Genomic DNA, 66,817 nt, shown 5'->3' on the forward strand with positions numbered 1-66,817 from the left:
GAATCTCCAATGACACAAGATGCCAGCATTTCTGAAAGTGAACTGAGCCTGTAAAGCAAAATTCAAACTGAAATAAACACACTTAAATATTGTCACAAACTTTGGGTGAGTCTCTTCACTTTGAGATATGTGTATGTAAATTAGCAGGCAGAAAAAGACAGCTTGCTATGCTTTTTCCTATAGAGAAAGCTGTTTGCAAGTGTAAACAATGAACTGTTATGGCATTTGCTTTTGCCATTTTAAAGCACTAGAATTCCAAAGCACAAAGGCAAACCAACTCCCAGACTCCTTTGAGAGTCAATGAGATTGAGGCACATGCCATTTGTGCTTTTGAAAAGTCTCCTTTCCTTGACAGACTTTCGCTTGATGTTTCCGTTTAAACCAGTGTACAGTTGCCATAGATATTTTACAGCTGGTAAGGGCTCTGATTCACATATAAGGGTGAATTAAGCTCTGATGAGTGGAGAACAGCTCTCCTTCCACAATTCTCCCTGTGTCAACTGCTTCTCCCCTGGGAATGGATAAACAGCAGGTTTCTGTCCTCCCTTACCAATTTCAACCCTGAAAATTTGTGCAAAGTGGCACGAATTTTACTCCATACTAGTACAATGAGTTGAAAGCTGCAGGTGTTTGGAGACACCTACGCAGGCTGTGTGCTTGCAGAGCAGTAACCACCAGGTGCAGAAAAGCTTCAGCTTAATCCCCTGCTACAAGAAAGCAAACATCCTCATTTTGCTAAAATAGAGTCTGCCGTGCATGGTATCACCTGCCTCAGCTTTTGTGTTTGGGATACATCTTGATAGACCTGAGCAGACAGGCTTTTGCTGCAAAGGGGTGAAGAGGAGAAAATACCTCCCTAAAATCTGCTTTGAGGATCAGTTCTAGGACTGAACCATCCTCTGCCTGAGGCAATGTCTGGTCGCTGGCAAGTCGCACCTCCTTCCCTACAAATCTGCACTCAGGACCCCCTGTTTCCATCAATCCTTTTTAACACTCTTCAGATGGTTGCATTAATATCTGAGCCCATCAGTGCTGGGTGCTCACAGCATCCACAGAGCTGCAATCTGTGATCCTGTCATTTACCACAGCAATCAGTTGCCAAAATGCAACAATACTGTGAGAATACGACTAAGAACAGACATATTACACTGGGGAAATGATTAATATTTATATGGCTTTAGGACATGAGTCCCCTTGATGATAATTTACGAATGCCTGACTCCATTTAACGCCAGCACAGGCATTTCTGCTTTACCTAGCAATGAGCAGGCAATCAGATCTGTTAAAATCCATTAGAGTTTCTTGGATCAGATACTTCTTCATGTCAGGAAAAAACTTCTCTTGTTCACTCATTCAGGTGCCAAATAACTTACCGTGATATTACTCTAGGTGTAATTATCATCTTGGCACCAGTGCTCATAAAGAGCCCTCAAACTTCAGGGCACATTACTAAGAATCTGATTCAACCTCTTATAATCTTATTTTTAGCACCTTACTCATGATATTTGCATATAAATCAATGGGATAAATTACATGTTACACAGGATTGGGCTTGCAGAATCTAGAGGTGTTGATGCCCTTTTCCTCTAACCGGTATAGACTAGGCAATTCAGAAAGCTGCCAATAATGCAGTATTTAGAAGCCAACCTTATAATGGAAAATAAGACTTTAGAGCTGAGAGTCACGACTCAGGATTTCATACCTAAGATGGTGTAAATGCTACAACCCAATAAAAAAAGGCCTTAGAAGAGGGACAAGTTCATAAGATGCTTAAAGGGCTGGGGCATTTCTTCTGTGGACACAGGTTGAGACAGTTGGGATTGTTCAGCTTGGAGAAGACTCCAGGGAGACTTAATTGCTCCTTCCAGTATCTAGAGGAGCTCCAAGAGACCTGGAGGGGGATTTTGACAAGGGCATGGAGTCTTAGGACAAGACAAAATGGTTTTGAACTTGCAGAAGGCAGACTCAGATTAGATACTAGAAAGAAATTCTTTTATGTGAGGGTGGTGAGACACTGGAACAGGTTGTCCAGTTAAACTGTGGATGGGGGTTGGAATTAGAGGATCCTTAAGGTCCTTTCCAACCCAAACCATTCTGAGATAATTATCTGTAAAATTTAAGCAGGCAATATGTAGGACAAAATTCAGTTTTATTTTTGTGACTGATATCTTTATTTTAAAATCATGAGGACCAAGCAGTGAAAACATCTTCAGGATTTTATATCAATTTTATCTTCCCCTTTGCACACATACACTGATGAGAGGGAATAAGTACAATCTTCCCCAACATATGTCTCTATAATGAGTTCGAAACAATCTGCTTATTAGGTCTCATTTATGCAGAAATAAAACAACCAGCAGCACAAGCCTTGATAAAGTGTTTACACAGAGCAGAGAGAGATAAAAGTGTTCCTCAGGTGTCATTCCCTGAATTTACCTGATCACAAAGAGCTGGCCACGTGCCATTATTGAACAGCAGTCCTTTCCCATTGCCAAGCAAAATACTACTGTATCCACACACTAAAGTGACAGGACATATCCCTCTAGTGGTGTAAACTGACATGATTCAATTACCCAGCGATCAGTTAAGCCATAAGGTTTCAGGGCAACATTAAACTGTATGGAAAGAGGATCCTTGGCCACAGGCAACCTGAGGCCACAGGAAACTACTCCATCAGCATGACAAACATGTTTGGAGTAATGCTGAAAATAAGCATTTCAGCAGCTCTGCTTGGTTTTTGCTATTTGAGAAACAAGACATTGCCTCCGTAGTTTATACAGATCAGACAAAGAAAACCCAATGCCTTGATAGGGGTAGGTTTGATCCTTTAATCAGACAGACCACATTTAGATGCAAAGAACTTCAGGCTGTCACATTATATCCAATGCAGTAATGGACAGGACAAGGCATAGCTCAAGGTTACAGAGGAAAAGTTCTGATTTTAATATGTATTTTTACAACAGCTGAAGCAGTCAAAATTGGTTTTGTGGAAATCAAGTTTACCTCTACAAAACATTCTCGGGGGAAAGAAAAGCATCTATTATAATAGGTTGAGGCTGCCTCTTCAATACTATCCTTCTGAGTGCAGTGACTGAAAAGTTTGTCAGAGTTCAAAAGTGGAGAATCAAGCCACAGAACGAGTCAGAAGTAATGCATTTTGTGATGGAGAATACTCTAGAAAAGTGCCAAATAAATAAAAATTCCCTAGTGATTGGCCAGAATCATCCTCATTGATTACAACCAGTTTTATGCACCTTGATCAGTCTGGTACTCTTCCAGACCCAATCTTGAAAGTCTAAGTCTGTGAAAGTAATCTAGGTCTGAAAAATATAGGAAGAGAGGTCTGCATATAAAAATCCACAGGGATTTTGATGATGTTTTTACAATTTAGCTGTATTGTCATTGCCATCACTAAAATAAATTTTATTTTAGTGCTTTTTCACATGATGAAAAGTAGTGATATGTTAAATACATCTCTACCTGATGCTGGACACTATTATATGCAATCAGAAGGCAAGATGGTCTTCAGGATAGATGTATGCATTCTGCCATGTATTTACAATAGGAAAGGTCTATGTTTAAACTGGCCTTTCTTAGCTTACAGAAGGTGAGAAGAAATAAGATGTGGAAAAAGAAGTCTGTGTGCTTATATGCAGGTAAAATACATTCGGCTGGCCAGCAGGGTGTAAGCACCGTGTACAGCCCCCAAGGTCTGTCTGAAGTTTCTCCGTAAGTCTTTGGATTGCCTTCTGAAAAACAAAACACGCACAGCATTATCAGGCCTTTACTGGTACACTTTATTCTTTCCTCTTATGTCTCAAGTCTTTCCATTTTTAGATTGTACTTGCCTCTGGATACCAACTCTGCTTGAGAAGCAGTTTGCATATTATGGGTGTAAGTATAGTACGTGTAGTAAGCACTGAGGAAGCTAAATAAGGAATCAGAGGAGAGGAAAACCCCCATTTAGCAGGCAGTGCTATAAAAAAAATCCTTCCTTCTCCCAGCCCACGAGTATGAGGAACACTTGCTTTCAGGAAGAAATTCTTCAATGTGAGGGTGGTGAGGCACTGGCACAGGCTGCCCAGAGAAGCTGTGGATGCCCCATCCCTGAGAGTGCTCAAGGCCGGCTTGGATGGGTCTGGTGAGCAAGGGGTTTGGAACTGGATGCACCTTAAGGTCCCCTCCCACCCAAATAATTCTAGGGTGCTGTGAGGCTGTTTCAACAACATGAAGGCAGCACACTGCCCTGCTCGCCTTACAGAGGAAAACCGGAGTGGAAGGCTGAGTGAGGAAACCTCCTCACTGCCCCCACACCGGCTGGAAAAGCGGGCGAGGAGGGCGCCGCGATGTTGCACACCCCGCTTCACCCTCGCAGGCGCACCGCGCGGGCTCGCCGAGAGCCCAACACGGCCGTGCCCCACAGCCTCTCCCCACACCCACGCCTTTCACCGCGAGGTGTTTCCCCGCCCCGCTCGCTCCGTGCGGCGGGCCGCAGCCCGTCCCCACGGCGACCGCGGCTCCGCCCCGCGGGCGGGCGCAGCGCCGGCCCCGCCCGCTCCCCCGCGCTCCGGGCCCGGCGCCCTGCTCCCCGCTGCCCCGTGCCCTGCCTCCGCTCTAGCCTGCAGCGATGGCTCCGGCCGCCGACCGGGAGGGTTACTGGGGCCCGCCGACCTCCACCCTGGAGTGGTGCGAGGAGAACTACGCCGTCTCCTACTACATCGCCGAGTTCTGTGAGTGGCCGCCCCGGCCCCGGGTCCTGCCCCGGCCCCGGGGGCCGCTTCCCACCGCCGCCTCCTTCTCCCTCCCCGCAGCTCTTCGCGCTCTCTCCCCGCAGCGAGGGCATCCCTCCTCCTCCTCGGCCCCTCTTTCCTGCGGGCTGCCGGTGCCGCTGCCCCTCAGGCAGCCCTGGTGGGTGGAAACGGGTGTTTTTTACCGCCTTCCCCCACAAATCCGTGTCGGAAGCACGGGATGGTGCAGCCCCTCTCTCCCCAGCGTGTTGTGTGGGCCCCTGTCGCAAGCGCGTCCTTTCGGCCTGTGTCCATAGGGATGGCAGGGCTGGAGCAGGGGTGCCGGGGGCCTGCGGCGGTGCAGGTGTGTCCGGGGCTTTTCCCGGGAGCTGGGCTGGCTCTCCCCGCAGGCACGGGTGTAGAGAGGGGCTGGAGCCGTGCCGGGGCGCCGCGCCGTGCCCGCCGCACGCTCTGCTGCTCTGCTCCCCTTCAGGTGGAACCATCTGCCCCGCCTGGACCGTCCAACCAGGTGAAGCTGCTCAGGAAGAGAAAAGCTATCTTCCTATGCTTCACCCAGGGATGACACCTTCCCACAGCTGCTCTTTGGTGCCTCGTGATGACCGCCATCTATTAGGTGGCTCTGCTGCCGGTGGTGGGAGTTAAGCGAGGCGTGAAGGGTCGCTCTGTTTCATGTGTTTGGCTTTTAGGATAGCTCAGAGCACGGGCAAGAGAGCAGGCCATTGGTTTGACCTCGAAACTGTTATTCAGAAACAGTCAGGATTTAGCATGTTTTAGGGAAAGAAAGAAGGGGCTTCAACTACAGGGTCATCCATCAGGTGCTTGGGAAAGGAGCGTCTTGTAGATGATAAAAGATCAAGCCCTATGTCAGAGGTTTTGGTGAAAAACTAAATATTTTTGTGTCCTGGGCAGCAACTTGAAAGGGTGTAGTAGTTATAATTATGTGCTGCTGCCTGGCATACGCCCTGTACTACAAAAAACTTTCACACACATAAGGTAGGTAGCTGCCTTTGAAGTGTTAGGGCCCTGGGTGCTAAAGTGACCAGGCTCACCTACCCTGAAGTGCTTGAAGTGGGCAATCTGCAGAGGCCTTTCACATAGCTAAGATGCTTCAGCGGTGGTTTGGAAGAGCTTGGCATGCAGAAGATGGAGAGTTCTGGGTGTCCATGCCAAGCTGTGACTCCTGGTTGCAAACACTGACATGGGTGAGGAAACAAAATGAATAATTGTGAAAGAGGCTTCAGAGTGTAGGAATAGGAAGGAGAACAGGATCTGAAATGAACAACAGCAGCATAAGCAGCTTAGAAGCTCAGAGGAAAAAGGAAGTTAGTGTGTAGCTTTATGGCTGAGAAGAGACAGGCTGGCTGAAAAGGAAACAAAATTAAATACTCTTAAAAAGGAACAAACTTAAAAGTTTAAATAGAATGAGACTTTTGGAGAGTATGTATATTTAGGTTTTCCTTTTTGCCAAGCATAATTTGTGAGATAATTCTCATAGGGAAGAGGAAGTTCTGTTTCTTCACTAATGTAAAAATTAATTTGACTAGCATGTAAATTTTTAAAATAATTACTGCATTGTTTGCCTTGTCAACTGATACTTTTAGTCTAGTTTTGGATTATTCAGGAGGAAGAGAGTAATGGGAGGCAGAAAGGCTTGTATTCTGAAGAAAAAGGGAGTAGCTATACAAGGTCTAGTCCCTCCTTATGGTTTTGGTGTTTGGAACCACAGCTTGTTGGTCTGTCAGTTGCACTGGAAAAAAACCTGTATATAAGGGCTGTGCTGTAATATAAAGCATTTAAATTGTCTAAGCTTAAAATGCAAAACAGTAACTAAGCCTGCTGTGGTATAGGGTTAGCTTAACAGCAGCTAATTTCAGCCCAGATGCCAAGATGGGTTAGATTTTCTTCGGCAGTGGTTCTGTAGTGGTGCTTTCTGAGGCAGTAAGTGTTCTGGGTATATTAGTTCAAGTTTTACCTTACAGAAGAGTGAAAACCATTTCTGACTTGCTACCACTCAGGTACAGCTGACTGTATGTAAAAATTTTTGCATTAAATGTTTGTTGCTAATAATTTATAAGAAACTTTGGAGGCCCAAAGATTGAAGAATACTGACAGGTCCAAACCAATTAAGTTGCAGGCTGAAGAACCAAACAGAAAGCTTGTGCAAATTACATTTTTGTGCCTTTTAGCAATTTGGCTTTAACATGCTACTTTTAGTACAAAATTGCTACATTGTGTTCCAAAAGCCCACATGCAGTTCCTTGCTCTTCACTCCTTAAAGAATTAGTGCAAATGATAGCAGCTTATCAATTGTATGTAGTGAGAGATGTGGAAGTAAGGTAAGGTGATGGTGTAGCATTTCATACTTGAATTCCCTTGATGTATCCCAAATCCAATGTCATGTATTCAGAAGTTCATTTTTTTAATAATGAAAAATGCTTTTTCTTGCCTTTCTGAGTCTGCACCTAGTCAGTTTTCGTCCCCTGTGGAGGTGGATGACTAACTGCTCTACATCCGTCTGTAGAATATTAAACCAATTGAAATGGAAAATCACTTGAAAAGAATTGTTTTGCAAGCTTAACTCTGTTAAGCCTTAAAATGAGTCTTATATCTCCCACTGATCAAACCTATTGTATGGCATAGTAATTCCTTTTTCAGGGTTTCTCACTGATTGACTTCTGTGTGCTGGAGGACAAGTAGTAGACATGGGACTTTTTTCCTTCTTTAAAAGAAACTTTTCCAGGTCCTGGTGCTTGAAAGCTGAATTATCCAGACTTTTGTAAACTTGATTAAGAAAAATAGTAAAGGATAAACCCACCATCCTCCCACATAAGTAAATAGAAAAAGGGCAAATATAAGTTCTGGTTTTTAGCACTTATCACTCAAATGTTACATCTCACTCCTTATTTTAGCAGGGTTGATGTTTCAGGCCAATTTAGCCCATGTAGGATTGTTTTGGGGGTCTGTTTTGATGTGAATCTCTATGACAGGAGCCTTACCCTTCTTGCATTCAATCATCCCTGTAAGAAGAGTTTCTCTTGTACAATATGATGAGGGAATGTAACTAATCTTCACACACTCCCTTTGCTGAGAGCATATAGAGTAGTACCAATTCAAACAAATATTTTAGATTCAAAGGAGCCCTGTGTGGTACATGAGGGCTTATAATTCTCAGTCAGGAGAATCGTGGGGGTGAATATGTTGTTGTTATCAACAGAATGTTGTGTTCCAGTTTGGATCAAATTTGAGTCATGTTTCCAGTTATGTTGCTTTGAGCTATCATTGTTCATAAGTAATGTGCATCATCTACAACATGACAGGTTTAGAATAGTATATCCTTATGCTGGCATTTACAGCAGCTAGCATCTAGAACATTGCTTCAGGCTTCTCAAGGAATTGGTGAAATTGTTTCTTTCTTGGCTTCTGATTTTGTCTAAGCATGTTCTGATACTTTTGTATAAGAAAAAAATTTTAATATTATTATCATTACCAGAGTTAAATCCATTAGGTTTTGTTTTCACTAGAGATCTCGTAAGTGACTTCTTGTAACTGGGATTTCCTTATGTGACTCTTATTTAGGAAAAAAACGTACCCATGTCATGAGAATCTGCCCATGTTTCTAGCTATTTTTGTTCCACTTCCTTCAATCTTCTGATTTTTGCCTCAGACAAGAGATTGAGATAAGATTATGGTGACTTGTGTTGTTCAGTGTGAGATCTCTCTTTATCTCACATCTTGGATGGCATAGAGTCCTGTCCAAGCATTCCTGACATTGTGAACTGTGACACAAAAATACTGTTGTTTCCTTTTAGGCATTGCTCAGAGAATACAGCTGCCAAAGATGCAGATCTCTATTTTCCATGGGGATCATTGCTTTAAAACATAAAAACTGCAAAATTTACTTAAACTTAGAATAATGTCATTAATGTTGAATTTTTACTGCCACGTATGGATTGTCACTTGTTTCTCGTGGGTGTCCTGTTGCATATTGCCTTTTTTGCCAGAGGCTTTGGAAAGCAGCCAGGGACTGTTGGGCTAGGTACTCTCTAAGTGAGAGTAAGAAAACTAAAATAAAGCCAACTGTCTGCCTTCAAGAACTCTTCCTCTCCTTTCTGTGATAAAGTGGCAGATGAAGGAAACATCATCAAGTTTAATTGGGTGTGATCAGCCCAACTGCCTGGCTGAGATGGAGCGATTTAAAGATGACATGACACAGATGAGTTCTAAAGAGTGCTTTAACAGAAGATAGTGTCACAGATCTGTAGACTTTAAGACTGAAAGGGATTTGAGTGTGTAAATTTAATGACCTCGTTGGAAGAAACCACATCACAACTTTCCTCTGGAAATTTATTTGGCTTCTTGAGGGAGCTCCCTGAACTGAGGAGACACTGCAAGCAAAAAAGGTAAAAGAAGCATTAAACTAATTGATGATGAGTGTAAAGTCAAGTGGAGTGTGCAGAACAGTGCTCAGCTGTGCAGTGCATTTTTATATGAACACTTCTAGCTTGCTTTTTGTGCTGCAGACAAAAGTTGAAAGAGGGGTTCATTTCTCCAAAAAATAATATAGCAGAAGCAAAATCATAAGCCAGATGGTCTCTGCTGTCACTTTTAAAAATTTCTTTCTATTTGGTTTTGAATCAGTAGCAAATACAGTTGCATTAACTTATTTCCTTCCCTAGGCTGTAAAAGTACATTCTTGGCTTAAGCCTAAAGATAGTCTTGTCACACAGATTTGATGCATTTTGATACCACTAATGATTTATATATTATTTTTAATTCTTCCTTTAATTTTATCTTTTAATTCTTCCTTCATTTTATCTTTCATCCATGATGCAACTCTACCTTTGATCTCATGACAGCTTAATTTTCAGTTTTTCCCACCAGCTTTCATTGAAAGATGGGGTCAAAGGCTCTTGGAAAGTTGATTTCTCCAATCATCAGTTCTTATGTATCCATCATGTTATGGGTATGCTTAAAACCTGGCAGATGCTGTGTTAATGGACCACATGTGTGTTTATCTACTAATGTGTGTAGTTATTAAGCTACAATAAAATTCTTAAATATGGTTTAACAAAGCATTTGATTACTCTATAATTAGTGCTTCATATTCAATACTTGTATAGCTGGCAGTTGGACATCTGCCACTCCAAATGGTAACAGAGCAGTGACATTTGTACAATTTAATTTTTCTTATGTGCAAACTGAGGCAGACAGGTTTATGAACTGCATGATATGAATTTGCAGAATATATATTTGTAGCTAGAAATAGGAAGATTAATGTAAAGTAAATTATTTTAAGGGAACACTGCTGACTTTTAAGTTACTTTTAATGAGCTTTTAGTTACAGATTAAAAACTTTTGTCATAATTGAAAGACAAAAAGTCTTCAGTATGGGGTTTGTTATGTCTTGTGTGTGTGTGAAACTGCTATTTATGTAATGTATTTTCTATATTTGCTGGTGCCTTTCATAGATAAGTAAGAAATATTTTTTTTTTTTTAAGAAGAAAGATTTAATTATTGATGCAAAAATCTTCAGAGAAAGTCTGGGAATTGTCTCCAGTCCCAAGAGCTCAGCAGTATGGTTTTTTGTCTTACAACACATGCGAGTGCTCACACACTTGGCTGTTTCTCTGATTCTCAAGAGGATCATGGAAAGGTTTGTGGCTCATGAAAGGTTATAAAATGCAAAGAGTTCTTATAGTCCAAAATGTTATCTAAACATGACATTATTCTTCTAGAAGAGAACCCACTTGCAAGTTATCAGGCCAAAGCTACCTACCTTAGATTGCCTTCTAGCTGGGAGGCTCTTTGTACCTGCCTCATTAATTACACTCATTCTTCCGTCCATTAGCAGGGAAGGTGAGCAGCTGCATGAATTAAAGGTGCTTGGTTATTCTGTCTTTGTGGAAGTACTACAAAGAGCAAAAAAAAATGTGTCAGGAAAAGAGAAATTCTAGAGAATGTTGCAATAAATAAAACCCCAGAGCAACACTGCTTTAGTGTCAATCATTTACCATTAATTTATGTGAATAAGCCCATATAGGCGAGCTCAGCGTAGAGGCTCAGTGATTTTGCTAGGTACTGTTTAGATTTAAGGTTTCAGGCACAGATCCTTCTTTGTACTTGAAAATGCAATTATAAATTTTCAGAGTTATTGTGATAGCACAAAAAAAAAGGAGTGTCTAACCATGATATTTTTTTCTGTTTCTAAAAATTAATTTCCTTGAAGAAATATGCTGCATGTGCACTGTGACCAGTGACTAAAAAACTGATGTTTCTAAATGATCACTGCAGTCAGCATCTCCAGGATCATTATCTCCTTTACAGTCAGGTCCATCATCCTCTGGCAGGGTACATACTTCAGCATGTCTGGAGTTCAGGAGGCATAAGTCGTTCTCTCTGTGAATTTCAGTGAAGAGATTGGGCCCTTTGTGCCCCTTCCTCAACCTTACAAGATTCCTCTTCAATTCTTTGCTTCTCCACCAACTGGTGACTCAACCTGCCCTGCACATTGCAGCACTTTCCTAAAGGAAATTCCAAACTTTATTTCAAATTTGAGATTAGTGTCTATTTCCCAGCTGTGTCCTGAGGCTTTAGTTTCTTATATTTAGTTTTACATTGTTCCTTGATCCCTTTTGACGTGTTTTCTGAATGCAGCGTCCTTGGAATGACCCTGAAATGGTATGTGCAGAGCGTGTGTCTCTTAAAGAATCTCTGGCTGGCTTTGTGAACAGGAAGGTATTTTCCCTTAGCCAAGTCCAGGTAATACTGCAAGTCTCCCCTCTAAGCAGAGGAACTGGAGATGGGGACAAGAGTGTGGCCTGATAGAGCTGGGCAAGGTTCAGGATGTTAGTTTGAGACTTAACTTTTACATTTGAGAAGGCAAGATTTAGACTTCTTCAGACAAGAAAGCAGACAAGCAGAATTAGGAAAAGATGTGATGTTAGGGGTGAGCTGAATATCTGTATGTTTTGTATGAATTTGATATGAATTTTATATGTACTCCAACTAGTAGGATTTCAAGGTATCCAACTTAATAGTCATATTACATGACCCTAAAGCTTTTGATTTATATGCTTTAATGAGTTCATTATTTGCAGTAAGCTCATGATGCCACTGCTCTGTAGGCTGGATTTTTAGTAATTGCTAATTCCTGTTGGATAAGGATTTTCATTTGAACAAGAATCAGCATCTGGGAAACAGATATAGTATTAGCTCAAGACATCCTCTAGAGCAGTGAACATTAAAATTAGTCTGGACACTTTCAGTCTTGGGACAGAGGTATTTCTGTGTTAACCTGATGAACAAATGGCATCTCTTTCTTCATCCTGCCTGGTCAACACCATTTGTTTGTTCAAGCAAAGACCTGCTTCCTGACTGGAAAGCATGCTATTGTGATCCCTTCAAATGGGTATTTTAAACTTCATTGAGGAAACCCAGGGATAACTGAAAAATTACTTGTATGTCATTGAGAAAGAGGATTTGCAGATCTGGCTTGCTCTGAAATCAAATGGGTAATCTGCAACAGGAAGTTGAAATGACCAACAGAACTAATGAACTGATTTTGTTGTCACAGAGAGGACTTTAGGTAAACTCCTAGGTAAGATTACTTCTACATTACTTCTAAGTAAAATGGGTATATTTTTCTTGTACAAGTACTTAGCCTTTCTTACACAGCAAACATTTTCATGTTTGTGTGAGTCTCATTACAGATCTGATTGTTCTTGGAGGGAGTTTGTAATGCTGCTGTCCTGCCAGAGACTTCCAGGTCTGCTGCTGACCCCAGACTGCAGCAGCCAGGCTGTTTTGGGGGTTACTGCATGCAGGTGCAGGGTGTATTTCTACAAATATTCCTGCATTCTTTCCATAGGATACAGACAGTTTTTATTTTTTTAGATTTTTAAATCTTATAGAATTAAGAAAAAAAACACAAATATATAAAGTCAGAGTTGCTCCAGGTATATTTTTTTTCATGAATGAAAACTGTTGTCTTTTAGTTTCTTTTTTTCTAAGTCTTTTTCACAGTTGTGAAAATGAGCTGTATAAGCAGAAAGAATAAGCTATGCACAATTTGCTGACCCCAGTGTATGAGTAAACTGCCTGGAAAATCAGAGAAACAAAACTTTTTGCTTTATTTTTTCAATTTAGTAGCAAAAATGTAGAAGAAAATGCACTTCTGTTCATACCAGTTTAATGCCATCTCCACAAGCTGCTCCTAGCAGTAGCAGTGTGGAAGTTCAGGGCTTTCTTTAGGTGTAGCAGAGCAAAAACCAGAGGATCATTGCTGCTTTGTGCTACTCGTGAGTGCAGTGTCTCTCTAAGAATTGGTTCAATTGAATTGTGTCAATGCCTTGGAAAGCAGCAGAGAAATGCTGCAGAGAAATGGTAGTGAAATCATACAGCAGATGTTGTTTTCATTCACTTAAACAAACTGCTATGCCTTTGTGATCTGTGATACCACAGTTGCTTTTCACTCAGAGTTTTTGTGGCTGTTAAATCTTTCAAGGCCCAAGATTTATAATCCTGCAAGGCTCCTCACAAAACTGAAATGCTGAAACTCTTGAGTCTATCCCAATTTAATGTTTCATGTCCTTTTTCCCCCCTCTATTCTGCACTGCAGATAAATACTGTAAAGCAATTTCCGTTTCTTAAACACATTTCCTTCCAAGCTCTTCCATGCTGATTTCCCCTTGACTTTTGTATTATTATTTTTTTTTTTTCTACAATTGTCTCAAGCATTTCCTCTGAAAGATTTCCTCTGCCAGGCTTTGGGCTGCGTTTTGTTTGGAACATGTCTAATTTGTATATGGTTTTCAACTATTTTGTATCTTATTCAGTAAAACAGATTTCTGCCCAAATTTCTGCCACCCATCTTATGAACTATTATTGTGTAGGTACTATTTTACTTTATATTTATTAAAAAAATATAGTGTTTAAAGTTTGAACCTTCAATGTATTTTATATTTTTTCCTTTATTTGGTTTAGACTGTGAGATATTTAAGATATGGACTTTGATCTTACTGTCTCTGTGGAGAAGCTTCATTTTCCCTCCAGATAAATAGTTTTTGCCAAGGTTTGTGGATCACAGATGATTGCTAATATTTTTTTTTTTTCATTTTTCAAGCATGAACAAGAAGGTTGTCTTGAAATGGCAATTGGACACTGACTAAAGAATATAGTTGGACTTATTTGTAGACTAGGAGTGACAACCTTTGATTCTTGCATTATCGAATTAATTGGGTACTGTTGAAAGATTTTGCTGGAGGTTGTTATATTAACTGGAAAAGGTTATGAAAACTTTGGAGAAATGAAGTACCTACATAAAAGAGATAAAGTTAGCTATTTAGGAGTGAAGATGATGATTCCAGGTCATTTCTGTGATCACTTGCCTGTCATCACATGTTCCAGGTAGCCTTAGGGTTTTTCATTTATGGCAGCCCTGAAAAAAAAAGAAAAAAGAAAAAATATGGTTCTTTGTGGAAGGAATTTTTTATTACTACTGATGATAAAGAGGGTGAATGTCACCAATCAGTATTTGAGTGGCTGCAGTGTGTCTGAATCAGGCTGTGGTTGCTGACCAATTGAATTATTCTCATGTGTTTTCCTACACTTGTCACATAATATTTCACCTTTAATTTCCTGCCATCCAAGTAGGGAAAAATAATGGCTTGAGTCATTAGTAGAAGAGGCTTTAATTGTTCTGGACACCCAGGGGAAATCTGTATTGATAGTAAAAAGGGAAGAAAGAGAAAGCAAGAGAATTTGGATTTTGAACATGGACTACCCAAGCTAAAGCTACAAATACCTGGACAGAAGCACTGGTGCACATTACTTTCTGCTGCACACCATCCAGTGAGTCTGTTGGGCTCCCCTAAGGCTCTTCTCTGTTACTGTGTAGTGCCTAGAACAGTCCTGCCAGAGCCTCTGGGCTGATACCCACAGCTTCCATGCCTCAAGTTGGTTTTTCCATTGTAGTGACGACTGACAGATGCTCAGTTGGATGTACTTGGTAGCTCAAAGCTGTCAGCTGCTAAAATCTTTGCTTTGTGTTCTGGACAGAGGCTTTGACTTAGAGGAGTTGGTGCAGACACTGAACAGGAAGCCAGGATGCTGATGGCACCACAGGAGAATGGCTGGAAGGAGTTAAGAATGATGAAAATTACATGGATGATCAGTATAATATATTGGTCACTGCTTAGTTTTAGCAGGGGCTGAACAGTAATCTCCATGTCTATTATTTCCTTCCAGTCCAACATCATCAACCTGCCTTAAAATAATGTTTAAAGTACATTTTATTTTGTTTTCCTGTAAAGCATATAAAAGAAGCAAATCAGCCCTTCAGCAACAAGCTTATTGCATGTAATATTCTAACTTTACATCATCTCAGCCTAATCTCTTTGGATTTAGATTGCATTTTCCAGATACAAGCACTTACTTTTATCGAGCTTTCTAGATTGGTATTTCAAATGATCTGCTTATGTCAACTGTTTTTACTTTAAATTTGCTTTCAAAATCCTTCCAGGTGTACTTCAAAGTAATTGGTGTGCTTGCTATCATCTCAGATTCATGTTTATTAGAGAAATTATGCTTTCTGTGGTTTTCCATACCTTAGGAAAGCAATATTAAAATATGACAGGATGGCATAGCATCTGGCTGTAATGCAAGTTTGTTCCTTGCATTCTGGTTAATCGTTAATTTCTTGGGTTGAGAATAAAATGTCCTGTAAAGAAGGTGTATACTATCATATTTGTCCAAGCTGATTCCTGCAATCTCAAAAAAATGGTTATGAATAGATCCTTCAATCTGTATTATTACAATTCTAAATACTGTCATTTTTCATGTTATGGTTCATTCAAAATGCAAAAACCATTTATTAATGTTCCACCATGTCCTGCGCTTGTGACAGGCATTGGTGTGATAAACATACAACTACAGTAAGATAATAGGCTTCAAAAGAGAAGACAGTATTTGGATTTTTAATATAAGTGTTGTAGCTATCCCTATTCTGGTCTATCACCTCAGAACATTTTCATTGCAATTGCTTTCATAATTATCTGTTAAACTTCACAGCTGATCCTCCACATTTTAATCTGTCCTTCTAATGCTCCTCTGGGGAAGAGCAGTTCATGCTGATCTCAGACTTCACCCATGAAAAGTTTTGAGATAGATCCCTTGGAAATAATCAGCAGTTACCCTTCGTAAAAAAAAAAAAAAAATCAATACAAGTTCTGGGGCTTTAGGCACTTTTTCTTCATTTCTGATAGCCTTTAAGTGTTCCAGGAGGAGAAGTTCATTATGCTAAATATGAGAATTGGTAACAAAAACATTGTTTCTGGAAAGTACCCAGCTCTTATTGTGACTGCACTTTCTACTTTGAAGCTTTACTTACGAGAAGCGGTGTGGTAACTCATTCATTTTTATTGTGGCAGCTAAGGATGGTCAAGTGGCTAGAGGAACACTTTGGTGTTTGAAGGTCCTGACTTCAGTTTTATGCAGGTTTCTTTGTGACTCAGGCAGCTTTATCCAGCCTGTCTTGCAGGGATATTGAGACAGAAGACGGGTTGCTTAGACCCTGCAGTAAAGGAGACTAAATAGGTGGCCTATGTATTTTAGATTTGAGGGGAAAGAGCAAAAATTTCTTTGTCCCCGCAATAAATGTTTCACTGTCTAAATCAAAATTTGCACTATAAACACAAATGTTGTATTTCTGGGATTGCAAGGGTATCTCCAAGCGTATTGATTTCTTATGAAGAAATAAGTGGAGCTTCACAATGTGAATTTGTTAGTATTAGCTTTCTCTCATTTATTTTTATAAGAAGCGAAGTCAATGTTAGTATAGTCTTCTGTTAGGTTGTAGTTTTCTAATGCCTTTACTATACAGTAGCAAAGCAGTTTGCAGAGATGAGGGTAAGGAAAAGGATAGCTTAATTGTAACCTAGAGCAATTCAGAACCAGTTTATAATGAGGGCTTTTGTAGGTTGTGCATTCCAAAGAGGCTTGTGCATAAGAAAATACACCCACACTTTACAGGTTTGAACTGAGCTTACTTGTATGTGTTTTGTTAGTCAGCAGTGTCGGTGGCTTTCTCTTCTAAATACTTTTTGATTGTTTTGAAGAACACAAGTGTAACACGAAATACTGTAATCATAGTAAAAACCATCTAAAAATATTAGCTAGACTAATATGATGAATGTCAAGGGAATGAATTCTGCAACTGGAATATAAAGTGTGTAAAACCACAAATTGGAATGTATCACTTGACATAGCATGTTGGAACCACTTATAAATGTGCACTGAAAAGAAAAATCAAATTATGTTGTTAATAATTAATTTTTTTCCTAAAATTTCCTCTTTACCCCTCCCCAATCCAATATATCACTGAAACGGTTTACCTCTTCAAAAGGATATCAACTTACATATCTGTGCTGTGCTATCCTGGAGAAATGGAGGCCCAGCAAGGGAGAAGCAGCCTAGAAGGTCTAGAAGTGCTGCCCTGCATGCCGACTTTAATCACATAAACCTTCCAGCTGGCCACCAGCTCTGCAGCAGCAATGTTGCCTTCAGTTTTTTTGGCCTTGTCCCAGCACTTGGACTTAATGGAAGCAACTCTGCTGCTGCTGGGGCTGAGACACGTGGGACTGGAACGCGGTGTGCTCGCACCAGTGGTATGCATCGAGCTGGTGCTGGCCTTGGGAAGGAGCCCATGTTTCTGCCTCCTTTGCCACCTTTCTTCACCCACAGTGCACTGTTTTCTTCATGTGTCTTGCAGTGTGTTGTCCATTCTGTTTGAAACTCTTCCAGGATTCATGGTTTCTTTTGGGAGGTGTTGATACTGCCAGATGCTAGATTTCTAGATGTCCTACTGAAACTTCCCTTTTCCTTGGCTCAACCTATTAGTGCTCATCAGAATGCTCTTCTTTAGCAATGCAAATAAATATTTCTTTTTAAATCTTCCCCCATGTAAATCCTTTGGATTCCACATTGCTTTCTTGTAGTTTTTGTCTGGCTGAGATTTAGGTAGCTGCTTTTTCCCTTTTCAAGTCTTCTTTTTCCTGTGTAGTACTCCTAGTTGTATCTACTCCCTCCCTCTCATTTGTGCCTTACAGTATTTCTCATAATAGTATGACAGTTTCTATACAGTGCTAGATTAATGCAGCATTCCTCTGTAATGTACTTCATTACATTTTTCTGTGCTGTTTTATATGTCTTTTCATTTTATGATTCCTATGATCTATGTGAAGTTGCTCTATAGATTTCCAATATTATTTCAAATACCTAATAAGATCTAATAGGCTCAGTAAAGATCCATTTATTTGAATTGTTATTTATGTGTACTCATTTTTATAGTTCCTCAGGAAGCCTTGATACACCGCTTATGCAGTTTATTAGTTCCTTCAGTATGTTTCCCATTTTGTTATTAGAAATGTGGTGGCCAGTACAAGTTGCAGCTGAATTGCTGAAGTTGTAACTTCAGTTCATGTCCCAGTAAACAAAATCAAGGGCTAGTTTAGTATTTGGAAAGGTGAATAATAAAATCTAAGAAGTGGATCTTGTAGCTTAAAAACCAACACCCCACACTCCAATTTTTAAAATTTTTATTTTATATTTTTTTTAAAAAGTTAGCATTGGTTCTGTGTTCCAGCCTGCAGTAAAGCTGTATTGTATTTCAATAAGTGACAGGAAGTTTATATTGATCCTTCATGTACATTAGCAAGTAGGGAGTCCAGTAATTACATACTGGCAAAATTCCTGTTGGGATGACGTGGTTTTCTCCCCTTGAGGTCCTTCTGAAATATCAAATGGAAACAGGAGTTTTCATTTCCTGCCACTCTGAAGTGCAGTTATTGTAGACTTTGAAGTGGAATATATTAAAACTGGCTGGTGGAAGTGAAAATCTAATTGCTGCTCTGCCCTCCTGGTGATAAGCCGTAAGCGAAAACAGCGCGAGGCTGAAGTTAGTGGCCAACCAGGTGATTCTGTGTAGTTGGTTCTTCTGAGCAAGAGAGCATACCTAATGGTAGATGGTTATGTTCTCAAATGTGCATGAATTGCATTGCTTTGCAAATTCTTGAAACTTGGTAAACTCTCTAATAATGAGCTGTAGTTTGCACCAGAACTGCGTGAGGTGATTCCAGAAACAAAACCATGAAATAGAATTCCTTATATCTGAAAGCAGATAGAAGGATGAATAAAATTCTGCATGTTGCCATCTGACAGGCTTTGTTTTTTATAATTATTTTTAATTTCTTCCTGCAGTGATGTAAAAAGATAAAGCTACATGATCCAGGAATTGACTGTGCAGAGCACCATGATGTCCAGACAATTAAATGGATATTTTCAGCTCCAAAGCTTTGTTTGCTTGTGTGTTTTCTTAAAGGGATACTTTGACTCTATTACAACTTAGGAAAGTGGCTGCTATTTTCTTAAATATATACCTTTCTTCTGTTTCACAGGGGGATGGAAGAATCTTACTATAATGAAAAACTTTACTGTGGTGAATGTTGTGTTTGTTAGTCCTCATATTAAATGAGTCCTTTATGCGTAGTCAACTTTTTGAACAGCAGATGTTTTCTTTTTTTCTCTTTGAGGGTAGCATTTATTTCTATTCGTTTGAGTCTTTTAAAAACCATAAGAGAGTGAAAAGTCTTAATTTGTTTGATGGAGACGGCAAGAACATTTTAAAATTTGAAAAGATCCTTGTGCTTGGTGAATCTTGCTGTCAATCTGTATACAAACATAGGAGAAAGCATCTCTTAACACAGGATAAATCACACTGATCACCTTGTCAAAAGTTGAACATGATAATTTTTTGCTTCTTTTTATGATAGCACATTTTCTCCTTCACCAAAACCAGCATCTTTATTCTAGCCCCCAGCATTTTTCTTTATCTTTTTGCATCCTGTTTATTATTCCTTTATGACCATGTTCTTTTACAATTTATTTACAGCTTTACTTTTTTTTTTTTTTTTTCTCTTTTGATTCTTCATCCAAATTTATTGTAGCACTTACTTTCTAGTGTGGAATTAACTACATATTTGGAAAAATGGAAATTTTATGAAAAGCATTTCAAATTCATCTCCTTCCCACCTGTTTGCAATGTCTGTGCAACAGTAAGCTGTATATTGTATCTGTGTCTGCCTGTAGAAACTGTTTTCCCTTTTGAGTTATTTTTGTTTGTATTTGTGGTCAGTCTTTTACGGATCTTTGTGTGTTAATGATAGTACACATATTTTTTAGGGCTTGAAGATGACTATGAATGTACATGCTTTAGAAAAAGACTTTTCAGGTTTTGCTGCTGTACGTGTAGAACGGGAAGCAGATGTGGTTTAACACTCATACTGTTCTTCTTGCTACAGAAGCTTGTTGAAAAGATGTTTTGCATAAATTGATTTTGTTCTGGTACCTTATAGCATTCTCTCAATGAAGAAAACATTACTTTGAAACAATGATTTGCATTGAAACAGTCTTGAAGGACTTCTATGGAAATTTGTGCAGTCAGTCACATTATGACGATTAGACCTTAATTTAGCCCTGTACCAAGTGCCATGTGCAGTCTTTGTGGATGTGCTCTGGTTTAGTACTCTAGTAGGCTACTGCATGATGTAATCTGATTGTGGAGCTTCCTGAGCTCCACTCTGAAAGCAGGTTCATTGCGCTTCTCATTTCTGTTGGGAAGCACTTGTAAATATTTCCTCTCTAATAGGAAGCTTTCCTCTTTTTTCTAGCCTGCATTTATTTAGGGTTAGTCTATATCTATTTAGTCATTGTCAGTATTATCCTTCAGTTCAAACAGCTCCCTTTTGTCATTGGCATTGACACACGATGTCTTTACAGAGCACAGTCTTGTTCCATCCAGCCGTTGTTTTGTTCAGTGAGCTGAGCAATTTTTGTCCCTTCTGAAATTATAGGCTCCTATTCATCACTCCCATCTGAGGGGAGCTTCTCTGCACTTGATGAGCTTTGTTTTTTCTTTTATCAATAACTAGAGAACGGTGTATTCCACTGTTGAGTTGCATGAAACCATAACTATTTTCACTGCTTCTATTGGAAATAAATTTTTGGGGTTTAGTGCGTATAGTGATGGTTTATGGTCAATTACCATGCAGTCTAAATTCACTTTTCTGCCTCTTCAAACAGATTATTTCTACATATGGAGTAAGAATTCATATTCACATTGAAAGGTGTGTTTGTGGCTGTCATATTTAATCCTGTTCTTGTCATTTCAGTCTGCAAATTCATTCATTTCCCCCTCAGGTAATGTGGTTTGCCTTTCTTTTGATGGACATATTGAAGATGAAATGTTGAGAAGCAGTCTTTGGTCACTACAGAAAAGTTAGGTCACTCCCTGGACCAGTATTCAGGGAATCCAGTAGTGAAATATTAAGAATGCTGTACAGAGTTAAGCCCAGGTCTGTCCATGTGCATTCGTCAAATTTCTGATGTACCCTATTTCTTACAGGCATAACCAATAATTTCTTCTTTAATTATTTTTCGTATCTTTTGCCTCATGCCTTAGTTGCAATTTCTCTATTCATTAGTTTTCCCGTAGAAAAATGGGAATTCTGCTGCATTATGTTTCCCACATTTTAAAAAAAGGAAATTCAGTGAAAAAAGATTAATTTTTTTTTAACTGTTTGAACTGTTTTCCTATTTTCAGCTTCCATATTTATTCTCTTCAAAGCTTGTTTCACTTTCTTGTTTGTTAAATAACTTTAGAGTTGTGGATCTGCAGTTTGTCACAGTTTGCTTCTTTCTTGGTATTCTTTGCTAATCTCTGTGCATATCCCACTGCCATTTTTAATGGAATTAATAAAAATCCCTTTTAATGAATTTATAAGCTATTCTGTGTGGGGATAATCCTATAAAGACTAGACTTTTATGAAGTATGCATTCTTGGGGACCTTGGGTTTGCAAGAGGCCTTGGAATTTTGTTCTTAAAAAAAGTAATTTTGCTAGCAGCATGCCAGCTGCTAGCTTTAGGACTTTATTGTTCCCCTGCCCCCATTTCCCCTTCTAAAAAAAATGTACACTACTTTCAATAAGTGTGTTTGCAGATAGGCTTGCCTAATCCATGCTGCAAATGTTCTGAATAATATGGGCCAAAAAGTGCAGAGAAGGAGTGGCAGGAATGTACAGCTAGATTAGGTCTATGGTATTTCCTCTCTCAGCAAGATGTTCCCAGATTAAATGCTCATAAATTTTCAATAATCTAATGTAATTATAGCTTTACAGGAAGTGTTCAAACCTTCCCTTCCCTTTCCTATAGAAGAATCTGTTTTCTGCATTCTTACACCCATCTGAAGTTTGTTATCCTACTGCAACTCTCTTCCACAGTCATGTGCCTTCCCAGTTGTGGATAAACATCATGGTATTTCTTTTGTTTGGCATTTTCATATTTGAATTTTTGCCAGGCTTTTGACAGTTTCATAACCAAGTGACCTTGAACAGTGACATTTATTTAATGTCTACTGACTTCTCTTAAAAATGGGCATGGTTGAGCACTGCTTTAGAAAGCAGAAGTTTAACTATCCAGACTTGTGTAACCTTTATCCTACTTTTCAAGGCTCAATGGCATGTTTGCATGATTTATAGGAGGACGTGGCAATGGTCAGTGTGTCACACAACAGCATTTTTGAGTGAATTTCTTCCAAACGTGGTCTCTGTTGAAAGTGAATCACTACCCATTGCAACACTGTGGGAATGTGGTAAAAGAGTAATGATCCCACTAAGAATTTAAACACAAAAAAGGCCTTTTATATTGGTATAAGCTTGTACATCCTTACAGAAGGTTTTTTTGTTTTCAGCTGGGCTTCTTTTACATGGAGGAGCTTACTTCAGAGCTGACTAGAAGAATGAGATCTCTGGCACATTTGATTTGACTTGTTATAACTTGGTGAAATTCATGGTTGGGCAGGATATGATGTTAAATCAGTAAGGAAGTAATTTAAAGAAGTTCTGATAAAAATCAGATGAGATTTTTAACTGGTTGAGAAGCCTGTCTCAAAGTGAGATTTGTATGTACTTTGTGAGAATATAGAAGAGCTATCTTGTTCAAAGGAACCAGGTACACTTCTGCTACATGTGTTCTGAAATAACCTTTTTCTCATTTGAGTATCATTTTTCTTTAAAACTTTGAAGTATGGATTTTTGTTTTTAGAGGTGCTGCAATACTTTAGGGTTATATGAACATATTTTGGTATGTTTTGCTTTTCTTTTGAACGGATCTTGGCAAGTAGGACTCCTAAAAATAGCTGCTTGAATTAGGGGTGTGATTCAGAAAGGACCTGCTCACTCTTGTGCTTTGTTCTAGAATGTGAAATACTTTTGGGATTTTCTGCTGAATAAAAAATCCAGAAAAAGGGGGTTTTGGTGTCTTCATAGCCTCATAATTGGTATACTTCATTGGGATATTTGCAAATTAGATTTCACTTTTATATATATTTAACTGATGGTGTGTGAAAATGTGCAGTTTATTTTGCATAAGCCTTTTTTTTAACAGAATTGCTCATTTCCCCAAATTGTATAGCATTTAATTCCCCTAACATAACCTCTATTCTAAAAATTATGATTTGTGGTTAAGTGAAAAAGCTGAATCTGCATCCCTTCTGTTGAGAGATGGACTATTTCCTTTTGTTTCATTTAAACTTTGCAGGATTTCATTGCACTTTTGCTTAGGAGTCAGCACAGTTGGGAGAAGAAAAGCATGCCAAATCTTAATCAGCGTACAAGAGCTGGACTCTTGGCTTTTACTGCTTTCTCTGGTCTCTCTACAGCACATTGTCATTTCTGTGCATTGGGTAGAATGTAGGATGTAGAGTCCTAGCAAAGTTTGGGTTGGAAGGGACCTTCAAGACCATCTATTCCAAGCCCCTTGCTGGGGGCAGGGACACCTTCTGCTAGACCAGGGATGGAGAGCAGTAGTGTCTTGCTGGGTCACTTTCTGGATGAAAACGGTTGAATCTGTCTCTAATGAGTGAATATAATTTTGTTAGATTTAGTTAAAGTGCATAGTACCTCATTCTAAATCTCTGCTTTGTGTTTCTGTCCTACAGGGAACACAGTGAGTAACCTGATTTTCATTCTACCTCCAATCTATGGTGCGATTCAGACCTATAAAGATGGCCTTGAAAAACGGTATTTAGCTGCATATTTGTGTCTTACAGGTATGTGTAAAACTTAATTTGCTCTTTCATTATAAAGAGAGCTCAGCTTACAATGGAAAATATGTGTAGATGTTAATAAATCCAGTAGTTAAATCCAAATACTATGTGTGTGAAAAGTAGACCTCCATTGCAACACTCCATTTGCTACACTTGTCAGTGTTTACAGAAAATTTTTATCTGTTGGAGGAACATGAAATTAGAATTCGCTAAATAATTTGATCAGATTTTAAAGTGATCCTTTTCTGGCTTTGGGTCTTGCTCAGTGCATCTTAGCTTGCTCTGTACTTTTCTGATGATTACAGAAGGCATCGTGTGTATTCTGCTTGTAAACAGTTTCACACTGTATTAATATTTTTATGACATTTGTATGGGAGAATAATATAAGAAGTGGCCAAGATGTAGAGGGAACTGGGAAGGCATTCTTGCATGTCTTCAAATTTTGTTTCCAGTTCCTCTTTGGCATATATCACCCAGCCATCATGTCTGGGAAGTTTTGCAAGAATGGAAGAACAACATGATATTCATGTTTCAAGAGGCAACTCAAGGGAAGTCTGTCCATTCTAAACATAATTCAGAAAAGAACCAACTTCCTTTTAAATGTTAATTGTATGACTAGAAGTCTTGTTCTTTATGAGAAAAGATGTTTGAAGATGGTTCAGATGTGGCAGTTTGGTCTCAAAACTAGATTTCATAGAATTTCTGTGTTTCACAGGATTTCTGTATTTGCTATAACTGCTGTCTTTATGGAGATTTTTCCCAGTTTTTGGAGTGGTAAGGGATTGATAAATGTGACTTTTAAGATTGTCATGTTATGTATTTAGGCGGACATAGTTGAAAAATACATATCCACATTCTCAATGTATCCTTGATATCAATTAAACTGTAACATACACAAGGGGCAAATGGACAAGTTTTCAGTTATATTTGCTTTGCTGATCTATGTGAAAGGCAGCAATAATGCATGGCTTTGCATATTGTCTGAGCACTTTCTAATAAGCCATTTGTAGGCTTTCTATGATTTCAGGTAATTAGTAAGTTTTGTCTCAGTATGAAACAGAGAATTGTTAAAGGTCAGGGTTTACTTTTAAAAAGACATGGTAAGAAATGATGTGTAAATGTTTGTTGAAGTTGACTTTGGGTGTTCTTAAGTCAGTGTCCCATACTGCCATTATTTTTAAACTATGAAAAGGACCCCCTTAAATTAAAAATCAGTTTGAAACTGTCTTCACCATGATTTGTGGCTACCTCTGTCAGTGACAGTTTATGATGGATAGAATGTGCAGTCACTATCCAACCAGAATGTCAGGCTGTCATACCATATGGGCATTTCTCATATCCCATTTAATGTTTAAAATATTAAAAAACCAAACAAACACCCAAAAAGAAAAAAAAAACCCAAATAAAAAACCAAGACAAAAGAAACCCACTGTAAATTCCTTGAATTTCAATTTTTCCTCTCTGGTGTGCTGAAGGGGAGCCCAGCCTATATTTAGACAGCAGTGCTGGAAGGCAGTCCTGAGTTCCATCTAGGCTCATCTGTGACTGAGTTGACTTTGATTCCTGTCTCAAGTGATAGATGGTTTGATTTTTATCTCATATGTTGGAATCTAACATTACAGATCTCTCCCAAAAGTGTTTCCCATCTGCTTTGTGTCTGCTTCAATATTTGTAGCCCTGTTTTACAGCAGTTGAAAGATGTAAAGAAATGTAGAAGACTTTATAGTTTGTAGTGAAAAACAGGAATAAGATTTGGAATTTGTAATCACAAACCACTTAACATTTGCTCTACTACAGAATAAAAGCAGTGAATGAGAACATAAAAATAATCTTAAATATGGTTGAAATATGTCAGGAACATTGCTGTTCTCTCTGTGCATGTGACTGAACAAGAGGCATATTGAAGTGAAGATAGAATAAGTGTACAGAAAATTCTTTTTGTAAGAAGTATCAGACAGAATTCTTGCCATCATATGAATTTTGTTTATTAATAGGTTTCACTCTATTTGTTTAATTTGTAACAAACAAATGTTGACTTAATCTGTGAAAAGATAGTGAATTTAACACAAACTTGTGATTTCACTTGAGGCAGCATGCTTCATTAAAGACCATGCAGCAGAGCTTCTAAGTGAGGGTTGTTTTGTCAAAGTAGAATTTCTTTATGTTCTGCTCTGAAGATGGGGGTGGAAGGGAGGGTACTTTGATTTTAACAATTTTGAATAGTTACTGAGATTTTACAAGATACTAAATGACAGCTGTCAAAGCCAATGTTAAAATTAAATCTGTTAGCATTTAAGAACATGAGGTGTCGTTTCTAGACATTATTTTGATCCAAATCAGCTGCTTTTTTTGCATGCTTCCAGACATTTAGCTGATGATCAGTTTCTTTGTGTTTTACCACACTGTGTTCAGTGCTTGCCTTTTATACCCACAATCTCTTTGTTGACATTTATTTCCTTTTTGAAGTAAATACATTTTGCATTATGGAAGTTCTGTTTGTTTCACATACATGGTAAGATCTTGGCAGCACAACAAGGGGTATTGCTAAATAATTGTTCAAATGAATTTCTTCTTCATATTGGTGCCAATACTGAGTTACACTTTTCAACAAGGCCTTTGAGATACAGCACACTGTTCTCAGTCCTTTTTTCTACTGCCTTTCAGGAAAAAGTGCATGTTCTCAATTAACTCAGTAGGAACTGGATATGATTTTTAAGCTATAGAGAACCATTTAACAAATATAGAAATTATAAAGAATAATTTTAAGCCAATCTTTATTTTATGTTGCATCACCTGAAGTAGGTGGAACAAATCATCAGACTATTACTACCTCAAGGAATAAGCAGTTGGTTTTGAATAGCTCCTTATGATTCTGGAGTGTTGTATCAGGTTCTACACATGCCAGTTCCTCATACATCCTGGGGAACTGTGATTCTGAAGTGGTTCATATTCTGGAAGGGTCTTGATTTTTAAAAGATTGTGTGTGTATATATATATATATGTGTAAGTGTAACTTCTGGACCTGAGGAAATAAGAAAACATTCAATGAAGTAATGTTTGTTAGATATTTCACTTGAAATTTGGAAGGATTGTTCTGATATGTATTTCTTTAGCCTGTTTAATAAGGGCTCAGTCATTCAAGCAGTGCCAAAGTGAAGGAAAGAGAAAAGGTGTAAAACCTTTTCTATATTAGACATAGCCATAGGAACTCCTTAGCAACTTACTAAATCTAATTTCCAGTGAAACTCTTGTGTCTGTGAAAACAGTTGTTAGAACCTCTTCAGAGTTAATTCCCTTCCTCTTACCTAACACCTGTAGAAAAGCTCCCAGGCCTGTGTCAGTGTTGGTAAATCAGCTGTGGTTGGGAACATTCCCGAGTGCCAAAGTCAAGCAGGGTGGAACAGCCCGTGCCTGTTCCTCTTAGCTGCAAAACAAGGTGACCGCATAGAGATTCCCTGCTGAGCGCCGGCCCCGGGCTCTGCGGCTGCTGGGCTGTGCCTGGAGGCTGCCTGGGGAAAGTGTTCATTGGAGCAGGCCAGTTTCATACCACAGACTGTTCCAGTGACTCACTGGTGCAGACACTTGTACCACAATGGATGGGAATAGTACCAGCAAGGGTGGAGGTTAATTGCAGAGCTGTACCTCTGGAGTAACCAGTGTCTCTCCCGTCTCTTAGGCTGCGGAGGGAAACAATTGCAACACAAAATAATCCATTAAAACTAGTTAATTTAATTCTTCTTTTTAATCTTGTTTCATTCTTTGACTTTTAATGATGCAATGTGTTGGTTATCTTTAATTCAGTTCTAGCATGGTAAAAAAATAAAATGGAATTCAGCTCCAAATTTAAATGCCTAAACGTATGTGTCTACCTGTGCAGAGGGTTCTGTCTGCCAGTGCAGTCAGTAAAGCCAGGAGAATAATTTGAATCTTTCTAAAGTACCTGTTTGGCCAGATGCATTACTCTTAATAATGGCATTCTCTTAGTGGAAGCTTTGACACCTAGTTCATGTGTAGATACCTAAATAATGGTGTTTGTATCTGGAGCATCCTTTCTTCAGAATATTTTCATACAGTGCCTGTATAGTTACCATTTCTGTGAAATCCTAATAAACTGCTTTTTCTGTAAAGAATTTAGGCTCATAACAAGAATTTTGAGTGCTGATGGGAATAGTTACATCAAACTAAATTATCATTGATTATATGAAGCTTCCTAAAACTATTGAAAGAATCCCTCTAGAATTCAAATCTTGGAGGTTTATGGGGTTCATATCTAGAGCTGGATCTGTTGTATAATATTCAATTATTTCTAGCTATAGGTATTGCCCATAAGCTTTTTCACAGTACATGTATGAAGTAAAGTTTGTAGATGCATTGTATTTACATTATTGTAACACCACTATTTTATCCATTGGCAGTAACCACACAAGGTATTTGCTGCAGGACAAAAAAAGACCCTGTTATTCTACATAGAGCAACAGCCCTGACTTTGCATTTCTAATTTTCTGAAGTGCCATTTTGATCTCATAATATTATGATTTAATGTGTATTCTGTGCTTAGGACATAATTTATTTACATCCCACGTAACTTGGGAGGTTCACTGATGTAAAAATGCCGAGTGATTTATAGTATTTATGAAAAGTGAGTTACAGTAGTTAGAGAGGAAATGGTACTTACTGCTTCAGATGGTGTTAAAGCTTCCTAACCAATATGCAGCTTTTAGTCAGTTGAGCTCCTTTGCAAAAGGAAAGACCTAAAATATAAAACTTGCTTACAAGGTAAGAAGCAAATTTATTGTTCAGTGTGTCAGTAGCTGTATGGGAGAGTTGCTTCTCTTGAAAACTTGTGTCATTGCAGTGATATTGATCACTCATATTTTGAAAAGTACAAACCTTGCAGAATGTCTCATTGCAGATGGTTTTTGTGAAGTAAATATTTCTTAAAACTATCTCAAGCCTGGAACCATAATATCTCTCCCTGTAAGCTTCTCTTATTCCAGATACCTATTTTACATAGATACTATAAATAAAACATTGTTCTACAATGCATAGTAAAATTTCATAATCAGAGAAACTCCAGGTGTGATTATTGCACAGAAGAAAGAGGGGTTCTATCAATTTTAACTGTAGAAATTAACTATAGTCATGGGATTAATGACTTGAAATACTAATATCTGCAGCATTCTAGATTTTTTTCAAAGACTGAACAAGAATTAGTCTAGAAATAATTGCTTCTTACTATGCAGAAGGAAGGAAAGAAGCTCAGTTGCTGATAGTTGAGATTTATTAACCCAAACAACATTAACAAAAACAAACAAGAAAACCCCAACTACATATTTTGTTAATTTAAAATCTGCTTAAAATTTCTTATGCAATGATTTTGCCCATATTGAAAATAACATTTGTTACAGATTGTAAGAGTTTGTATTCTGTGACAGTCAGGATAATGGATGGCACTATTTTAATGATTATCTTAATGGGTTTTTTCCTCCAGAATGAACAGTTATTGTCATATATTCTGTATACATAGAAAAATGGCTATGAGAATTTCTCATTAGAATCTTAATGAAGGTGAAAGAAATTGTAGCTTGCTGTTTGGAAAGATTTTTCAGAAGCAAACTAATGTAATCAAAGTTTACAGAAGTGCATGTGGTTGTTTATTTTCTGATAGGAACTCTGCTTAATTTTCCCAGAGAAATAATGACATTGAAGTGTTAGGTAATACATTTTGAAATATTGCTGTATTACAGTTTTGTATTTCAGTAAAGCTACATGCTTAGGTATATAATTTCCTTGAGTAAGTGTAATAATCACAGTTCTGGTTAATAACATCTAAGGAAGCATCTCCAGACATGTCTCTTGACTGTCTTGGCACTCCTTTACAGAATGCACAGAGATAGAATTCTTGTTTATGCATCAGTGAAACTTGACTGGTGTGTGTAGACAAGGTGATACTCTAGCCACAAAATATGGCATCACTACTCATGATCAAGGCTTGAGTGCAGATTACTTGGCTTTCTCTGAAACTACTGTCTGGAGTAAAACATAATTCCTTGAAGGAAGACATCACATTACTGTACTTGTTTTTGCAGTGTAAAACTGAGCTAGTGCTTGATGTGAGTGTTTTACTGATAGTATTTCAAAGTAATGAATGATGCATTAAATACTGTACCAGCTTTGCTCTAATCAGAGAAATCTGACTTCCAAGAAGCATTATTCATGCCTGACCGAAAAAACTGTATAGCCAAAGCATATGTCTCACAAAGTAATTTCTGAAGTAAATTCGAAATATGTAAAGAAAGTATTTCAAATTAATAGAAATAATTTCTTAGAAGCTCATCTTTCTATAGAGAAGACCCAGAAATGGTGATCTGATTTCACAAAACAAATCCATCCTATGTGGAGTTGGTTTGTTTATGTTGAATTTCTAGTTCTGAGTTCTAGTAGCAGTTAACTTCTGTTTTTGAATCACAGAATCATCTTGAGTTGGAAGGGAGCCCCAAGAATCATCTTTAATGAACAGCCCCTATGGGTGTCAAACCCCAGATACTGGTGTTATTAGTGCCATGTTTTATGGAGACAACAAAAAGCTTTTGGTAAAATACATGTTTTAATACTGGAGAGTAAGCAGAAATATTGAGAGGCTTTCAGGAGTACTAGTTACTGAATGATGCGTTGACTTATAGAAGGGTTGGAACAGAGAAATCTTTATTCACTTAAAATTAAAAAAAAGGAAAGGAAAAAGATACATTGATATATAATACACCATTTATTCTGAGTTCCCTCTTCTCCTCTCCTCTTTGAGATTATGCCCAATTCATAGGACACAGTATTGAGAGGAGTTAAAGAGGAAACTCACACCCAAAGCCCCATAAATTCAGGGGTTTCATTGGTGACTATAGAGTAGAAGGCTGTGGAAAAATGGGGGTTTGTCCCTGCAGTAGAATGCTGATGTTCTAATTTCTTTCTCACTTTAAGCATGCATTTCATACATTTAAGTTAATGTACCTGAAAATTTTTCATAGATATCATTATGCTGATGACAGTTTTGATTTGTTTTCAGCTGTGGGATTGGGATCTTGGTGCTTCCACATGACCTTGAAGTATGAAATGCAGGTAAGTACTGATAAGTACCTGTGAATAATATTCTGTATGTATCTTGCTGTACAGTCATTTTGCCATTTCTTGGCTAGATGAGACTTGTATAAAATGAGTATCGTTGTACATGACTCCTGCTCTCAGCAAGGCAGTAATGCAGGTCTTGTTTCAGTAGGTATTTTCCACTGATTATATACAGAAATATATACTTGTATCTAAAATAAGAGCTATCATCAGTTGCTTATGGTGCTAGAAGACACTTTATCCTTTAGGAAATCATGTTATGTTTTTACACAAGATGTTATTTTAAAAATCTCACAGCTTTGGCATGATAACAAGCAGTATAAACCGGAGTTATTACTATTTATTGTAACTTTTCTCATCTTTATGTTTCTGTTTATCTAGATGTACCTGTAACATTAATTCTGAAATCAGTATCTTCTCAGTAGTGGTAATTGAGTCATTTTCTCTCTGTTTTCAAGTAGACAGCATTCTGTAACAAATCACAGGACATAGGGATTGTCCTGGTATTTCCTGTTTTCTAAAAGGACACAGGAAGTCTTGTCATGTTGTCCTCTTTTAGGTCTGCAAAGAATAAGGAAATGCATCTTTGAATTAAAGTCAGGATGAAGTGGGATGTTGTTCAAGATTAGGAAACCTACATTTAAAAGTCTGTGCTGGAAGTCTGTGTTCCCACCACAGTCAATGGAAATACAGTTTAATCAGTGGAGTGGAGAGAGGCAGTTGGCTGGGCTGAATCATTCTCTAGACTCCACTGGCAATCTTTGCACAAAAAAGATTCATTTGTCTAAACAGAGATGTTTAGTGTTATATTAGACCCTGTGAGTGTTCTCTCAGGCCTCCAGCTTCCATCCCACAGAGGTGCAGGTTTTTTAGACTCCTTTCACATCTGCCAGTCTTGGATAGGTGTATTGGGAGTGACAGAGCATCTCAGGTGGCATTAGGCAACTATGCTGTGGCAGCTGAATAGATTCCTGCATTTCTGCCTATCACAGTGGGACCCACATATTGCTGATTGTTTGATGTTTGCCTCCATAATGCTCTGGTTTGTATCTCTGGCATGTGGTGGAGTCTGTCAGCTTCCACAGAGCATACTGTTGTCACCAATCAAGAATATTTGGTGCTTTTTTTGGCATGAAAAAAAGGTGGTTTGTAGAACCTTTCACCACTCTCTCCCAAATTAGGGTGCCATTTTCCTGTATTTGGTGGTGAAACTGCCTTGAATTTCCACCTCTTTTATATTACTTCCCTCAGCTGCTTGTTCCTATCATGGCCAGTATTTCATATCCTCTTTCTCACTGTTGCAGAGGTGAGAAATGGCACCCTGAAATCATGATCATTAAAGTGATCCCCTTTTATGAAGGGAGAGATTGTGGATTTTTGTTTGTTTTGTTTCATGTGGGGTTTTTTTTGGTATTTTTTGGTTTTGGTTTGGGTCATTTCTTCAGTTGTTGTTGGAGGTTTTGTGTGTGTGTATAGAGGCTTTATTTTAATGCAAGTCACTTTGCTGCTACTTGCCCAGTAGTTCTGAAGTTGCATCAGAACAACTACGAGGCCTATGAACTGTGGTAAATAAAGTGGGGCAGAAGAAGATGAGAGGGAAGCAGGAATGTGTTGCATCATCTTGTCAAGGATGTAAAAGGCTTCGTGTGAGGCAGAGAAAGTACATTTATTTTGGCAGCCAAGTGAAATCCACAAGCGGTCCATAATTATTCTGATTGTTTGCTTACTGATCACCATGGAGGAAACAGCTCAACCAGTAAATAAACTTTCCTCATTTACTTTATCTCTTGTTATGGTTAAAAATCAGCATAGCTATTCAAGGAGACTTTTTTACATTTGTTTTGAAGTCTTAATACTGTTAAGTGATTGATTCAATTTGCTTGATTAAAAAAATGTGAACACTTCTGTTATTGAAAGCAGTTGTTTAGAATACTTCTGAGTTGTTCTCCCCTTTCCTGTTATTTTTATGGGAATTGGCTTGATTGGATTCTCGAGGAATGCACAAAATGCTTATTTAGCCAGTGAAATCAGTTACCTGAGTTCCCTTCTTTCCATAGTTCTTCATTGTCCAGGCATGCCTTTTACAGTACTCCAAGAAGCATTAATTCCTTTGGATACAGAAGTCATTGTCTTCTGCATGCAAATTCTAGTTAGGATCTTTTGAGAGGCTCTTTGTTGCTACTGTAATGTCCCTGAGATGCTGCCAGCATATGAACTTGAGTGTAAGCACCTGTCCAAATTTGAAAGATTTTCCTGTATTGTATTTCTTGTTCTTCCCCAACCTTCTTCTTTAATGAGGTGTTAAATGACTCACACTCTTTAACAGCCTCATGAATTAATCCTGTAGCTAATTCCTATCAGACTTGGAAGAGCAAATTTGTAAAATATATTACTATAAAGCTGAATTCAGCTATTGCTTCTATTTTGTCCCTTCTAAGGCATCACAGCAAAGATAAACTACTGTGATGGCAAGGTGCCTGCTTGCTTCAACTGCTACCAATGTTTTTGCTGATACTGTCTTGGTGCTGCTGTTGTGGTCCCTGACCGTGTAATGCACAGGTCCTGGGATTTAAACCTTGCTCTGCAAGGTGGGTTGTGTGCTGGCTCAGCACCTGGACCTGGCTCCCTGTAAGTCAGACCAGTCTGATCTCCCCAGTGGAGAGAAGCAGTGGGTGTGTGGGAAGAAACAACATCTGCCCTATCAGTGGCAGCTGAGCAGCAGAGCTGTTTAGCACTCTTGTGAAACAGCTCCTGAGGTTTATATAACCAAAATCACAGCAACTGATACTTCACATTCAGGATAATACATCTCTCTCCTTCCGTAAAGAATTAGATCCACTTTTTTTTTTTTTTTTTTTTCCATGATAGGAAATTTCAAAACTAAAATGAAGGTTTTGACTGTGCAGTTAGAAAATTATCTCAAACCATGCAGAATCAGGCTGGCTTTATAAAAGAGTTTGGGAAGCTGCTTACTACTCTTAACAAGTCTTGTTGTTCAGAATAACATTGTTATGAGCTTTTTAAGTACCCTGTAGCAGTGGTAGAAAAGCAATTTATTTACAGGCACAGCCATCAAGAACTCTGAGTGATGATGGGAAAAGGTCAAAATGTTTTTTGCATCTAGTTCTTGTATTTCTTAGAAGTCAAGCTCTAAAAGTCTAAAAGCCCTAACTATTAATGTTTGCTTAACATATTAGAAATCAGAGGCTGTGGATCTTCATTTGATCCATTTGTATCCTTTTTCATTTCTATGATTTTCAGTCTTTCTTAAGAAGAAATAAGTTTAACTGTATATTTATAAGCAGAAATTCACGAAGATTCTTTGATGAGAAATTTTACAAGAAAATGATGCTATAATTATTTTTCCTTCTAATGATAAATGGCAATTTTGAGTTTACCTGCTATTAAGAAATCAACTCTTTTGTGATTACCATTTTAATTCAGTTCTTTAAGGTGGCAAGTTCCTGGAGAAATAACTGTTTTAGCTGTAACACACCAGTCTTCTTCCAAGGTATAAAAATTATTTAAGATAATAAAACATTATATGGCCCCATAATTTCTGTGGAAAGACCCAACAAAACAGCCCACAAAATCCCCACATCAAACAAACAAAAAACCCTGTCCCTAAATTAAAACAACGTAAGAAATTTCTAAAATTAGGAAGTAAACATGCAAGCATATTGCCCATCCTAATAGACTAAAATTGTATTTTATGCCATGGAAAAATACAACATTTCAAGTTCTCTGTCAAGTAAGAAGGTGCTACTGACTGTAAGGCCACAGATGGGATGGTCTTCTTCAGCCTGGCTTTACAGAACTAATTCTTACAAATATTTTAAGAGGTGTGAGCAGCAAAAATGTCAAGAGTCTTTGAAGGTGTGGGTGTTTATGAAGAGTAATATTCAAAAGATTCAGAGTTATAAGCTTTTAATGCAGCAGCTTTGGTAGCTGAACAGGATTTGACAGTGCTACGTGTTAGAGTACAGTCAAGAAGATGGATATCCAAATGACTTAAAAACTCCTGTTTATTAAGACTTACCCTTTCCTTAATTAACTTAGACAAGCTTGTGAGTTAAAAGTAGCTTTCATGTTTTGATGTCTTTGCTTTTTACAGCTGTTGGATGAACTGCCAATGATATACAGTTGTTGCGTGTTTGTCTACTGCCTGTAAGTATTTGTTAATTTTTTTTCCTTGAATATTTATGAAATGTTAACTTTTGAAATGTAGAGTCTCTGAAGCCAAATTTAGCATATATAGAGAGAAAGCTTCTGCTGCTTTCAGTGAGATCTGTTTTTGTACAGCATTATGATATTAGAGTACTAGGCTGGCTTTAGTCCTAGTTTTTGCTAATTTATATATGTTTTACAAGTGGTTTTTTTTAGTAAGGGAAAAATCCCACTCATTAAAGACTTAGCATAGTATACAATCAGAGATCAGTGCTACTTGTATAAAAACAGCAGACATAATAAAATCAATTTCAGTAATGCCTACAAAATTAGCAACATTATAGTTTATTTGAGCTGGATTTCTATGATGTAGTCTGGCTCAGAATGAAAATTTCAGGTTTCTGGCTAAACCTGCTTTTCACTCATCTGGAAAATTAAAGGGACGAGATTTTATGAGGAGTTGAATGCATATTTTGGGGAGAGTGTCTTGGAACACGCATGACAACTTAATGCGATGCCAGGATATGTTCTCCCATTTAATTTTGGGAGCAATGTAGCATCTGTAAACTGTAAAGATACCCTAAGTTGGCTTTTTCTTGCCTGTTGGTGGAAGGCCTGGATTTAATATAATTTGTTCTGTCACTTGGCAAATCCAAATGATAGATCAACTTGTTGCAGACTAAAAGTAAAAAAAGTCTTTTTGCTTTTGAACATATCAAATATTCGTCTGTTTAAAATTGTGATGTCTTGGTGAAGATTATGGTAGTTTGCAATGGAGATGGGATGCTTTAGGACTAAACCCCTATCTATGGAAATTGCCCTCCATTTGTGACTCATACATTAGTGTGATTTGTACAAACTCAGGACCAGAATCATAATGCCTCTTTTAGTATAAATATTTCCATTGTAGCTCCCTATCTCCTTGAAATTGCCTTTGCATTTGTCTGATTTGAATGTGATTGTAAAAAAGGATGAGAAGTGGCTATAAAAATCTATCTGAATTTTTTTTTAGTGCAGTGGTTACTTTATTATCTTCAAAAACACTGAAGTTTGTTACTACATTTATAATTTCAGTAAGATTCTGTGCATGTATGTCTAGTAGCAATTAAAATGTTCTAAAAAATGAACTAATGTGTAGTTTAGGAGGCCTTTAATAATTGTTTTGGTTTGCACAGGACATTCCCTTATACATCATTCAGTTCTGCTGATTCTCAAACTGTGTAATTACTTCAGCAAGCCATTTTGCCGTGTAGCACATTGTGCTGCATTTAGACTTTTTTTTTATCAGATGTGTTTTTATTTTATTTCCTTTTATCAATTCATGATAGCGTCTATTTCTCCAAGTTTATAAACAAAGGAGCTAGACAGATTTAACTTGGAACTATATAGACAGCTTCCTCCAGCACTGACGATAATGTGCTTCTCAAAATTCATTTTTTTGGGGATATTTTAGACTTTTGTCTTATGTAGATACAGTCTGAGATGTGCATGTATTTCCATCACAGCTGAGACTGAGGTGTAGTGTAGAGATTGTGAAGTTAATTTTGTTGGTTTTACATACTGAGAGCAGTCAGGTGCTTTTACCTTCCACTTTTACCAGTACCCAGTCTAGCAGAGGTACTGCACTGCACCTGTAGTGAAGCCATAAACAATCTACATTTTAACAAATCTGAGTTCAGTGTTTTGTAAGGCAATCCTTTTCCTACACTGCTGCTTGCTCAGTAATGTTTTTGACAGCTGTGTTGCATTTTAAACTAATTTCTATTATGCCATCCATTATCACCCTGTAAGCACCTTCTGAAAACACTTCTGCTTCACAAACTCTTTTCTTAGAGTGGGTTACTTCTTGATACATGCTTGAGCTTCTTGGTGTTAGGGCTTTTTTGCCTTAGATTTTTAAAAAAAACATTTATTGGTAAGAACATGATTTTTTTCCTTAAAATAATGTGTCTTTATTTAAGGAGTTAGAATTCCTTGAGGGGCCTAAGACTAATTTGGATCAATATTCTCACAAAATTTTTAATATTATACCTTGGAAATTGCATCCATGATATGGTAAGTGATGAAAGTGAATCTCTGTCCTTTATCCTCTCTTCCAGGTATGAATGTTTCAAGTACAAGAATACAGTCAATTATGCACTGCTTTTCTTGTTAATAACATACAGCGTCGTAGTCAGCATAGTAAGTAACTTTTCTAATATGGCATTTTCACCCTTAGGTTGGCAGTTTTTCTGACAGTGGAGAAATGTTGTAGAGGCAATACTAAATCTCTGTCACTTCCAGTCAAGAAAGACAAATTATTCTTTTGTTGGGAAAATTATGTTGCTGGCCAGAGAAATCTAAAACCCTTCTATCTAAACCACTGTATAGAATAAATAAGGAAGAAAAGCAATAATCCAGTTCCTAGAACAGAAATGTGAGAAAAACAGTTGCCATTGACTTGATATGAGACCTTGGATAAGCTGTGTTCCTCACCTTCTCTCACTTTAATTCATCTGTAGAAATAAGAATAATTCTGTTTGACTGCAAAAAAGTGAACTGTTAGATCCAGTCCATGATGCAGACTGGTGTTCTAAAACAGGCAGAATAAGAGAAGAACTTAGTTGTTTGTTAAAATGTTTCTAATTTTCTTTGTGTCACACCTAACTTGACTCCCTTTGTCAATGGAGTGTTCTTTCTTTATTAATAAATTCAGTTTTATCCTGTCAACCACAGATGGAATTTCCTATGTAATTTTTATTGATAACCATTTCTTCAAAAATTAAAGTATTATTATAAGTCATCTTCAGCTGCCAAAATACTTGCCTCTTCTCTTCTATTTCTCCTGAAATCTTTTACACTTGTGGCACATTATGCCTGAGGTCTAGTGTCATTCCCTCTTCAAGAACATAAATTAAATTAGCTGTATTACAAATAGGAAGAACTATTAGCTTTTTGTAAAATGAATTGAAACATTAAATTATTGTGAAAAACAATAAAAGCAAATCAGAGTTCAGTATGTTTTCCTCTTGCAATGTGTATTGAGAACATCTGGTAACTTCAGCATCTTAATTAGTTTTGTGTGTAGTCAACTCTACTAAATTAGAAGCCTTATGTTAGTTGTTAATATTGATATTTGTGCTTCTTAGTTTAAAATAATCCCACAGTTAAAATCTCAGGTTCTGTCAGATGAAACTTCAAATATTTGATATTCAATTTTAATGGTGCATGGATAGGCTCATGGCTTGATCCTAACCTTGGCAATATTTAGATTAATAATATTATGATGGTTCTGTTGCAAATTATTTCTCTTTTTGAATCTTTCCAGGTTTACCTAGATTTGAAAGAGCCTGTATTCCATCAGGTAAATCTTGTTCTGTTGGAGCAGCTAATTTTGGTTTTCAACTATGCTATTTTAGTGGAATTTGTTAGGGTATTTTGCTGCTAGAAGAAGGATGGAAGGGAAGCGCAATTTGCCATTTGCTTTTTCTTTGAACAGTATTGCTGCCTGTCGTTTCGCCTTACTTAGTGACCTGAAAAACCAGAATGCTTCAATGTGCGTTGTGTTTTAGCTTGTGACCTAATATTTCCCATGGTTTTCATCAGTGGCAAGTGTAATAAGGTGACCCTAAGGTGTGTGAGAAGAACAGCTAAATGAGTCTTTCTGCTGCTTTCCATCAGCAGCTGCTTTGAAATTATGACCTTACATCATAAGATGTGTTGATTGACTTAGCACCACATTTTTCTCTCTGCTTTAACACATTTGTTTATTGGGTTTTTAAACTACTCAGTTTTACTTGGTGGAAATTCAAGGTGAGTTTAAGCACAGAATGCCTTCTAGGGTTATGTAGCAGACTGCTTTATAGAGGCTTAGTGGAATATTTGGATATTTGGTACAGGCTCCTTTTGTAGCAGCCCAGGAGTATTAATATGCATCCCCTGCCTGGAGAGATAGGACTTGCATCGCTTATCTCTTCACAGGAGGTTGGAAATTATGCTCATTTTTGTATGCCATGGGTAGTTTTCCCTCATTTATGATTTTTTTGATTAGGGATAACAGCTGAAAAATTGCCAAGCAAAAAGCACAGAGCTCTTTGCAGGACATAACTTTAAAGCCTTAATTTTAGAAATTGTTAGTGCCACTGCTTGTCAAAATGTGTGTGCTGCATCAGCAGTTGTAAAAATGATAACTGGCTCCTGTTGGTGGATTAGTGAAGTGCTGATCAAGAGAATAAATTTTCAGCTGCTCCAGATAATCTCCCCTAGAAACATAAATTGTTACCATACCTGTAGATAAAATAGAAAATGGCAGTGTTTTTTTTTTTATTTTATTTTATCAATTAAATCCTTTATTTTTTTTTTCCTGATTTACATTTCCAGCAGAAAGATACTAGCTGGAATGAAAGTGACAATTTCTGGTGCTTTTACTGTGCTGGTCATAACTGGTTTTGAATGAAGTGTCTTAGAATAGTTTTGTTAACAACAGTGGCAAAATTTACTATTTATAATGAACTTTTATCTTTTTAATCACTTATTTGCCCAAGCTGCATTTATTGGAATAAATACATCACAGGTTCACTATAGTACAATACATTGTTTGATGCATTGACATAGGTGTTGCCCCTTGTCACAAAAACTAAAACAATAGATATACAACTTTTTGGGAAAGAGGGAAATAGCAAAAGTTTAAACTGTTGTCCCAGACCTTTAATTTTCTGCATATGGTTTCTCTTAGGTTCAGAATATGAAGTCCCTGTTATAATTTATACATAGGGAATCAATGTAGAAAATATTTAGATCCCATAAAAGTGTTGGACTTCTTACAACAATTCTTTGCAAATTGATTTTTATGGAGAACATACATTTATGGCCGAATTGCAAATGTTCAAGTACTGTACTTATTTTTTCACAGTCTTTGCCAAATACATAGTAAATGCTGAGGAAATATTTCCCTGACTGCACAGCTAAACAAGGCTTTTTTCTTAATACTTTTACATTATTTTAGAGTGCATTAAAAAAAAAGTTAAATAATTTCTGTAAGCATTTTCAAACTGCTTTTCAAGTCACTTAGATTTGAAATAAAATTAAATATGTTAATGTAATCATAGTTTAAATCAAAGTGTGTTCAACTGGGTTAGAAAGTAGCATCAGGATATAAAGCAGCATTTGGTTCCTCTAGGTGTTCGTCTATGATCATTTTAAGTTGTCAGCCTTGGAAAAAGAGGATGATTTTTTATTGCTCATTGTTTCAGTATGGATTGTGTTTTGGTTTTTTTTGTTTTTTTTTTTTCCTCTGGAAGGAGGCCAGTAAGAATGGAAAAAAGAAACCTATTATATTTAGCAACCAGGCTCCAATGCTCATTTTTCACCAAATTACTTTCTACTTGTTTTTCCAATTTAGGCTCATAAATTGCCAGCTGCCAGCAGGGCACAGAGGTGATTTCAGTTTGTTATCCATGGCATAGTAGCAATAGAGACCAACTTCTTTTTCTGCACCCACATATTAAGGGAGATCTTCAAGTGTTTTAGTGCTTCAGCTGTAGGAGGAATGCATGTTTTGGGCAGCTGGAGGTAGCACATCATTAGAAGGAAGAAAACAATTCCTTGTTTGATAAGTGGTCTAGTATTTTTTGCCACCTCATCAATAAAATAAAATATATTAATGGCCTTTACAGGAATATATTGTCTTGTTTCTGTTCAAATATCTCAGGCTAGAGCACTATTAGTCCTAATTTTCAAGGTGCTAACCAACCTTAGTTCCCAGCTGCCTGGTTGTTTTTAAGGCAGACCATTGTCACACAAAACAGCTGTGCCTCTCCCCTCTTTTCCATCTGGCACACAAATTTATTTTCTGACGTGAATTTGATTGGGGAACTCAACAAAAACTCTCCTTGGAATTAATTTTAAATCAGATTAGTTCTTTATCCCTGTTTGCCACATGTATACGAGAAAGGGGCAGGAGAAGAATGGCTGCTAGAGTGAACTGATCCACAGACATACAGAGAGTTCCTCCGGAAGTTAAACTTTCAGCTCAAGTCTCACAAGTAGCCTTCTTCCTAATATGATGGGGCCTAGAAAGCTGTCACATACAAAGCAACATGTTCCATCCTGATTTGTCTGCTTGCTGCATGCCATATCTGATCACTTGGAGTGATCAAAACCCTCATTCAGCGAGTGGGCCAAGTTATGTGAATAGAAAAATAGTTCTAAAAACCTGCTTTATTTGTGTAGTCACCTGCTGTGACGGTTTGAGGCAAATTTTAACAAACAAATAGTTAAAAAGTTAATGGAAAATTAGATTGAATAGCTGTTTCTTCTACATTAGGAAATGTGATGTAAAAAAATAGGCATTCTAGAATGTTCTTGTGGTGTCACATAAGAAACCAAGCCAGCTGGAGGAACAGATCAGTAGGAGAGTTGCAAATAGGGTAAGGTAGTGACTAAAGGAGATTATGAGAAAGCCTGAATTTTCTTGGAATCAGTAGTGGGACTGTTTTGTTTGGTTGGTTTATTTTTTAACAACCTGTAGCAGGAAAAAGAAGAGTGTGCTGCTAGTATTTGTGATGGTACAAAACTCAGAGTTATCACTGAGTACTTGGGGGAAATGAAGAGATAACTGGATACCTGGAGGATGAGTATGAGGACTGATTCAAAATGGAAGAGAGGCACTGATGGACAAATATGAACTATTCTTGTTCTAAACTATTCATAGATCACTAAAGGAGGGGAGGGAGTGCCTGGATGTGTTCACTGTTTACAGCATAACAACATGATCAGGAATTTTTTTTTACTTTTGACAGATGTAAAATGCAAGTATTGGATTTACTTCTTCAGGTGACTTTGAGTAAGAGGAAGAAAGTAAGCATGGCAGGAAAACGCATTTCATTTGCCTCGTTAAAAAGAAATTAATAGACTTTTTCTCTAGGGGTGTTTTAAATATACAAGTGCAAAGAAGACAGTGAAATCCAGATGAAACATGTAGAAGTATGGAAGTATGTAAGGGAGCCTGAAACTAGATTAAGAATATTTTGTGTCTGGGCACAACCTGTTCAGACTTGCAGGAATCACCATTTTGGGGAATCTGTGTGGACCCACTGGATGTCTTACACCTCTCCAGAGTCCCTCCTGCTACTAAGGCAATAGTTAATTGTAGGCTTGTGGCTAATATATTGTGCCTTTTGGTGAAATGTGTTTTTACTTTCTGTACATTCAGATTCCCCAGTATTCTGTTCAAAATGACCTTTTCAGGTGTGTCTTTACCACAGAGCTTTTTCTGTTCTGTCATTGTCCTGCTGAGGAGCACATATAAAACTAACTTGCGTGACATTTCACTCTTTCATGGTTCATTTGGGGATGTCTTCCCAAGCAAGTATAGCTTTCATTCTGGCTGATGCTTCTACCTGCTTAAGGAATGAGGAAGGATATTCTGACTCTGCAAAGGTTCAGCTCTACAAGTCACTGAGGAGGACTTTCTGTGGCAGACAGTGTACCAGAAACTACATCAGCACTTGTGTGTCATTTTGTTATCACATACATGCATCTAAACAGGACCAAACCCAGTGAATCTGAGTTAGTTCGTTCGGGAGCTGTCAAGGCAGCCTGTGGTACTACACAGCTGTAACTGTGCTGAGTTATTCGGTGTTTCAGTGTCATCTTGGGGTTGTCCTTCCTTTTTCTCTCAGAGTTCTTCTCCAGAAATCCAAACCCATGTAGAACTCAGTTTTCTTTGTTGCAAATTGCAAATACAACTTCCATATTCAAATATTTAAGTAACTATCTTCTGATAGCTGGTTGGAGTATTAGATAAGCTGCTTGCCAAGAACCCAAAATCTCTCAGTACAGTGCCCAATGTGTATACTAATATTTGAGGCTGATAAATTGACTTTATTAACCAAAGATGGGTAGAAAGCCAGGAGCAGAGGAAACAGAGAAGTGGAAATAGCAGGCTATTTCTGCTTTCTGTACTAGAAGGGTAGATGAGGAACCCTGTCAGTGTTGAGTACCAACCTTGCTTCTAGCTTACATAAGTAAATTTATGTATGATTTACTCAATTGCCTCCACATTAAAAAAGCTGCCAGACATTGAGCCCTGAAGTGCTTACTTCCCATTTGTGAATTAGAAAGTTCTTCATATTCTACCTTCTTATGAGGTAATCCACTGTATCTTCATCAGACTTTGGGTTTTTCCCTCAATTGAAAAGATACTTTCAAAGCTGAAATATGCAGAGCTTTATTTGCATCTGAAACAGCAAAGAGGGAACTGGTAACAGAAGATTGAGATTCTGATCTTTCCTTTTGTTTCAATTGCAGTAAAATGATGTTCTTTGCTTTCAGTTTAATGGCAGTGTAAGAAAAAATAGCAGAAAACTTGCTTTGGTTATCATCTGTCACTTAAATTATGTTTAGTTAAAGAAACGAAGGACAAAGGAAGTTAAAGAAATGGGAAAACTTGAGCTAAATAAGGCAGATTTTTCTTTTTTTTGTATAATACTGTACTTCGTCCTTCTCTAGGTGGATGAGTAATGCCTAACAAAGTTTTACCATAATAAAAATAGTAAAGCCATGGATGCTAAAAGAGATGAAGTAAGCACTGCTGCCTGACATTTGAACTAAGTTGTGCAGTTTGGTGTGTAACCCTCTAGTAAGAAACAGCTGAGGGAGACGAGCAGCTGCAGTCTCTGTATATCACAGCAGCACCTCCTGGGTGCTCACCTTCAGCAAGGAGGATTGGAGCATGTAGAGCAGAACAGTTTGTTGTTCTGGCTTTCACAGGCTTTTGAACACAAATGTGTTTTACTGCTAACAATCTGTTTGGGTGGGGAAGCAGAAAAGGCAAGAAATTGAAGTGTCAACGATGGGCATGTTTTTCTTCAGTCACTGCAAGGTTCTCTTTCTCTTTTTTTTTCCCCTTCCTTCCTCCATTAATACTGTCCTCTTCTGCAAGCCATTAACTCAGTAGGAAATACCAAGCCGGAAACTCTGCAAAGAAAGCTTTTCTTAGCTTTTGCTCTTTCCTGCTTTTAGCAACTGCTGAAAAAGGTAATATTTTACCTGGGCTTTGGGCTACCTGTAAGATCTGTTTCTCTAGGCAGAGTCTGACACTATTGAACTCCCTGTACAAAGAATCCAAAAGCAATTTGTGTACAAGCATAAGGGTGGTCACAACCCCTAATGTGTATGACAGAAGTTGCTCTTAATGGATAGGTTTTCCCCATATCTCTACTGCAAAGGAGTATTTTAGTGATGGAAATTTTAAGAAGGAGAAGATCAGCAAATCAAACTGTAATTTGGATCCTGGAGGAGCCTTTCTATGAATACCATCCCTCTCTTAGAATAAGTTGTTGGATTTGATTAGAAAAAAATGAAAAGGGCTGTTTTAAATGAGGCTGATAATGTATTTATGTGATGGGATCTTTTTAGCCAAAATGTCAGTAATGAAGAATTGTACCAGCAAGCAGCAACCTAGCACACCTGAGCAATCCCCTTCCTATCCTTAGCTTGAGACTGATAAGCTCTTGATACTCAGGCAGTGTCTAGCAGGTTGTATTGGTTTTCTTTTTTTGCTGGTTTACATGCTGCACCCCAACAAGGGGACTGGAAATAACTAACAGCTTTGTATAAATTACAAGCCAGAAGCAATTAGCCTTTCAAATACTTTTGCTTTGTTTAGCTCTACAGAGCAGAACACTCAGTAGTAGTAGTTTATTTACTGAAGTTCTTTAATCTTGTTCTGAATGCAAATTAAGAGCTGCTGTGCTGACTGACTTTGAATAGTCAGTATTGGAGCTCACATTTACCTGTTCTTAGACATAAGGGCTCTGTTGTCTGTCTTGCCCTGTATATGTGCCCTGATAATACAATGTGTGCTACTAACCTCATCCTTAAAGCTAAAGCGAGTTTGTAAATTTGTCTTTATGGACTTTTGGAATGAGGGTTTCACTTTGCATTATTGCAGTAACCTGTTTTATGTGAGATGCCTAGACATGCTTTCAGGATAGTACGATCTGAATGCCCCAGTTCCAGCAGAGTGAGAGGCAGTCCCTGTCTCAAAGACAATCAAAAAAAAAAAGGGAGGGGTATGAGGAGGTCACTAGAACATGGTAAGGACATCGGTTTGTATGCACACTTCTTTCTGTGAGGTTTAGTGGCTTTTAAAAAAAGACAGCAAAAGTATATAATTTTTCTGTTTAATGTTAAACAAAGGCAGAATTAGATAGTAGCTAACTAGAAGCAAGATGAGAAAGTTAAGTCAGTGAACAAGAAAGAAAAAAACACTGGGAGGCCTGTAGGCCACGGGGTAGAGGCAAAAAGAGCAAGGCACAGCTGCTTGGAACAAACTGCCTTTTGGCAGGAGGAAAAGAGTGTTCAGAATAAAAAATATAGACAGTAATTGAATGTCACCAGTGTCTAAAAATCCTCCCTGCTGTAGTGACTTCTGCATCACTCTCAGGCATGACTGGCCACCTTTTTTATCTTCTTTAATCTGTATATCTTGGAGGTGGTGTTACATGGATTTTAAGTTTGTGAATAAAAGAGAGTGATTTAAAGATCATGAGGCAAAAAATAAATTATTACTTTGACTTTTTATAAGTCAGGTGATTGCATTCAAATTCATCAAGCCTACAGTGAGTCAGATTTTGCTCATGGATCTTTTCAGACTGTGCAGCCTTCCCACTATATAATTAGATTGAATTCAAACAATCTGTAATAGTTTGAAATGCTTCATGGAAAGTTTTTCCCCATAGTGATGCTCAGTGTGGGAATAGCACATAGTCTGTTCAGGTGTTTGCTTTCAGGAAAACATATTAATCAAGTATCAATGAAAGAAGCAGAGCTTTCGAAAACAGCTTTAGCTGATGCTTGTACAATCCTGGGCTAAAATATACAGAGAAGAGAAAATAGGAGTTAGTTAGAGTTTTTGATCTCAGGATGCTTTCGGAGTGCCATCTAGTGTTTGCTTTCTGATTCAGAATAGCAGAACATTGGTTTTACACAACTGACTTTTCCTGTAATTGTATAAAGGACATGATTTATAATCATACTTTTGTTTGAAACTTTAATAGAAGGCTTTCTGGAGGTGAAGTTAGAAGGAATGCTATTTCCTGAGACATAAAAAAAAACCCAAAAAACCCAGAGGCTTCAAAAATTTTTTACTCCTGTAGTATTTTATATTATCATTTGAACCCAACTGCTGAATTTTATCTCTTTTTTTATTTTCAGATCATGTATGGAACACTAGTTTCCATCATAGTTCTAAGATCTGTTTATATAGTATTATGGTAAGTAACCATTTAATTTATCATTGTAAATTAGAACATAGCTTTTGCATGTTTGTTTGTTTGGGTTTTTTTGTTTGGTTTTTTTTTTTTTTTGGTCAGCCTAGCATAAGAAATTGGCAATGGGAGAATTTCTTTAATTAGGTACATGATGTTAACCCTGGGCTCCCCTGAGTTGAAAGGGATTGGCTCATCACCTTGCACGTTTTTGAAGCCACTGGGATAACATTAAACTAAACTGAGATTTCTCCACTTACGATCAGTGTTTGCTGTCAGGTGTTCTGCTGGTGCCTTCAGCTGTTAGACTGGGATTTAACAAGAGATGGAGTTTGTCTTCAAATTGCTGGGTAGTATGAAATCTGTTGGTAGTGTCCAAACTCTAATGATAATACTGGGAGAGTGCTAAGAGTAAGACTGCAGAGTGGAATCATCACTTAGTAATTTCCTTTCCTCTTCCCTGCTCAAGTATTGAAAAAATAATAGCATATGATAGTTTTTCTTATAGATCTGATTGGATAAAGTTAGGCATAATGCTATGGAAATGGAAATTGAAACTGTAACAAACAAAACGTATTAAAAGCTCTAGGAGCCATTGAGAAGCATTAGAATCATTAGAGCACAGACTTGGTAGGTAAAAGGGAGGAAAATGGAATTTAATCAGTATTGGAGTAAACACATACCTTTAGCTCTCAGAGGCTCAGTTGGTTGCCCACTTCTATCTCCTGTGAATATTTGGAGTTCTCATGCCTTTGTGGATTGCTTCTGAAAATAACTTACTTCTTTCTTCTGTCATCATTTTAAATGTACTTCTTGTCAAACTTTGTTTCAAGTTCCACATATGTCTGTTCAGGAACACAAGGAAGAATTTAACAAAATGTGCATTTGAAGTATTATAGAATCCTCAAATGTTCTGAGTTGGAAGAGACCCACAAGGATCAAGTACATTCATTGAATCACCTTCCAATTGCCATTTCAGTTCACATGATTTGGCTTTCCCCAAGAAGTTCCCACCAACCAAGTACAAATGTTCACAGACTTTTTTATTAAGCAAGAAGAATTTAAAACTGATAGTGTGTTGCAGCTTCAGAAACAATCATCAATTTAAAGGCACTTTTTAAACCTATGGACTGGAAATTTTAATCCTTGCCTAGAGATCTTAAGTGATACTACATTAATTCACCTCCAAGAGGAACTAAATTGAATCAAATTGAAGTAATTTTAATTTGGTTCTTATTCAAGGATTTAACACAGTTCTAGTCTTTTAGATTAAATTTCTTTTTGTCTATACAGACAAACTCTTGGGCCTGCTATTTTTCTACTTCTGTAAATTCCACACAGTAATGCATTCTCATTATTTCTGAAGCATTTCATAGTCTTCTGTCTTTATCAATAACATCACCACCTTCCCTCCCAAAGTATCATTGATTGTTTTGTTCCAGCAAAGTCTATCTCTGAAGTCCCACCTACTTTTCCACTTCAGTTTTATAGCTTGGAGTGTATCTTCTTAATTAGCTTGATCACTTCATTGCATCAGCACCCTACAAAGACTTATTTCCCCCGCTGGTGTTATTATGCAAACTGGGTAGAAACTTGGGATGGGAAGAGAAGTAGGTTTAAACTACTTCTAAATTTTAACTAAACTACTACTAATTTTAAATTAGTTCTACTAGAGAAGCTCTGCCAACCTGAAGAAGGTACCCTTTCTTTTCTCTAAAATTTGTCCTCAAGCACACTTTTGGGTTTACTGTCTCTGCATGGCTAGAACATATTCCTGTATTTCCATCAGTAGTGCTAGCTATTTCCATCACTTGGCCAAGCTTTTTCCAGCTTACATACTGACCCTGATTTCTGCTTATTTTTTGTTACTTCACTTCCCATCACTCATATTTCTTAGTGCGGGTCTTGAAGTCACTCTGAGATTAGAGTGAACATTCCAAAGAATAGCATGTTATTCCTTCCAGGCTACTACCTCATCTTAACCTCACCAGTTGTTCCTCTTCCTGCCTCTTCCCCCAACACTTTTCATCTCTTTCTTAGGTCTGTTTCTTCCCAAGATTACAACTGGGCAAATGTTGTTCTCTGTTAACAAAGCATGTTCTCTATTATAAGTGGTGCCAGTTGATTCCTTCACAAAACACTAGTTTATTCCTCAATAATTCCAGCTATAATTACCTAATTACCAGCATGTTTAATATACCATTTAGTGCTCTGTCTTGTCATGGTCTTGCTTATGTCTCTGGAGCACTGAGGGGGTAATATTACAGTGTAATCTTTGCCATGTGCTGCATGGTGCTCCACACATTTATTAGACTAAACAAATAATAATTTTGCTAGTTTATATTGGCAGTCAATTTGTGACTTGTACAGCTTGTATCTGGCTAGAGCTTCTTCCACAGGGCAAGCTACCTGTTGTGTTTTGCACATTTTGGTTCCCAGTGCTCACAGCTCTGAAATGTGCTATAACACACCCAGTGGAGGAAAAGGCAGCTCAAGAATGTGTTTTAACCCAGAATCTCAACTGTGCGTTCATAATGCTTAAAAATAACTTGGACAGTATTTCATGGCAGCCTTTCAGGGCTGGATTTTGCTTTTAGACTTGTCTTATTAGTGGGAAAGGAGCCTTCCATGTAGGAAGCTTACAATTTCATGGTCCAACCTGAATGTAGCTAGGGACAGTAAATTTATTAATGATGTACTTTCTTGCATCTGATTCTTCAGTGTGTTTTCCATATCTTAAAGAAGATTTTTTTTTTCTGCCAAAATTAAATTTACATTTTTCTATTCCCAGTAGCATTCAATTGAAAGATGAACATAAAAGTACTGGGGTTTAATACCATTCATTTGGTTAGTTGTTGGTCATGGTGGTCTACATTTACAAAAGAGTAATTTTGAAAGATAATACAAATTCCCTAATATAGAGATATCTCTTGGCAAAGACCCTCTTCTTTTGGGAGAGTCCTACTTGTAACAGGGCTTTTTTTTTTCTTTCTTTTTTCTTAATGAAAGAACATACACAAGACTGAAGAATTAGTACCTTTTAGTCAACTTTAGTTTTCCCACTTTTCACTCAGAGAATGCAGTATTTAGGAAAACAATTATAATTATAGAAGTAAAAGAACAGTCTCAGAGAATATGAGATCAGGAGAGAGAAGTAAAATACAATATTGAAGCAGATGAAATTTGAAGTTTGTATTTGTTTCTTTTGAGGAATAAACCAAATTAATAAAGAATTTTATTTACATATAACAGCATTTCTGTATTTACACATATTTAGTGTAGGATATAGCAGTATATTTCTGCATCTTAAAGCATTCGGAACTAAACTCTGCATTATTTCTCTCCCTAGGGTGTACCCATGGCTTAGAGGTCTAGGCTATACATCTTTAACTGTATTTTTAATGGGATTTTTTCTCTGGAACGTGGACAACATTTTCTGTGATAAATTGAGGTGAGTTTTTTCACATGTCTGGATCTCTCTTAATAGCCTTTAAGTATAAAGATTGGATTATTTCTAAGGTGCATATTCAAGTCCATCTCATTGTATATATGGTATGCTGCCTACAAAACATCAATGAGATTTTATGCAGATTACTCATGACTAGAGTTGGCACTCAACAGGGTTTTTTAAATTTTTTTTTTAATTTTATAGATTTTTTTTTTTTGTTATTTCTCTTTTAACTTCCAATTGAATTGAGAGAAATAATGTCACATAATTTTGAGGACCTGTGACTCACTGAAGCAACATTTGATTTCATCTGAATGTGTTTTTATCCTGCTCGCTTGGTTGGGTTTTTTTTTCCTGCTCTTCCATTTCTTAGGAAAATAAAAAACAGTAGTTCTGCATGTTAAAGAAGACATGCAGAACAACCGCCACTATTGTTCAAGAAATACCTATTTCAATATCCATGGCACCAGTAAACAGCACTTAGTTGCAATTCATGTATTGTTCAGCAAGCTGTAAGAGATGGAAAGGTTAATTCTAGCATCAAGAAAAATAAATTTTTGACAATTTAAAACCACTGTTATGCCACGGAGTCTGTGTTGTACAGAATTGTCCTAGTAGACTGCTTTGTCAGAGCCAAAGAACAGTGTGCTGTAAAGAAGTCTAAAGTTTTCCATCTCTTCTGGCTCTTTAATCTCTGTGCTAGGTTAAGCCAGCTGAAAGTTTATTCCAACAGAGTATTCTTGAAACTTTTTTTAAATTAATATAATGCATGATCCTCATCCCTGGGAGCGCTTGATACAGATGGGATAGAGTAGTTATTCGGCAGCACAAGTGGCCTGGGTTTATTTTCCAAATAATTGGCATCAGGGCTGAATTTTGCAGCTGCCTCACATCACTGGTGAGATCACAACCCTCAATGCACCAAACCTGCTGAGCTGCTGTGGGTCCATGGGGCTTTTGAACTGGTTCCTAGGCCCAAAAATGACACCAGCTGCTGAGGCACTTTTTTCCATCCTCATTTCATAAGGGGAAAAAATGTTAGTGTCTTTCCTGTAATACTTGTGTGGTTATTATGCTAGAAAAAAAAAATATGCTTGTTTACTAGGTTTAATTAGACATCTGCAGAGCCTTGGATTTATCCAGGAGGTATTATAATTTGAACCTTTGGGGAAAATACATTTAAATGCATTGAAATTCTTTATTCTCTGAATGTCTAACTTGTGAATCATCCACCTACCTGCTCTTGGTTTTAAAGTTCAAAACTGGGTTTTGATTCAGGGTTTTTTGTTCCATATTTCAGTAAATCTGCAGCTTATTAAAAAAAAACAATCAAAATAACAAGAAGTCTGTAGCATTCAGTTTGTCTTGTTGGAACTACACACTTTTGAATTTGAACTTTGAAATTTCCTACCATCCAAAGGTTCAAAGGTTGTGCTGGGCTGTCAGGCTGCATGTTCCACTGTGTCATTGCTGGGCTGACTCAGTTAAAGCTTTGTGCTAATATTTGTGACTGAACAGCTTTGGACAAAGCACTGTAATATCAAGCACTAAGGACTTATTACAGGAGCTGCAGATTTTGCTTCCTTAACACATCAAATGGTTGTTTTAATTTGACAAGTGAAATTAAAGTGAAAAAAAAAAAAAAAGACCAGCAGATGCAAACAGTTCCTCCGCCGTCAACCAAAATAGGCATTATCTGCAAAAGAGCAGAGAGCAGGAGAAATAAGGGCAATGTGTAGCTCCTTTTCTTCATTTCTTTATCTCCATCCCTTAGCCCCTTCCCAAGCTGCTCACACCCCATAACTACAAAATACAAAGCATGTTGGTGGAGTATTTCAGACCCTCTACTTTAATTGCTTCCTCACTTAATACCTATTTTGTCCCTGTTTTAGAGTCCAACAGAAAGGCAAGTTGAGTTTGCATGGACCTGCAGAATAGGTGGTGTGATTGCCAGATTTAAAGTGATGATGTCTGATAAATCTCATTTTCTCTCTTGGACCTTAAACTCAACATTTCATCCTATCAAGAGTAGTTCACATGGTTCTGGGGAGGAGAATGGTAGAATACATTTGGGACTGTGGGATGCCATAAATATATTTTTGAGTCCAGAAGTAATTGATCACTCATCATATGCAGAAATGTCTGTTTTCTTTAAATGTATAAGAAAGTCAGTTTGCTGATATTTCTTTGTACTAGCAGTGTAAACTATAACTGCTGCTCCTCACCTGCTGAAAGCCTGACTTCATGAAGCCTCACCTGTCCATCACACGCCTGAGATATGGAAACAATAATGTGTGATCTGATAATCCAACATTGTGATTTGAGATTGCTTAGCTGGGAAAAAATATTCCATGGCATGATATTTCTTTCTTTCAGAGCGTTACGAGAGAAGATGCCTCCCGTGGTGGGAGCTGTGACACAGTTTCATGCATGGTGGCATATTCTCACAGGCCTGGGTTCTTACCTTCATATCCTGCTAAGGTAGGAAATGTTTTCTAAACTGGATGTTCACAGTGCTCTTACGAGTTTTATCAGGTTCAGATGTACTTCAGAATGTTGTACCAAGCAGAAGAGCAGGAAAAAGACTTACTAAACTGGTGTGTGGTTTTCTTTCCTCTTTGTAACTGACCTAAAAACTCCCTAAAACTCATCTATATTTTTCAAAATGTAATCACTAGTCTTTAAATAGTCATGGTTCTTCAAGAAAATTTAATTCAGAAATGGGAGCCCTGTGGCAGTTAAACCAAAACTATTTGACAGTATATTAATTTCAGAATGTAAGCCATTAATTGTCTGTTCTTGAGCAGCAATCCTGAAGTATTTAAACATGCTTAAATTTAGGAGCTTAACAAATCTTTTGATAGGCACTGTCACTCCTGAAAACCAGCAGACATCCTGCTGTAGTGCACAGGGGTGATGGCTGAAGTAGTTGTAGAGGAGCTGTTCCCAAAAGGGCAAGGTATTAGTTTGACCAAGAGACTTAAACAAGAATTTAAGTTAGCAAGTCTGGAACCAACAGATTTTTATCTCATTTTTGCTCTGTACCACCATCTAGTGGAACCAGAGGCAAGAATAGAATATAAGCTGAAATCTGAAGAATTTCTGCAGTTCATTTGTCGTCTAATGAATTAATATTTTACCACTTAACCCATAACAAAGAGAATGTCTGGCTTATGTTTACATCCTATGTAGTCAAGAATTGCTTATATATAAATTTTTCTACATCTAACATGGTTTTCACCTTTTTTGTCAGATGTTAAAATACCTAACAAAAGAAAAATGCAAGGAAAATAAGTACGTTTCCATTAGATGATCTGATAGCTCATAGTTACATTTATGTGTGTATATATATGCAAACCTATTTACCAACACATATGTAAATGTAGATATACATAGAAATATGTCAAGGTATATGGAAAACAGTTGCTCCATTTAGGTTTACAGGTTGTCTGCTACCCTAAAGAGCTTGAGGTAATTTTTTTAAAGAAAATTCCTTGCAGGAAGCAAGCATAAGCAAGGTTTTTCCAACATGCCACAAAGTGGCATTACCACTTAAGAAAAGTGTGAGGTCATTCACAGGAAAAGATCTACAGAGGGGAGAAAGCATGTAAGAATAAAAATAAGATATAGAATCAAGCTCTGATGCTTTTCCCCCCTTTAACATCTGCTATATTTTGTGCTACTCTGATTTAATTTCATCTTTCTGAAATGACAGACTCCAGTCCATGTTTAATTTTTTTTTCTTTTTTACCTCTCACAGTTTCTTTCTTTCTCCCCTCATAGGTGATAGGATAAATTATTTTGCTGATTAGTCTGCTACAGGGGGATTTACTGGACGTTAACATCTCCTATATTGACTAAATCTAGGCAGAATGGGTAGTTCAGCAATCACAGAAACAATTCTTCTATAGTTGGAAAATAAAAGTGGGATCAGGACATCCTTATTTTATATGCTGTCTTATACTTGAAATTTTAAGCATACTTTTTTCCTTCTCCTCAGTTTATATACAAGGACACTTTTCCTGAAACACAGGCCAAAGGTGAAGGTAAGCAAGCAGTATTTTGTATTTATTAATGTACATTTGGATATCTTGTGCTTTGAACTGTTGGTGGGGCTCAATAATTATGCCTGTTAGGGTACTGTCTTTGACTTCTGCTTACATCCCAAGAAATGCTATTGAAATTTTCATAGATTCACAGAATGGTTTGGGGTAGCAGGGACCTCAATGGTAATCTGGTTTCAGCCTCCCTGCCATGGGAAGGGACAGTTTCCACTAGATCAGGGTACTCAGGGCCCCCAGGTTACTCTAACCTGGTCTTGAACGTTTCCAGGGGTGGAACATCCACAACTTCTCTGGGCAATCTGTGCCAGTGTTTCACCACCCTCAAAGTAGAGAATTTCTTCTTAATATGCAAATTGAACTTACTCTCTCATTTTAAAGCCATTCCCCTTGCATCCTATCATTAGATTATGTTTGATAGTGTTTGGTTTCTGTTCCAAGAAACAAAATATTCCAAGGAATCTTTCCCCTATTCCTATTTTTCTTTTGACAGTTTGTTTTTGGAATTTGGCCTGTTCTTCTTGTGGAGCCACCCAAGAACCTTTGACTGAGGCAGCCACACGCAATCGCCCGGCCTGGCTGAATAAAGCATTTCAACAGTTACTCTGGCTGAAGTGTCAAAATTATGGATCAGTCCAAGTACTATTGCTATTCAAGGACTTCTCTGTGCTTCGAGGCCAGTCGGCTGGAACAGAGCAAAGAGCTGGCACACTAGGGAAACAGCACTTAGTACAGCTTTATTCTAAGTTGTTAAAACAAAGATTATGACACAAGGATTTTATGTATATATTGTATAGCTGATGATATTGAGGTAATATTTCGTGCTGGTCACAGAAAACTAACCATTTTTGAAGTGGATTGCATACGTTTTTTCATTCAGTTTTTGTTCTTTCTGTGGTCTAAACTAATATTAGTAACTGAATGACAAAACTAGGCCATTGATGGCCAAGCTAAGCATCTGTGTGGCCTATAGTGAACTGAATGCTTAACCCAAACTACTTTAAGCTTGCACTTTTATACAATTAATGAAGTATGTAATGGTTGATTTAGGCTTTTATTCTACCTTGCTTTTCAACAGCCTCCTTTGCAATTTCTATTTTAAGGAAAATGGTTGGGATACCTGTGCCATTTAGTTCGTTTTATACCAACCATCCATTTTCTCTTTAGTCCAACTGAAAGGTTCATCAGGGAGGATGTTCCAAAGTGTGACCAGAAGAAGACCGTGAAATGGTGAAGCTTTAGAGGTGTTCTTATTTGTGTCTGGGAGCTCAATTCCTAATTTTTTTGACCAGTGATTCATTGCAAAACTGTGGAGTGACTGTAGAAACATAAGAAATACTCTTTATAATTTTTTTGTAATTGTTATTTACATGCCTAACTTTTCTATCCCTTTCTTTATTTTTCCATTTCCCATTCATACTACAGATTGACAAACACCTTAGATGTTCTCTAGTTCAGCTTTGAATTCATCTATCTCTTACTTTACAAGTCTTAAATATTGGTGTGACTTTCAGAAGCATCTTCTTATTCAGAAACTTTGAAGGAGGAGTAAAGAACAAAACTGAGGCTGAGGATATCCCCAGATGCAAGGGGTAGTGCTTTGCTTGTTTTTAATCTATCACATGCTTAGTCTATGAGAAAGCTGACCACCTTTTAAAACCAGACTTAGGGGATTAATGAGGGAGACAAACCCTGTTTTCTGCAATTCTTATCTACCCAGCTGATGAAAGTTAGTAAGTAAATGTAAAGAAAACATTAACACAGTTTTTCAAAATATACCTCATATATATGCTGTGGTTTTGATGCTCTTGATTTTGGGGCAACAAACAGTCTCCGTGCCTACTTGCTGCCATTCTATGCAATTTTTGTCTGCTTTTGATGCTCTGAGGGATTTATCCTTCTTACCATGAAGAAAAAAAGGGAAAGGCTCAGACTGATCCAAAATGTCATTTTGTATTGATTTACAATGTGCTCACAGCAGCAAAGCATGGTAATACAGCTGTAAAGCCATCTCCCAGGTCTCAGAGTCCTGGCTATTGAACAATCAGTGCTGGCTAAAATGGTCTCCTCCCTTTTATCTGTTTGGAGTTTCTCTGCATCTTTCACATCCATCAGTAACTGATGTGACCCTCCAAATAAAAATGTGGCTCCTGTTATGCAACAGCCTTGGACTCTTGAGATCAAATAACCTCAAACTGTATTGGCAAAAGACACTTAACCTTGAGTGAGTTCAATGAGGTTTAAGCATTTGCTGATAGCAGTGTATTTCAACCTGTACACCCCTACAAAGGCAAGTGAAGTGTAATTTTTTAGCAGCTTTGATGTCAGTAGGCTCCAGTTCCACAGACAAGGTCAGCATCTGTGCTGGGAAATTTGAGTGCTCTTCAGACTGAAAGAAGTTAGAAGAACTAGCACAGAGGTAGGAAAAAGCTGTTATGGATCAGGTGTCTTTAATTATCCAGAAGGCATATTTTTTGTAAAGAGATTTGAGAACTGTTTCTCAAAAAAAAATGTAGCTTGAAAATAAGTGCCTGCCTGTTCACCTCCAGGCTTTCTCAAGCATTTTTCTGCACAGTGTATTCCATTTTCTTATTTACTATGTTTACATTTGTTCATAAGTTAGGGAAGGAGTCTCCTAAGAGAAGCAGTGCAGCAGCAAGATATATCAACAGTCACTTGTGACGTCTGCTAGGTATGATACTATTTTTATGGAAATGGAAAAAGCCTTTCTTTTAGTGGCCTTAGTTTTGTTACTGAAGGATCTGGGGGCTCTGTTTAGTTAATTAATTGCAAGAACCAGAGTGTCTTGAAACGCCACTTTCTAGAACCAGAGTGTCTTGAAACGCCACTTTCTTATTGATCAGGCATCTCTACAATGTTATATTTAAAGAAATTTGTTGATTCTTCTACACATTTGCAACTAGGAAGTCTGTGATGAGGGGGTTTCAGATCTTGTTGGATTTAATTGTCAGGATTTAAAAAAAAATGGAAAAGCTCATATTTTAATTTTATAGTGCTGTTCATTTTTCATTTATGTATTGTTTGTTGTTGATGGTTTTTTTCTTTAAAAAAAAATTGCAATTTGGCTTCTTCCTACATTCCAAATGAGCAAAAATATGCACACCTCTACCACCCTGCCAGCAGGCTTTCTTTCAACAGGCTATTTTAGACCCTGAGGAATGTAATTTAGCTGTGTATCCTTCTTAGCATAAATAATCTAAAATCATGGGTGCTTTGGTTTGACTGCCTTACTTATCTTGTGAGTGATATTGAAAATGACAAGCAAGTTTTAACTATATGGCACTGAAATTCAGACTGCTTTTTCTAGTGCCTGGAAAGACATATATTCTTACTCCTGTAATGTGTTAAATGTCTGGTAATTGCTTTTTATTTATATCGCTTGTATGATAATGTTGATTTTTTTTTTTCCTATAGACCTTAGAGCAGTATATCACAAGCTTTTCCTGCACTATATCTTAGCAAGTCGTATGTGATCCTATTTTTTGAGTAGCATTCAGACAGCAGCTACTTTAAAGAGAATTCTGGAATTCTCTTTAAAGAGAATTCTGGAAGTAGGTGTCATTTGGTATGAATTCTACAGGATGTGTTGGGACAGACTTGATAACAATGAACTCTTCTATTCCTTAACATCTATGAAGAACCAGGAAATCTGCCACCATACAACCATCAATTTGACACAGATGAGTAGTAAGTAGCTCTGCAGTCCATGAGCTGAAAAATTCTTTCTTGGAAATAAGAGGAAAAACTTTGAAATTACTCTCACAGTACAGATCAAACCCATGCTTTATTCTGGGAATTTAGATTTTTAGATACAGCTCAAGATATGCATTCTTCAGTAAGGAGGAATCTCATCCATGTTTCAGCATTCATCCATGCTGTTGGCTAGCAGTATTAATTATCTCCAGACTTCATCTTAATGCTTTTCTGTTAGCACAGGGCTGCTGTGCTGCCCTTGAGTGTTTAAAACCTCCCCTCAGTCAGAGTTGGAATATGTAGTGCTACCACTTGCTGGTCTACCTCTGTCATGTATTGTACCATAACTGTGCCCTTAATTACATTTGCCTGAGTGTGTGCACATCAGCACAGCCTGACTTGGACTGTGCAGCCCCTGGGAGTGGCAACAGTGTTGTATTGATTCGTGGCTGGCTCTGTTCACTGCCTGTAAACATTCTCACTTATTTGGTGTCTGTCACTTACAGCTTGTGCTCATCTGCCGCTCTTCTTTGTGTACGTCTGGCTGCTTTAGAGAGAGATTCAAGTAGGAGGACTTCAATTCAGACAGGTGTAGTGAAATCTTTTGGGAGGGATAGAGTAGAAAATATTGCTCTGTAATAAGTTTAAATTCTCTTTTAATCCTGTTCTGTGCTGTCTTGCTTGGCTAAAGCTGAATTGTATGATTTGAAATACAGTTGATTATTTTGGCCATCATGGGTTTGCTTCTAACACCTCATTTCAAGCAACTGAATGTCTTTTTCATCAAACACTTCCATGTGAATCTCAACAACAGAAAATCCTCCCAGTACTACCAGTGTTTCTCGCAGCCACTATCACCTTGTTTAATCTGCATTCAAGAATTTCAGTAATACCATTTTTTAAAACCTGTTTCTCTCTGTGGATATATTACAGCATTTTAATAGCAGGTGGTGAAATGATTCAGTACAGAGGAGCTGTAATGGAGCAGCCATGCTGTTTCCTTTAGTAGACATCAGAATTCAGGAACACACGTCCATTTTGGGGGAATGTGTGCCCTGTAATTTAGATTAACATATTCAGGTAAAACTTTCAGTTTACTTTAAACCCCATCTGCACTTTTTAACTGGGCAGTGGGCGTCTTTAACTACAAAGTGCTGTTTGACTGTGAGACTTTGCCATGAAGAGGGATAAATGATGGAGTCTTTATTACACATGAACAGAGAAAAGCCAGAAGGAGATTAAGAAATCTTACATGAAACGAGAATAACTTTTGTTATTAAGCACAGGATCTCATAGTATTGCATCAACTACTCTCCTGGTATCTGCACTTTAGATACTTGAATGTTTTCCTATTTATACATTTAACTTTCCATGTTGACTACTGCTCTCTTCACCACAGAAGTGATGTAGTTTCTGTTACGCTCAGTTCATTGTAGATGACTTAGAGGCTGTTTTATGAGGATGGAACATGACATGTTTTTAAATGTTTTATACATGAACGAATGCATTTTTGACCTATCTGGAATGTCTTCTGCCAGCTTTGTTTGAGAGTCTGTAACTAAAGATGGAGAACATTCTATTAACTATTAAAATTGGGTTTGGGTTTCTTTGTTCAGTTTCTCACGCACAACTGCTTACCACTGCCAAGTGCCTGATCTCATTGTTACAAGGCTTTTATGAGAGCTGGGGATGTGTTTTCTTCTGGAAGTCTTTGGTAGGTGGGGGTCAATATTTTTAAAAAATCCTCCTCCTGCAGGAATCCCAGCACTATTTTTAGTGTCTTTCCTGTTAGTTATCCAATACATGTCTGCCTCTGACTCAAACTTGAGCCTGGCTACCCACCTTCCTGATGCCATTGCAACTTTCCAGGCTTTGAAAGTTGGGTGAGGGATTTAGCTGTACAGGAAGCGTTTATTGTAGTTCAGTGACAGGCAGTGTGAGGTCATGGCAGCAAGCACTTTATGTGGAGCCCCCTTATTGGAGGTCCCAGCCAGATGCTCTAAACAGGACTGGGGGCAGGGGGATTCGTATGTACAGTTTGAACCTCTTGCTTTACTGCAGAACTCTCCCATTTTACTTCTTTAATTGTTTTAGGTTTGACTAAGTATGAAATTGTAGCTTTAAGAAGAGCCAAGTTCAGAGTTCATGTGAGACCCTAAACCAGGGTGCCTGCAGTTTTGGTTTTTTTGCACATATATCACACAAATTGATAAGACCAGATTGTTAAGATTTTTAAAAATGAAAATATAAAGGGTCTTTTGCTTATTTGTCCACAGGAATAGCTATAAGCACAATTTTAGATTCCTTCTTCTGTCCCCAAAGCTCTGGAACATATATATGTTTCTCCAAAGACAGTGGTGAATAAAATGGCTCATAGCAAGTTATGTACCAAAATGTTTTCCACATGAAAGGTGTGGAAGAACTTTGTTTGGGTATCCTATTGTTCCCTGGATTTTGGAAGAGAGGATTTCAAGCAGCATGAGCAGTAGTTACTCCTTAGACTGAACAGAAACTAATTTTTCTCTTGATATTCCAAATTGATGTTGGCTATTTCATGTTGATTGTTGATCTCAGCATAATGCACAGATGATGTTACAGTCTGATCAAACACCATCTGTCCACCTGGAGTGGACATGAAATCTCCTGTTCATTACCTAACCAAACATTCTAACATTGACACAGAGTTCTAACTTGTGACTTTCTCTTCCTGAAATTCAGTACATTGTTGCAGTTAGATAATAACACTGTGATAGATGAGTAGCAGGTGACTTGTAGAACACAGCTACACTGAGAAATGTTTATTGACAATTTTGATACACCAAACTGACCCTACCAAACCAGCTGGTAACCAACATTAGGCTTATATGTATCAGCATATCTTGTTTTCCAAAGCACAGTAGCTTTGAAATATTTAATATGTTTCATTTGTTATTCATGCTATAGTCAAGCACTAATTTGTCTTTATAGTACAAACTATTAAAGAATTTTGTTTCAAATACAACATTTCCCAGGTGGTTCTTGGTGTCTGTGTTGTGCAGGGCTGGTTGGTTCATCTGGATGCTGTTCAGTAGATGGGTGGTTGTACATCTTGGCTAGTGGTGTGCAAGTAGAACAGCAGGATTTGTGTGTCCTGCATGGATGGGGAAGCTGCCTCCCTGCAGCCACAAGCCTCCACAGTACTAGAGGTCTCCAGTCTTCCTGCCTTTTACTGGGGCCCTTTGAGCACTGGGCCTTGCTTGGGGATGTAGTGTTGGCTGTAAACACCACAGGACCATCTTCCCCTCAAAGGCTTCCCCAGCACACACCAGTTAGAATGGACTGCAGGGTGGGAGAGGGAAAGGCAGGAGTCGGGTGAATGTGCAGGCAGCCCAGAGCATGCAATTTGCACACCCTTTGCTTCAGTCTTTTCCCATTCCTTTCAGTGAGAGAGGAGGATAATCACTGCAGGGCAGAAGCTTTCCAAGCAGGAATTGTGGACAACCAGGCACTAACCCAGCCAGTCTCATCACACCACTGCAGCCAGAGTCTGGTAATGACCATAAGGTGTTTTCCCCACTTCTGGCTGCTCTCCCAGGTGCTCAGAGACCCTATTTTCTCCTGCTTATCTCTCTGGAAGCTCTGTGTCTGCAGAGACAACCTGGAGTTAACTATTCAGGAGCCAAGACACAGGGCAGCAAACCTCAGAGCCAGTGGTATAAATGGCTGAGGCAAGCTGTGCCATCTCCCCTCAGTGCTGCTGCATGCATAGGCACATCCAGACTTTGCAGACAAGCATTGCCAGAGCTTTGAGGCTGGGTGAAATCCAGCTTTGCATATTGAGCTTGTGGCTAGTCTAGAGCTGAGTAATACTTTGAAATTTCTCTAGGGATAAAAACATTGTGGTTCTCTCAAAGCCCTCCTCCCAAACAGGAAATTAAATTTTGAGCTTGATGAGCTCCCTTTCAAGACTGCCAATTTACTTGCAGCTTTATTAATTTCTCTTCCTCCCCACTTCAACTTCCCCCTTGGTTTTTGTTTTTCAGTTTTGTTTTTTGTTTGCTGTTATTGTTTTGTTTTGTTTTGTTTTTCCCAGCCTGTTCAAAGGCTTAAATCCCAGTGGCTATAGGCATAGATTTGGCTGTTCATGGTGCTGTATGGAGAAAGTTGCTGCCAGTTAGCAGAGGAGCTGACTATCCAGCCTGGATATTTGTTCCTAAATTCATGGAGATGGACAAGACAGTGGAGTCACTAATGAAGCTGTGGTGGGTCTGTCTCTTCTGTGGGTCACTTTTGAGGGGTTCTCTGATGGGTTCTTATGGAGACATGGACCATGGTTGTGCTGGCATGGGACAGGATCCACAGAAGCAGGACAGGGACAAATGTCTGGACTCAAACTTAGTCACCCAAGAGGAGATAATGTGATGAGCTCAAGAAGAGGTCTCTTGCACCCTCAGCAGGAACAGAGCTGGGATGATGTCCTCATTCACCTTTTGTATGTGAGGGACACCTAAAACTCTGTGTTTGCCAAGACAGAACTAATGTTGTGTGAAGCACTCTGTGCGATGGATAAAACATCCCAACTACAAGCAGAAACTTTAGACCTATATTTAGATTTTCTGTAGACCCATTTTGCAATCACTGTGGTTAATTTAGCATCCTGGCTCCTAAACTCCTTTCCAAGGTGAGTCACCCTCAAGCTGGATATCTCACCTTGCTCACATGCAACACCCAAGAGTCTCAGTGCATGACACTTTCCAGCTGCTACAGCAATACAAATAGCTACTAAAAACATCCAACCTCATTAATCACCTTCACTCAGACTGACTTTACAATGCATGCAAGAGGCACACACCAACTTAATGAAATTAGCAGTAATTAGTGGCCCTGACATACACGTAGAGTGAACACAGGGACCAGCTGGAGTGTGCAGGTCCTGTGGACCTCGTGCCCATGGCACAGCACCCAGCAACACCTTGGGACATCAAGGGTGCTGATTATCTCTCATCCTGGAGATCAGGTAGGTGAATGCTAATCAACAGCAGCTCACATGATCCCACAGAAATGGAATTAAGCAAGTTACTCTGCTGATCTCAAACCCCTAATATTTATAGGCTGGCCGAGTATGAGAGTGATTTATGTGGATGTCTAACCTCAGCACTGCTTTTTCCTCAGAGCTGGTGTGTTGACTCCGTGCCGAACAGCGGAATGGAGTACATTTGTTAAAATATTGCAGTATTGTAGAAGCCTGGGGACAAATCCAACTTCTCAGGTAGGAGAAGTGATGAACAAAACAACCGTATCCCCTCTGCAGCCAGGCAAACCTGTCCAGGCACTTGTGAGTCATTGCTTCACAGGGTTTTGTTGCTTTACAGGGTTTTGTTAATTTAGAGTCCTCTGAGGGTTTGTTTGTTTTGGGGTTTTTTCTTCTATTTGTTTGGGATTTTTTCTTTAATCATCTCATTTATAGCATCCCACCCCAGCTGAAATGAAAGCAAGATTAAGTGCTAGTTACAAAATGAAAAACAACAATGGATTTCAAGCCACAGCATGAAAACAGCTGCTACAGAAGGGATATTTTTATACAGGTTATCTGAAAAACAAACAAACTCCAGCTGTTTTCTTGCTGCTGACATTAATTAAAGCAGGAGGGCTGATTAACGCCGTGGACTTGTTTCTGCTGAAAATCTTCCTGCCACATCCCCCTGGATTTGACAGTTCACTATCAATTTGCTTTGCAACCGAGGCACTCGTGCACATCCCTCCCGAGTGGTTGTGGCTCTTCTGTAATGCCCAGGACATCTGATACTAAGTGGCTTTGCCCATATGCTCACATCATGTGGTGTTTGTGTTCAGGGTGGGGTAAAAAGCCTTTTTCCCATGCCATGAGCTGTGTTACATCCCAGCAAATCCCTTCCTCTCCAGTAAGCATCACAGGGCACATCAGCAACCCCTTGTCCAGTTTGTACAACCACAAGAGCAGCAAACGCATAATGATCAGGCTTTAGGGGAAATCCATGTTTAAACATATTAAGGGCAGAACCCTAAATCAAAATTAAACCCTGGCCATTCATACCTTAATTAGGTTCAACAGTGCTAAACACAGTACTGGAGGCAATTACCTCCAGCAAGGGTGTTGATTTATATCTGGAGGGGAACCATCATCATGTTGGAAGGCTGGAGGTAAAGATCATCTCTTTACAACCTCTGATTTCAAATGAAACCCTGGTGTTATTCTGCCTGAATCCATGCCCAGCTTGACTATCTCTTCTTAGAGAACCATAGTTTCATTGTATATATATATACTGTCTGATAATACCAGAGATGACAGCTTGAAGCTTCAGTATCGTGAAGCTTGAAGTTGGAAGTCAGCAGATTAGAGAGGGCAGGAGGAGTCTCATTTTATTCATTAAGGTGTGACAGTTGTTTTAAGTCTCATACATGGGTCCTGGAAAAGAACATATATCTCTATGACCTGTGAAGGTATGGTTCATGTCAATATGAAGATTTAAACCCTATTGCTCTTGCATTAAAAGATTTTTTTCCTTGGCTTGGCTAATGAGAAGTGACTGATTCCTGCAATCACTTGCACTCACCCAGATACGAGACTGTGGGACCTCTGCTGACAGAGACCTCAGGCTGGCAGCATTAATCTGTGGGTATGACTGGAGCAATGCCTCTTCAATTAAGGCACCCAGAGGAAGGGACAAGCACTGTGTCCCTGGCTGAAGTGTCTCACTGGTTAATTCACCCCCAGATCAAAACTGGCATGCACCACACTGTGGCAGTGGCAGCTGTACCAGAAGCACGGGGTGTTTGTGCCTGGCACTTACCCTGTTTCCCCTTGGGGGAATGAGATGAGCCAGTGGGGGCTGGCACGATGCTCCATCCCTTCAGCTGCCATGCCCTAGCACAGCTCAGCCTCTTTGAACCCTCTGGTGACAGGGATCCTACAGCATCCCCTGCCTGCCCACTCTGAAGCTAGACTTGAAAAGTATTCCCCAATAACTCAATTAGATACAAGCCTTGTTCCTCCTTTGGGCTTTTTACCTTGTAAGAACCTGAATGTGAAGGGGAAATTCATCTTCCTTTTTTTCTCTAAATTATTGATGTCACTAAACTGGTTGTTTTATTGGATTTTTTTAGATTTTTTTTCCAGTCTTCAGAGTTGAAATATAAACTTTTAAAACACTTTTTCCTCTGTCTCTTTTTGGCTTTACTGCCTTCTTTTTGGCAAAGACATCTAACAATGAAAAGACATTCCACTGGCTGTGTGTATCATCAGCCATTAAAACACCATATGCAAAGATGAAGTAATCTGGATGCTTTGAGATGGATTTATATCCTTGGGCAGTAAGATTTCCCACCCTCATACATGGTGATTGGTCTTTCTGTGGTATTTGACTATTGCCGGGTCTGCTTTTTCTCTCTTTTTCTCTTTTAAAATACAGAGATGTGCATGTGAGACAGTGCCATTCCCCAGGGAAAGGTTTGAGCAAGATCAGGGCTCTCAAAGGATGCAACACCCTGGGTCAGGCATCCCAAACTCCTCCCACAGGCCCCATGCAGCAGAAATTATTTCCTTCTACAGCATAGACTACCTGAGATCCAGTATAAGCACTGTGGGAAGTCCTGGGCATTTAGGTTGCCCAGGAGAAACAAGAGGCTCCACCAAGAATTAAAGGTAAAGCTAATTATTTTGTCTTTGCTTTTCCTCACCAAATGATTCACACAATTGTTTGGTAATTAACACAACTAGAAAGTAAAATGACTTGAGTTACTGAAAAATAAGGAAGACTTCAGATTGTAAGGGGGACTGCTGGCTGCTGTCTCCAACTGCTAGCCTGTATATTAATTATTTTCCTGCTGATTCAGAGGGAAGATAGCCAAGCTATGAATCAGCCCTACCTCTTCTTGCAATACCCATCATTTCCCTAGATCTTCTCCAAATCCCAGCCAGGTCTGGCAGCGCTTTGTTAATGAGATCAGTAATTGCAGCACGAGCCATACAGATGCAGAGTCAGGAGAGAACTGGAGTAACTCTGCTTCTTCCACATTGCAGGGAAAATGCTAACTGTGAGCTGGATATAATTTTCTCCAGAAGATGGATTGATTTTTTTTTTCCAGGATCAGAGGGTTCTTTGCCATGATTTCTTTACAATTGCATCTGACAGACTGTGCAACACCAACTCCTTTAAAAAAAAACCACTGAGAATCCGAAACACAAAAGAAGCCCAAATTGCCAGCTCCTGACCACTGTCCAGCAGCCAAGATATGCCTCCTTGTGTGAGTGAAAGTAGATATGACACAGATTTAATGAGGCAGCTGCATCTTGGCAGCACCACAGCCAAGAGCTCTGAGCTCTCCTCAGAAACAGTATTGTTATTCATTTACTTGACTAATGCAGTTGTGTTGTGCAAAAAACTGGGAGAAAGCTATTTGGAGGGCCAAGTAAATAAGGTTTGAAAAAGAACCCCATAACTAAATAGCAGGATTTGCTGAAGTTTAGGCAGGCCTTGGACACATGATAGTTTTGGGGGTTGTGGAGAAGCATTTCTGGGAACCCTCTGAAAACTTAGGGGGCTTTGTCACCATGTCTTCAATGCCTGAGGCTGCACTGGTGATACAGAGCATCTAAAATTAGAATAATGGAATGGTTTGGGTGTAAGGCACATTCAGGATCATTTAATTCTGAACCTGATGCCATGGGCAGGGACATCTCCACTAGAGCATGTTGCTCAGAGCCCCATCCAACCTGGCCTTGAGCACTTCCATGAATGGAGCAGCCACAGCTTCTCTGGGTAAATATAATTGTCATATTCTCCTCAAGACTGAAACATTCCCGTTCTCTAAAACTTTGTAAAAGAGGGAAATGGAAATATAGAAGATGTCATTGGTTTAATTAGCATCCAGATTATGGGTGTGTGAGGGGACTGTCTGCTGGTAAGCACAAGTCTCATCAGCTGTGCTGGATAATTACTGCTTTCCCCAGTGCATTTTAAAAAAGCATATCCGGAGCTTTTAAAATTATGCTTGACTTCATTTCTCAGACTGGCAGCAATGAAAGACTATTGGTGTCAAAGATCTCTGAAAAAAGTACATTTGGGAACATCTTCTTCTGCATAGTCTTTTTGGCTACAGTACAGTATTTTTCGCCTGAAACATAAAGCTTCGA

General features: G+C 38.3%; 1 protein-coding gene across 2 annotated transcripts; it reads left to right on the top strand.

Annotated features, from left to right (window-relative positions):
- Nucleotides 1–4,548: 4,548 nt before the first annotated feature.
- ACER3 (alkaline ceramidase 3) lies at nucleotides 4,549–60,667 on the top strand. Of its 2 annotated transcripts, XM_021533925.3 has the most exons (11): nucleotides 4,549–4,730; nucleotides 23,798–23,908; nucleotides 30,966–31,018; nucleotides 35,139–35,191; nucleotides 37,291–37,372; nucleotides 38,499–38,534; nucleotides 46,391–46,449; nucleotides 49,793–49,894; nucleotides 52,268–52,372; nucleotides 53,892–53,937; nucleotides 54,446–60,667. In XM_021533925.3, exons 1-11 carry the CDS (start codon nucleotides 4,628–4,630, stop codon nucleotides 54,497–54,499), a joined length of 804 nt encoding a protein of 267 aa, XP_021389600.1. In that variant the 5' UTR covers nucleotides 4,549–4,627; the 3' UTR covers nucleotides 54,500–60,667. The 2 variants fall into 2 exon arrangements, with proteins under 2 accessions (XP_021389600.1, XP_021389601.1); XM_021533926.2 differs by lacking the exons at nucleotides 4,549–4,730; nucleotides 23,798–23,908 and adding an exon at nucleotides 24,330–24,679.
- Nucleotides 60,668–66,817: the final 6,150 nt, after the last annotated feature.

The sequence above is a fragment of the Lonchura striata genome, chromosome 2, assembly GCF_046129695.1.
Source record: "Lonchura striata isolate bLonStr1 chromosome 2, bLonStr1.mat, whole genome shotgun sequence".
Lineage (NCBI taxonomy): Eukaryota > Metazoa > Chordata > Aves > Passeriformes > Estrildidae > Lonchura > Lonchura striata.

Excerpts from the sequence above, each read along its gene's own strand:
- ACER3 (XM_021533925.3), top strand. The coding sequence starts at position 4,628 with ATGGCTCCGGCCGCCGACCGGGAGGGTTACTGGGGCCCGCCGACCTCC. Across the intron at positions 31,019-35,138 it reads CCTTGAAGTATGAAATGCAG|CTGTTGGATGAACTGCCAAT; the intron begins GTAAGTACTGAT and ends TGCTTTTTACAG. Across the intron at positions 38,535-46,390 it reads AAGAGCCTGTATTCCATCAG|ATCATGTATGGAACACTAGT; the intron begins GTAAATCTTGTT and ends TTTTATTTTCAG.